The 60,948-nt window shown below is 42.9% G+C and overlaps 3 protein-coding genes across 4 annotated transcripts; 1 reads left to right on the top strand and 2 right to left on the bottom strand.

Annotated features, from left to right (window-relative positions):
• Window positions 1-464: 464 nt before the first annotated feature.
• Window positions 465-25,412, bottom strand: API5 (apoptosis inhibitor 5). 2 transcript variants are annotated; one of them, XM_081098499.1, is made up of 14 exons: window positions 25,208-25,412; window positions 19,060-19,221; window positions 17,214-17,307; window positions 14,924-14,989; window positions 14,109-14,260; window positions 12,352-12,558; window positions 11,175-11,279; window positions 9,607-9,696; window positions 8,496-8,677; window positions 7,566-7,659; window positions 6,256-6,312; window positions 5,530-5,606; window positions 4,907-5,043; window positions 465-2,526 (listed from the first exon to the last, which is right to left on the bottom strand). In XM_081098499.1, exons 1-14 carry the CDS (start codon window positions 25,274-25,276, stop codon window positions 2,444-2,446), a joined length of 1,575 nt encoding a protein of 524 aa, XP_080954625.1. In that variant the 5' UTR covers window positions 25,277-25,412; the 3' UTR covers window positions 465-2,443. The 2 variants fall into 2 exon arrangements, with proteins under 2 accessions (XP_080954625.1, XP_080954626.1); XM_081098500.1 differs by having other exon boundaries at window positions 465-2,521.
• Window positions 25,413-28,575: 3,163 nt separating this feature from the next.
• Window positions 28,576-30,165, top strand: LOC308524897 (importin subunit alpha-1-like; the record flags this gene model as incomplete). Its single annotated transcript, XM_081099500.1, has 1 exon — window positions 28,576-30,165. The coding sequence occupies one exon, from the start codon at window positions 28,576-28,578 to the stop codon at window positions 30,163-30,165; it is 1,590 nt and encodes a 529-aa protein (XP_080955626.1).
• A 15,084-nt stretch (window positions 30,166-45,249) lies between these two features.
• Window positions 45,250-45,681, bottom strand: LOC308524867 (baculoviral IAP repeat-containing protein 5-like; the record flags this gene model as incomplete). Its single annotated transcript, XM_081099469.1, has 1 exon — window positions 45,250-45,681. One exon carries the CDS (start codon window positions 45,679-45,681, stop codon window positions 45,250-45,252), a length of 432 nt encoding a protein of 143 aa, XP_080955595.1.
• Between the last annotated feature and the right edge of the window lie 15,267 nt (window positions 45,682-60,948).

The raw sequence follows: 60,948 nt of genomic DNA, 5'->3' as shown, positions 1-60,948 counted from the left end.
ACCAAGGCACATGCCCTTGACCGGAATCGAACCTGGGACCTTTCAGTCCACAGGCCGACACTCTATCCACTGAGCCAAACCCGTTATGGCAGGAAGACTTTTTTTTTTTTTTTTTTTTTTTTTATCAAGGCTGGTAGTCAGATTAAGAAGCTCCAACTTGTTTTTGCATATTAACTTGAGGATGGAAATATTTCATGATTTGGCAAGTATCTGATGTTTTGCTTTGATTAGAGCCAAATCCCTTTTTTCAGAAGAGTGAGTTAGCTTCTAAAAATAAATCCAAAAGAATGAAAATTAAAGATAACTTGCAAGACTGAACTTCTTGAAGGCAGAGCAGTAGCTTGTCTATCTTTGTATTTTCATGGTAAGATACACTGCTTGGCACATGAAAAGCAATCAATAAATGTTTAATGAATATCCAAGAATCTGAAGGTATCATAATCATAACACATCAAGACACAAAACAAAATTACAAAAGGAAATTTATTTCAAAAGCATAAGGAAACACTTACTTTTGAACAATGTGATAAACAGATGTCTTGCAAAAGAAAAACAATCATGACATGAAGTTTTTCATTCAAATTTTTGAAGCAAAAGTAACCTAAGTTGTGCATTATTGCCTTAGGAAAGGGAAGGGGAACAATGAGGCGGCAAAGGAAGAAACACCGTCAACTCAATATCAAACTTAAAGTAGAGTCAATTCTGCTCAGCTTTGAGTTTACAATACTCTTTAAAAAAGAGAGGAAAAGTTACCCCTAAAGTTCAAATTTATATAATTGTAGTCCTAATACAGTTCCTATACTTGAAATGGCTTTCGGCCACCTGGTCACAGTTTTCAAATAGCAATCCCGTATTCCTATGTCTGTTCAGATTCCAAGGGAGCTTAGGTTCAGCTCATTGTCTTTTGGAATGTTTAGATTATTGCCACCACTCCATAATCAAGCTGACCAATTTCTTATGCTCACTTGTATAATTCTAGTCTTCAAAAAATATTTATCCCATAAACATGTGCAGTATTTCTAACAAAGGGGTTTTGTTTTTTCCCCAATGTAAGGGTTAACAGTATTGAAGACACTGCCATTGGAATTACTGACTATTCCTCAAAAAATATGCCAAACTACTAGAAAATGTTACTCAGACACTGAATTTGAGTAGCAAACTTGGGGAGGGAATATTAACTGTGAAACAAAAATATATGAAACATTCAAATGCAGAGCTAAGGACCTATGCTACTAAAAATGCCCATGACATTAAACACTCCACAAACCCCCCATCTGTTTTTTAACCTAAATATTCTATTGGCTAACTTATACAATAATTTTGATTAATAACCTGAGAAGTTAAATCTTCAAAGTGGCAAAAGCAAACAGAGAGAATCCCTTATTACTGGTAGAACATGTTATCAAGTCACTTTTCCTGGATTGCCCTGGTTATTCAATTCCCAAATTCTAAATTATTCTGTGTCATCCTGTAGAAACCTATATGTACATCAGATTCAGTATTTTGGCTGTATTTCTCCAAAAGGGATCGCCAAACTCATCTTTGAAAATGCAGCCTTTGTTTATTTTCAGTTTTAAATAACAATAATCATGTAAGTGCAACGGACTCAAAATCCCTCACTACTGGGAAGAAAACCTAGATAACAAGTTAATAATGGATTCGGCCTCAAAAGGGTAATCACCATGTCAAAGATTACCTGTTCCTGGAATTTTAAAAAATGATTTATGTTGTGTCGTCAGCATGCATATATATATGTATATATATATACACACACACATATATATCTTATGTATGTATGTATATTATACATACACATTTCTATTCAAATAGTAAGATCCCATATTCAAAAGCTTATCACAACATATGGAGAAGAGTTAAGTAAGCAGTGCAAAGCAGCTTACATTCTCCTAAAAATGTAATATTTCTACATTTAAGTATTTTGCTCTTAGTACACTAGGTAGGAATGCTGAACCATTGCCTAGCAGCTTTATTAAAAAAACCCAATGAAAACCAAATGTTAAAATTGACCATTACTCTTCTCTATATATTGGGGGGAAAGGACAGAGGGGAGAAGAAAATCAGTAAGCTTTCAAAACTGATCATCTTTACCAGTTATCAGAAATAGAATTTCATTATATTTTAGATTTGAATAGCTCTCAACAAATTATTAAGATGTTTAAAAGATTCACAATATGAAGTCTGAATAATGATGATATTGCAAAAACAAGATTGCGCACAAAGCATCCAAAAATATCGCTGTGGTTTTACCTTGGACACAACCATGGTCTGTTACAAAAGTAGATCATACATACAAAGGTATAAAGAACAATAAGTTTTTAGCTGAAGGCAGCAGTCCTTTTAAGGGACATCCCCGGCAATCCAATGAGTAGTAGAATTTAAGTATGTTAAGCTCATGACGATGCTGAAGAATGAGATGTCTTATTCAGTAGAGTCTTCCCCGACTACGATTTCCTCGTGCTCCCCAACCTCGGCCACCTCTACTTCCCCTGAAGGCTCCTCTCTGCTCTACGAAAAAGCGAACAAGGGTTTAGGTCTTGCTCAGGACTTCATGGTACAGCAAATGTAGCTCAGTGCTCTGAAGGAAACAGTACGCGCTATAAAAGCAGCATTGGTATTCTGCTACACTATCCATAGATTCATTCTGTACATAAAACCAGGACAACATGTACATCAAAGAACATATAACAAGGTGCAAAATATAGTTATAGTTGGTACTCAATTAAATGTACCCTAGTAACAAAGATGTTTCAAGGTCACAATGTTATGATGCTTATCACTATCACAGATAATTAATGAAACTAAAAATTTCTATACTTAAAATAAAATTAACAAAAAAAGCAACTGGCTTTCAAAAGTTGGTGACATAAATGAAAAATATCTTAAACTATCAATGATCAATTATGAAATATTAGGCTAGATTGACACAATTTTCCTTTCAAATGCAATGAACAGGCAATTTGCTTTGGGTCATCATATTTCAAGCACCAAAACTCAAGAGTCCTATATAATAAAAGGGTAATATGCAAATAGACCAAACTGCAGAACAATGGAAGCAATCAAAGCATAATATGCTAGTGATATGCTAAGGTTGCTCAACAGCTTGCTATGAAGTGCACTGACCACCAGGGGGCAGATGCTCCGACCGGTAGGTTAGCTTGCTGCTGGGGTCTGGCTGATTGGGACTGAGCGAGATGGGCTGGACACTCCCTGGAGCCCTCCCACTGTCCCTCCCTGGCCTGATCCCAAAGGCCACTCCCCTTGAGTGGGTGCCAGATGCAGGGCTCATGACTGGTGAGCGCTGCTGCAGCAGTGCCAGCCTCTCCTGATTGGGACTGATTGGGCACAAGCCCACAGCAGGCACAGTGGGGCCGGGATGAGCGGGAGTGGCAGGTAGGAGCTGCAGGCGGTATTGGACTGTGGGTTTCAGCCTGATCCCTACAGGCCACCCAGAGGGACCCCACCCGTGCACAAATTCGTGCACGGGGCCTCTAGTATAGATATAAATGCTGACAGCTTTTCTCCCTGCTTAATCAGATATATGAGCTGCTGCTCAGAGATGCTGCCCAAAAGTGATGATGTGTATACATATGGTATTTGGGTTACTGATTATAAATTAACACATTGTTTTCGGGTAGTTTTTAATCATGCGCTAACAGGTGGTGCAGGCCATTTTTGCTAATTTTTTGCGCAAATGGCAACGTTCAGTAAAATTACGATAACTTTAGTTTACGTATTTATGTTACCCGCATTCTACCGCTAGTCTATAAAAAACGTATTAATACGTGTCCCGCGCTCTACTACACTGGTAGAACATATAAATACATAAAACGTATAAATACGTTTCTCGCATACAATGTGTTAAGCACATCTTTTGCTGAAAAATCAAGTCACATGTGTCATATGGTAGAATAAGATGTTGACTCATTAGGCAGTCTCTTTTATACCTCCAGAGACATATTCCTGAGGAGTCTTTCCAGTAAAGAAAATTGATTGAAGTTATCAGCAAGCCTGGACTTTCATCATACATAAATTAAGAGTCTCAAATTTCTAATTCCAGAGATCAAATCTCTTCATTGAACTTTCAAACTTCCTCATTGTGGAAGGCATATTATTAGGAGCATGAAAAAGAAACTGTGTTGCTATTTTTGGATCCATAATGTTGGATACTTGAAAAATTCTTATTAAGTCAGCACTGCAACCCATTTTTTTTCCCATTATGGCTAGAAATATAATTACCTTATTTGGGTGATGTTTTGATATATATATTTTTTTCCTCCAGAAACTCGTGAGTTAGATAACTAACTAGATCTTTCTCTAGCTTAGCCAATATTTATGTTTAATAGAATGGGATCTGATTCAAAGTCACCTCTCATGACACATTATTCTAAGTTGATCAGTATCCACACCATTTAAATGGAACCATCATATTTATTACCCCAGTGAACACATTCAGAATATTACTAGATGTACTGAGGACAAGCAGTAGGCTGACAAGGACCAGGGAGGATCACTAACACCACATTTGCCAGAAGCTATAGCTCTATCCCTACAGATTGTCTTGCCCTGAAGCTAGAACAGGGAATACCAGGAATGGATGGTTCACGCCAATTTCCTTTCTTTTTTTTCTGTTGGCTCCTCTGAATACAAAAGGCATATTTTTCTCTTTTAAGTGCTTGGTGCTACATGCTCAGTTCAATGAGCCCACAAGAGTGTGTTAAAAAGGAACCGGATCAAATGTTTCCCCAATAGCTCTAATTCCCCAAGTTAACTCAGAAAAATCACACAAAACAGCTATAACACTATATATAAATGATAATGAAAATCAAGTACAACACAATCTCTGTCTAATCTCGCATACTGCTTATACCCAAACGGAAACGCTCACCATAATTAAAGTTGCCCAAATTGCCGCTATATTTCCCACTAGGAGGATTATAAATCTGCCTTGCATCTCTTTTTGGTCCTGCTGGAGATTTCTTGGGTGGTGAACCAGAAGTTGTATCTTCAGTGGCCCTCTTTTGCCTATAACAGTAAAAAGAACCGCAATAAAAAAAATTGCATTAAATCAGAGGGACTTATAATTTAGCATAGGCACTCTAAAGATGATAGTCATACCAGAAAAAAGGAATAACATTCTGATGTCATCAAATTAACTGTGTCTTAGTTATGCAGACATCGAAAAAGATTTACAAGGCTTTAAAATAATCTAGAATACGTAACTTCAAAGACTATATGCAAGTGAACCATTTTGTAAAACTTGTCAGAAAGTCGTTATGCTACACAAATACAAATAGGCTGAAAAATCTAGGGCTGTATTCCATCAGTTTATTTTATAAGTACTGGAATTAGATTTTATATTTTAAGTCATACTTCTAATAGTCATATTTTAACATCTTATTAAGAACCACTTAATAACGTACCACTTTGTACAGTAAATATAACATCTGAATTCAGATTTTCATATTTGTAAATCATAATACTTAAATTCTTTTTAAATATAATTCTTACCCAATTTCAACCTTCTGTACAGGTTTCCAGGATAATGTTACTGTGCTCTTATAAGAGGGAGGAATGTGGAAGAGATCCTGAAGAGACAAAATTAGACAAGATTTCTATATATTGATGGTAAGTGGAGTGGTTGGGTGGTGAGGGTAAGAAACAGGGAGACATCTTGAAGATTAATTTTAGGAAAGGAAGCTTTAATTTATCTTTCTCGCTCTTGTGCTGGTCCTAAAAAATGCTGCAAGAAAAAAACTAAACACGGACAATTTTGTTAAAAGTTACACCTGTTACTACCCTGCTGGTGTTGCTCAGTGGTTGAGTGTCAACCTATGAACCAGGAGGTCACATTTGGATTCCAGGTCAGGGCACATGCCCAGGGTTGTGGGCTCGATCCCGGGTGTGGGGCATGCAGGAGACAGCCAATCAATGACTCTCTCATCACTCATGTTTCTTTCTCTCTCTCTCCCTCTCCCTTCCTCTCTGAAGTCAATAAGAAAAGTATATATTAAAAATAATTCTTTTTTTAAAAGGTACACCTATTATTAATCCCTTTGTTTTGCACAACACTTAAGAAACTGAAGCTAAGTTTTTTCTAAATGTGATTTCAAGTTTCAGGATAAAATATCAATAACAAATAAGTATTTCTTTTGCATATTTTTAAGTAGTTCAGAAGTAAAACACTACTTTTCTAGCAAGCGTGGGAGGACTGGGTAAGAAAGGAATAATTATTACCTTGATTAAAACATTGATGTTATTTGTTATTTTCAATGCAACAACTTTAATCTTGTTCTGCAAAAAGAAAAAAAATAGAATGCCAATAACTTTTACAATGCATATTCTATTACACTACTCTTTCAGAATCATTATTCCTGTTGTTTTTTTTGTTTTTCTTTTTCCTATAAACCAGTGCAGAGATGGCAAAGAAAGTAAATAATCTTAACAGGTTAGAACATTAAAGTGTTATCTACAATCTAACTGAAAAAATGAGTAAGGGACAGGTCATATGCACATAGGAATTATTTAAAAAATAATCAGTTTAAAAAACATACATTAGTTTAGCCTGGCAGGTGAGGCTTAATGGTTTAGCATCGACCTGTGAACCAGGAGATCACATATCCACTCCTGGTCAGGGCACATGCCCAGGTTGAGGGCTTGATCCCCAGTGGGAGATGTACAGGATGCATCCAATCAATGATTTTCATCATTGATTTTTCTATCTCTCTCTCCCTTTCCCTTTTTCTGTGAAACCAATAAAAATATATTTAAAAGTATAATCAGTTTAAGTTAAAGATAGACATGATGAAAACTTAAAATATTTCACTAGGGCCCTAACCGGTTTGGCTCAGTGGATAGAGCGTCGGCCTGCGGACTGAAAGGTCCCAAGTTCGATTCCGGTCAAGGGCATGTACCTTGGTTGCGGGCACATCTTCCAGGAGGAGGTGTGAAGGAGACAACTGATCGATGTTTCTAACTCTCTATCCCTCTCCCTTCTTCTCTGTAAAAAATCATTAAAATATATTAAAAAAAAAAAAAGAATTAAAAAAAAAATTTCACTAGGATTGGGATGAAGAATGATCACAATAGATGAAACCAGGGAACCAAATATCCCAACACAAACAAAGTTTGGTATAGAATTAGCAATATAATATTTTTCCTAATATTGTGCCCCAATTTAGTATTTGGGTTTCAAAAAGATGAAATTAAAAATATGACAACCATTAATATTTAAACAATACTAGTATGTACTCCTAATGAGATCCTAGGGAAAGATTGGTATGTATCTAAGTTGGTAACATTTTCCACAAACATTGGGAACATTCAAGATATTGCAACGATGACAAAAATATAACTTAGCAAGTAACTAAAATATAACTTAGTAAATATGTAGACAATCTTCTAACATCATGTATCACAACACAGACTTATAGCACCATTTCAAATAAAGTCGCATGTTACATTTCAATGTATGAATACAGTCTGAATTGGTAATAAATGGTGGCTATTATAAAAATTTCTTTTGAGATGTGACTCAGTATTCCTACCTCGTCTGTTTTTAAGGCTTCGCCTGTTTTACCCTGGAGAGCCAAGCGAAGCTGTCTGATATAAACCTGCAGGCCCCGTGCAAAGTACTGCAGCCTAAAGGAAGAAGTATTTGTTAATTAGCAAATTATCACTTCAACTTTATTTTTCTACTTCAACTTAGACAAACAACACCTAAAAAATACAAACTGTATTGCCTTCTCAACAATTTCTGACTTCAGCTAGTCATTTCTAGTTGGAGACACTTCGGAGCAGAGTAATATTAACTCCTTTTAACATGATCCAGCCCAGTTGTTTTTCTGAGTTTGTTTTAGAATGAGTATCTTCTGTACCATCTTATATGAGGTTCACATATGCATCATAACCAATGGCAGCACTCTATCCGCATATTCTCTTGCTCATGAAGTCACACCTGAATCTGAGATCTAAAATCTCTGAATCTGAAAATATCTGAAGATGAGGTTGATGGGCTGCACCATCACCTGCAGTTTTTGGCCCAACACAGTACACCATGTTGGAAGCTGGCAAAACCACACTAACCCGCTAGAGTAACTTAAGTTGCCTGCTTCTGATCAAATGTTTCATATTAAACCTCTGCTTTACCAAAGAGTAGAGAACAGTAACAGATGATACAGAAGCTAAGCATTTCAAAATTTAAGATGTAAATTTGTTAACTTGGGGTGTTAGAACTTGCCCAAATCATAAAGCAAGTGCGGAGAGCCAGAGTCCATTTTTTTGGAAAAGTTCTTTCTCTCCCATATATGACAGATGTTATATGTTTGCATCCATTTCTGTTTTGTGGCTCTTCTATTTTGTTCCACTGGAATGGGGCAGGGTGGGAAAACAGCTCTTATAAAAATGAAAATAAACCCAGGGAGCATCAGATAACCATCGTCTTTGCCAAGGATTAGACTACTTCAATCATACATCACCTAATTTTAAAATCTTTGAGCTTTTCTGCATTCAGTTTGGCTGTTAAGAAATCTGGAAGTTTTCGACCCAACTGGTGGAAGCTGTACAACAAACATTCCACATAACTGAATTGCAGCTTAGGTTCTTCATTACCAGCATTCTCCCCATTTTCTGCTTCTTCTGGAGGGAGAGGCATGTACTCCTAAGAGATGAAGATACAGAGATATTTGCAATCTGTTCTAAATAATTATAAGCATATAATTGTAGGGCATGCTTTTATGGTAAGACATGAAGCATTAAAACATACCAAGATCAGAAATTTAAGTAAGATATGTCTTTAGACCTTTTGGATCAATGATCTACACTGTCAATTCTCCATATTAACCTATGTTATAGCTGCTACTACTACTAACAATGACAATGAAAGTAGCTAACATTCATTAGACACTCAATGTAGGTGGAATTCTGAAAGCATAGTATCTTTCCTATGGTGAAAAAGTTAGTCAACCTAGGTTAACCTCATCAGTTGATGATCTTAACCTACTACATTAGGCTAATTCCAAAAATCTTCTTTGAATATTAGTCCATATTCTCTAAGTATTGACTCTTTTTTCATTCAAAAAGTACCACCAAAGGCACCCTAGTAGGTATTACAGATACTGGATGACTCCATTCACACTATGGACCTAATGCTTATCGCTGCGTCATAACTGCTCACACCCAACAAAATAATTTGGTGACTCTGATGATTTTATCAGACAGCCTATTCTCTCTACAATTATGACTTAAATGACTTTATTTCCTAGTTGCTAAACCTACCAGGCCTTGGACAGCAACCTGGCGAAATGCAACTGATGTAAAAAAATATTTTGACAGAGGACTAGCAGAACACCCTACTATATAAATCCTGTATTATACTTCATACAAAGCATCAACAGAAAAAATGCCGAAGATTAAAAATAGATTTTTTTTTTTAAAGTAGAAAACATGTGGCCTGAGCAGCTAACAGCACTTGCTAATATTGTTTAATACTGTAACTTCAAAATTTGGCTCTCCATAATCTAGAAATTAATACTACACTATTATACTCAGGGGCTATATAATTTCCATGGGGGAGGGGGGAGTTCTTACCAATAGCTTATCAAACAATTTCCTTAAATTTGTTTCTAGCTTTTCCATGTCACCACAAAATGAACTCATTTCCGCCAACAGTTTCAATACCTAAAATACACAATTCACTGTTATATTATTTTCTTGAATAAGCAAGAACTGTAAAATAAGAATGATTCTAGATAACTACTTAAGACTGCTTAATTTTCGGTTGTACTTTTATGTAATCAGAATGTTTGACCTGAAAAAAATCAGGCCAGGGAGGAGCCTGTGATCAAGGAATATGCCCTTGACTGGAATCAAACCCGGGGACCCTTTGGTCCACAGACCCTTTGGTCTATCTACTGAGCCAAATCGGCTAGGGCAATGGTTCCCAAACTCTTTTTGGCCATGCCCCACCTATGTATCTCCAAAATCTGGATGCCCGCCTGTGACAAATAATTCTTTATTATTCAAAAAGTGAACTTCTATTCACATGGAGGAAGCCTAAAAGGACATTAACTTGGTCTAACCAAGCTTCCAAAGGACATGGCATCCATGAAAGAGAAAAAATAAAAGAACAAAAGGACAGTTGAAGTACTGAGAAAGAAATCACCAAGAAATTCTAAAAAACAAACAAAACAAAACGAAGTGATATGAAAAAATAGCAAAGTTTCAAAACATATAATAGAGAACTGAAATGCATAAATATGTCACAATGTATATTTATATACTGTATTTGAGGCCCCTAGAACCATAAGAAATGAAAAAAATTCACTGTTAATAACCATCTTGAATTGCCACCCTTAAAAATCAAATTGCCCTCCTGTGGGGCGTGTGCTCCACATTGGGAACCACTCGGCTAGGAGTTAGCAGCAAATAACTATTTATGAACACTTAGAGAAGGCCTCATTTGCTATTAAAATTTAGTCTCTCGTATTTGCCACTATTCTTGAAATTCATCTTTGCTTTATTCAATCCAGTCTGATAAGCTAAACCCAGAACATTTGAAGCAAACTACAGTGTACAATGAGTCTTCTTTACCCCAAAGACCTATGCAGGAAGTACATTTTCATATTTCAGTTTGATTCAACAATCATCAAGTGACTTTCAGAATCAGGCTCTGCACTAGATTCTGGGGATATGAAGATGAATATGGTTAAATGTGAGGAGATAAGTAAATGTAAAGTATTACATACACATGTTGTGAAAAAATGTATATAAACATTAGAGCTGAGATACAAAGGAGAGAGATGCAGTAATCAATTCTATTGGAGAAAGGATAAAGGATATTTTGTGTTAATCCAGCTCTATCAGTTGAGGATAGAGATGGGAACTATCATTAGTTAAATACCTTATTTAAAAGTATTAAGACTACAAAGGTAGAGACTGACTACAATGAACACTATAAGCAGTGCTTTCCCATTGCAACAACCTTTAATTGAATTCATAAATCATTCCTATGTAATTCATCCTAGGACAGATTTTTGCTAGCCATTACCAGACCTCTATTGTCTTAGAAATTGGATTTAAGTTAGTGGTTTATATTTTTATTAAAATTAAAATATGAGAATGGCTTTTCAGTACCAGAAGGAGAAATCTTCTCTTACCTCCAACTGTATATCAAGACCCTCCACTGGAGTAGTTAAGGAGCTGAGGTTAGGTAGAACCTGCTCACAGAAGTAAGTCACAAACCTTGTGGAATGCACATTTTTCTGTAAAAAAAACAAAAAACTCTGAGTTGTCAAAAAAGGGAGACACATTCTCTCAAATATAACAGTAGAATGTCATTCCCCAAATGCTCACTGAGCACTACAGCATCAAGCACTGTGGCTACAAATACAATGCAGTGCAGACCCCAGAGCACCCCAGAAATAACCTCTATAAATCTTTGTTTTTTTTCAATCCTCACTCGAGGATATGTTTTTATTGATTTTTTTTTTTTTTTTTTTTTTTGAGAGAGAGAGAGAGACAGAGAGAGAGAATGCAAGAAACATTGATGGGTTGCCTCCTGTACGAGCCCTGACCAGGGTCTAACCAGCAATCTTTTGGTACACAGAATGACACTCCAACCAACTGAGCCACTCAGGCAGGGCAAAATCTACATATCTTTTAACTGTTCCAAATTTTGGGGAAGATTCCAGTGTTGAATTTCAGATTGTACATTTTCACAAAGGATAGATCCTTTAAACTTTTTTTTAAACTATGGTATGCACATCCCGGAACACTGATGGCTAGAAATAGCACAAAGTCAGAGATAAAGAGCATATATACTTAAAACAACATTCTGTTAGAAAATTTAAGAAAAAAGGTTAAATTACTAAAGCAAGTATTTTAGAAACTCAGCCAAATTATAATTTATGATGCAAAATTCTCAAGATTTTAAAAAAGTCTCTTAGAAAGACTTTAAAGAAACTTCTTGCTGCTTTGGTCTCTCACCAACCCTACTCAAGCCCCCATAAACTAAATATTGATTCCACTATGTTACTACTTTTATGCAAAGGTTTGAAGAGAATGCTCAAGTGAATATTTATAGAAATATAAGCTGCCCGGCCAGCGTGGCTCAGTGGTTGAGCATCGACCTAGGAACCAGGAGGACACATTTGGATTCCAGGTCAGGGCACATGCCTGGGATTGTGGGCTGGATCCCCAGTGTGGGGTCATCTCTGATGTTTCTATCTCTCTCTCTTCCTTCCTCTCTGAAATCAATAAAAATATAGTTAAAAAAAGAAAACACATAAGCTAACAGAGTAATGAAAATAGCATCTATGTAAAACCAAGACTCACCGAGAAGAGGGGTACCGCCTGCCGAGTGCACTGTAAGAGCCTGTCCACACAGTCGGGATCTGACGGGTTGAAGGTTTGTTCTAGGTCAGCCTGTTCAGCCACCAACTCTACCAGTTGCTGTCTTCCACTCACTGTCTGTAAGCTCTTTAAGCCAGACAGTATCTTCATGAACAGGACAAATTCTTCACCAGTCACATCTTCTAGGACCTGGAAAGAGACAGTAATTCAAAACAAGTGTCCTTACCACTTGAATGGGAAAGATCAATATTAAAGCAATGTAACATTTATTTCAGTTACTAAAGTCAGTTTGCTCTTAATGTTTCTGAAATACTGATGAGAGTATAACTTCTAGCTTCAGTCAATTTAACTTCAGAGTAGAACATTATTATCCATACTAGAGGCCCGATGCACAAAATTCGTGCAAGAGTAGGCCTTCCTTCCCCCGGCTGCCAGCACCGGCTTCCCTCAGGCACCCGGGACTTGGGCTTCCCTCTGGCCACAGGCAGGCACCTGGGCTTCCCACGTAGCATCAGCTTTGTCCAGAAGGACATCCAGTCTAATTAGCATATTACACTTTTATTATTATAGATGGGGTACAATGTTGTCTCCAAAGTGGCAAATTTGGTTCTTGGAAAATTTTTTTATGTCTAAAGCACAAATGTGCATACAGTAAATAAAAAGATATTGAGTATATCTGTGGCAGTAAAAATTCATAAAAGGGTAGCTAAGGAAAAAAGTAAGTCTAAAAAGGCTCTTTTGGGAGTGACAGCAAAATAAAGATTGAGAAATTATGTAGTAAATCAGATCCAGTTTCCTATATTTAAAAGCTGCCTCATTCACGCTAATGTGGTAATTGCATACAAAATAGAAGACGTATTCCACCAGATTATTAGCTGGAGCATAAATAAAACATGCTGACATTTCCAGCTGAATAACTGCTCCTTCCTCTCTCACTGACAAAATCTTATTAGTAAGCAAGTGAACAGTAATATCAGGAAAATTTTGGAATTTTCCTAAACATATAAAAAAGTAGCCGAAACCGGTTTGGCTCAGTGGATAGAGCGTCGGCCTGCGGACTGAAGGGTCCCAGGTTCGATTCCGGTCAAGGCCATGTACATGGGTTGCGGGCACATCCCCAGTAGGAGATGTGCAGGAGGCAGCTGATCGATGTTTCTCTCTCATCGATGTTTCTAACTCTCTATCTCTCTCCCTTCCTCTCTGTAAAAAATCAATTATATTAAAAAAAAAAAAAAAAGTTAAATTATTCCCAAACTTTTACACTTCATAAGTGAAAATTACTTGTGACACATCTTGATAATCTCAGCTTCTATACTTATGCTAGATCTGGGGGCACGCTCTTGAAGAGCTTATAGAGTCATGGGGTAGGATGAAAAAAATAGGTCATTTCAATGTGATTTCATTTTTATTTTGAAACCATCCAAAATACTGAGAGATTATCCTAAAACGGGTGGGAATTAGGTAAAATTTCCTGAAGGAATTGATCTCTAGACTCCTGGAAAATGCATAAATTTTGAGGTTAGCAATCACAAAGGATTTAAATGTGATCGCATCCCTTTAAATTAACACACATTCATCATTACAAGCAAGCAAAGTGCAAAATACAATGTAAGAAAAGCTTGAAATTCTACAGTGGTTCTAATGGGATATGTCATTTTATATACATTGATGAATACTGCTAAGTTCAAATATGTGCTTTTGCTTTAGAGAAGTTCTATTAAATGACGACCGAAGCTTACCTTTTTGGATTCAGTTAGTATAAGTTCCTCTACTTCCTTTGTTAAGACCTCATCTGGTAAAGTCTTAAGTTTTGTAGAAAGGAATTTGATTGCTCGTTCTCTAACAATGTCTTCTCCTTGAAGGATCTGGCTGAATAAGCCACCTAAAGTCCCTGCAAAACAAAATAGTTTTGTGTAGCAAGTTAATTCTATATCATAATGAAGTTTTAAAATATAACTCAGTTTATAGTATTTCTTCTCAAGTGAGTTAATAAACATCCTGAGTATAATTGAAACTGGTTAAATTAGTATGAAGCTTCTACAGCTTCAACTGTAAGTGACCATATGCTTTCTTCATGGATTCAGAGTTAGACTGAGCATGGCGTACCCTTTTTTAAAAAAATACATATTTACATTGATTTCAGAGAGGAAGGGAGAGGGAGAGAGATAGAAACATCAATGATAAGAGAGAATCATTGATTGGCTGCCTCCTGCACACCCCCTACTGGGGAAATGAGCCCGCAACCCGGGCATATACCCTGACCTCCTGGTTCATAGGTCGACACTCAACCTCTGAGCCACACCAGCTGGGCTTATCATTACTAATAATAAATAAAACGCAGGCATTTTGGAACGGCTTTTGCAATTATTTCTGCTGGGTTTTCAACTCATAAACCTCTTGAGCTAAATAGCTTTTTAAAAAAGAACACTTAATATTTTCATGAAATAGATATGTGGGTGCATTCCAGAATTTATCTTTTATGAGTTGTGCCAAACTCCCCAATTTTTAAGACATCAGACTAAGAAAAACAATTCAGAACAAGAAGTGGCCTTACCTTTTGCATCCATCTTAAATATACTTAATAGGGCATTGTTCACTAAGTTAAATTCTGCAGAGTCATCTACAAAGAGAAAAAGTGGTACAACGCATAAAATAAATGAAAAATATCATCTGCTTCATTTTCAAACTTAAGATTCAACATAGATTCTCATGGATTACATTGAGACACATAATTTAAGTAATTCTCTCAAGTACTGAGAAAATACAACTTCCTTAAAAAGGCAGAGAACCTAATATAGCATGCCTGGAAAGGTTTTATATTAAGACTAGAGGCCTGGTGCATGAATTCGTGCACCAGTGGGGTCCCTTGGCCTGGCCTGTGGGATCAGGCCGAAACCGCTCTCAGACATTCCCCAAGGGGTCCTGGATTGTGAGAGGGTGCAGGCCAGGCCAAGGGACCCCACTGGTGCACAATAGGGGCTGGGAGGGACATGGGAGGTTAGCCAGCTGGGTGGGGCGCTGCGGGAAGGCTCCAGGACTATCTGGCCTGTCTGCCTGAGTCCCAATCGACTGGACCCAGCAGCAAGCTAACCTACCTCTGCCCCCTGGTGGTCAGAGCCTCTGCCCCCTGGTGGTCAGTGCACGTTATAACGAGCAGTTGCGCAGCCTTAGCATATCATTAGCATACTATGCTTTGATTGGTTAAATGGATGACTGGACAACCGGACACTTAGCATATTTGGCTTTTATTATATAGGACTAGAGGCCCGGTGCACAAAAATCTGTGCACTCGGGGGGGGAGGGGAGGTCCCTCAGCCTGGCCTGTGCCCTCTCGCAGTCTGGGACCCCTCAGGGGATGACCACCTGCTGACTTAGGCCTGCTCCCTGGGGGATTGGGCCTAAGATGGCAATCAGACATCCCTCTGGCAGCCCTCGGGGGATGTCCACTTGCCAGCGGGGAGCAGGCCTAAACTGCAGTTGGACATCCTTAACGCTGCTGAGAAGGCAGGAGAGGCTCCCACCACCACCACTGTACTGGCAGCCATCAGCCTGGCTTGTGGCTGAGCAGAGCTCCTCCCATGTGAGAGCGCACTGACTACCAGAGGGCAGCTCCTGCATTGAGCACCTGCCCCCTGGTGGTCAGTGTGTGTCATAGTGAGCAGTCATTCCCAGTCTTTCTGCTGTTAGGGTCAGTTTGCATATTACCGTTTTACTATATAGGATAGAGGCCTGGTGCACGGGTGGAGGCTGGCTGGTTTTCCCTGAAGGGTGTCCTGGATCAGGGTGGGGGTCCCACTGGGTGCCTGGCCAGCCCGGATGAGGGGATGATGGCTGTTTGCAGGTGGTCACACATCCTTCTGGGTGTGGGTCCCAACTGGGGTGCCTGGCCAGCCTGGATGACGGGCTGATGGCTGTTTGCAGCTGGTCACACCCCCTTCAAGGTGGGGGTCCCCACTGGGGTGCCTGGCCAGTCTGGGTGAGGGGCTGAGGGCTCTTTTCAGGCTGGTGGGCGACTGAAGCTCCCAGCCTCTCCTTTTTTCTTTTTCTTTTTTTAATTCTGGGATTTATTTACCTTCTATAGCTATCACTGGAGCTGAGAGCCGGCTCCAGCTCTGAGGCCGTTGCCAGCTGAAAGCAGGTATCTAGGTTTGTTTAGATTCTATAATTGAAACTCTGTTGCCATCACTGGCTGCTCTAAGCTCTGAGGCCGTGCTGGCTGAAAGCAGGTACCTGGGGTTTGTTTAGGTTCTATAATTGCAACATTGTTGCATCCGGAGCTCAGAGCTGGGCTGAGGCAGGCGGGGAACCTTGGCTTCCTTCATCACTGGAGCAAACAAGCCTCATGTTCGCTTCAGCTGCCTGGCTCCTGGCCGCCATCTTGGCTGGCAGTTAATTTGCATATCTCGCTGATTAGCCAATGGGAAGGGTAGCGCAGTTACAGTTAATTACCATGTTTCTCTAGTAGATAGGATGGTCCAATTATGAAACTATAGGAAGTTAGAGGGGAGGAGATCATGATGCATTAAAATCTCCCAAAGAATCTAGTAATTTTGCCTTTATAAACAGAATTCAACACAAAACAACACTAGGAATTGGATAATCACAAGTCATTAAGTTTCAAACTATTAAATATAATTTTTTTTAAAGCTAAAAACAGTAATTTCAGACAGAAGTTACATATATTTAAAGTGCAGATTTAAATACTATTATTTAAATGAATTTATTTATCTTTGTCTTAAATCTTTATTGTTGAAAGTATTACCTATGTTCTCCTCCTCACCAACTGACCCCTTTTAGCCTGGAGAAGTCATATTCATTAAAAGGATAATGTTAATATTCCTTACCTGTTTGCAAAAGTTGGGTTAGAATATCTGCCACTCGGGGAAGATTTTCTCCAGTGGCAAATTGAGGAAGCTCTTTAATTGCTTGCCGTCGAATCTGGATATAATTTCAAACAAAAATTTAACCAAATACTATCATCAATAAAAACAACAAACCCAGTCTTTAAAAAAAACTAAAACCACAGAAAAACCATTAATTAGGGGGCAGATGAATCACAAAAATATAAAACATGAAAATTCTAGCAGTTTCAGGAATAATTTGCTTCAATTTAGCATTCAAGCTTCACAGAATAACTAAAATAAAATGTGGTGGGAAGAGACATTAAATATGATTATCTGATTGGAGTAGACAGATTTGAGATTATAAATGATGGTTTACATATTGATTATACACAACTATTGTTTTTGTTGTTTTTTTTTAGGGCACATAATATGTATCCCTTAAGAAAGTCTACAGTGGCAATGTCATATCTAGTAACTATTTTACTTTCCAATTTTCAGTATTGACTACTTAATACACATTTGTGAATATTTTCTGTATTTAACTCCAAATATGTAGTCTTTGCTTATTTAGTTTAACATAAAAATGTATGGGAGTTACAGCTAGCAAATTCTGCATGAAATGTTGTTAATTCACAAATTTCATTTGAAAGTCATGAATAATAGCTGAAAATTCTCAGAAACCTATATCAGCAGCCAGAAATGCTAAAGGCTAATTCTTCTTATTCTAGTTATCCTATACAATTATTACACATACCAAATATTTTCCTACTATGAAAAATATTTAGGGTTGTTGAAACTGTTTTATGATGTAATACTACTAAAACTTTAAATATCTAAGGTAAGCATAATTGATTGAAAACTAACATTAGTCTCATTTCATATGCACAATGTATAATCCTATACTAATAAAAGACAAACATGCAAATTGACTGTACTTTTCGCTACACCTTAAGCCACACCCACCAGCCAATCGGAGCGACTATATGCAAATTAACCCAACCAAGGTGGTGGCTGGCAGCCACAGAGCTGGAGTGAGCAGGAGGCTTGCTTGCTCCAGTGATGGAGGAAGCCAAGGTTCCCCGCCTGCCATGGCCCGGCTCTGAGCTCCACTGAAAGCAAAAAGTTTCAATTATAGAAGGTAAATAAACCCCAGATACCTGCTTTCAGCTAGCCATGGCCACGGAACTGGAGCGAGCAGGAGCTGGCTCTGAGCTCCATTGAAAGCAACAAAGTTTCAATTATAGAAGGTAAATAAATCTCAGAAAGAAAAAAAAAAGGGAGAGGCTGGGAGCTTACATCACCAGGGTGCTTGGCCAGCCTGAAAACGGCCCTCAGCCCCTCACCCAGACTGGTCAGGCACCACAGTGGGGACCCCCCACAGTAAAGGGGATGTGGCCAGCCTGAAAACAGCCATCAGCCGCTCACCCTGGCTGGCCAAACCTCCATGGGGTGAGGGTCCCCACTGGGGTGGACATCCTCCAAGGGGTCCCACACTGCAAGAGGGCATAGGCCGGGCTGAGGGACCCCCACCGAGTGCACAAATTTTTGTGCACCGGGCCTCTAGTGAGTTATAAAATAATGGCCACAACCCATTTTTAACCATGAATAACGAATAAGCAGAACAAAGTATCTTGTAATTCTACGCATTTTTCACAGTTGAAGGGTGGTGAAAGAGCAAAATATTTTCTCAAATGTAGAGAAATGGTATGACATTGTGCCAAACCATATTGCAGTATTTTATTAGGCACTGAGATGACTGGTACTAAATTATATGAACCATGCACATACAATGTCTGGAAATGGCAACATCTGAAAATTTATTGAAAAGCATCAATCATACACTTACTGATACATCTTCATCCTCACAGAGGTCTAACTGTGCATTGATAGCAGAATCAGCCAATTCTGGAAAATGCTTAAAGAATTTTGGAATAAACTGAGCTGCTAATCTTTTTTCCTTGGTACCACCTTTCACACCATCCAATATCACTTGATAGGCATCTTTATGCTGAAAGAATAAAACAGAAAAGAAACACAACTCTGAATGACGAAAGCTAAACAAACTTGTTGAACCTAAATTAGTAAAATTTTACAAAGACTAAGCTTATAAATAGGGCTTGTTTTGGAGTGTTACTGCTTAAATTGGACACCTACCTTCCTTCCATCTGTTCCCTGCCCCCTGCCCACGAGTTATTTGTGAGTAGGGAAAGAGAGAAGGATGACTCTAATTTTAGTGGAAAAAGCAACTAAGCTTGTTGATGTACCAACACTTCTTCATTCTAGTGATTACTGACCCCAGCCTTGTGACTGCATCGTGCTTTAAAAATTGGAATGAGAGCCGCTTGATACACTCAGGATACCTGTGCCACTGGCTGCTCAGACCAGATGACATGTTAGTGTTGCAAGCAGGGCTGTACTATTGAGCATTTTTTAAATCTGCTATTATATAGATGCTACTTGAGTATAAATATTTTTGTGGTGATTAAAAAAAAAATTGTAATGAATGTGGTAGAATCCTCGAAGAATTGTTACATGTATTTAAATATATTTGTTTTCAATTAGCACTTTAAAGCAGGTGAAGGGGATACATTCCTGAAATTAAGCAATACGACAAAGGTTAGGAAGCTTTACTTTGCCTCACATTTTAGAATATGAAAATGATAATTCATTCTATATAGCCAGCCAATTTTGGATTAAGATTCAAATGTCACATATTTAGCTTTTTATTAGAATAATGCATTCAAAACTCATGTTTCCTTTAAAAAAAAAATTTCAGAAGTGCTCTCCTTCAAATACTCATGTCAACTAGTTCTGAATCCTCCTCTATACTCCTGCCTCCAAAATCAGTCCTTTCAATAAACGACAATGATCAACCTGGCAAGAACGGTAATAAATATGGAGACTATAGCTACATCTCCTGTTTGGACATCTGGATAAAACTTTTAATTACTAGAAAACCTTAATCCTTAAACATTATAATAATGATACCAAATGTGTAAACAGGATAGTGTTTACTCTGTATAAGGCAATTCGCTAAGTGCTTTAGATATGAGCATACTTCAGGCCATCAAGAGGGGAATAACTAATAAATATCTAATGAATTACAGAACTACCAAAAATTTAGTTAAATAAAGCAGGATGCAAAGTTACTGAGGTACAGTAGAATCTCAATTAAGGACATTCCCTTATTAAATAATCAAAAATAAAGTGTTCTATGTATCGAAAGGTTAGGTCATATACTGCCAACCTACTTAAAAAACACATTCTAAAAATCAGTTCTAAAAAAAAAATACATTCCATAAAAAAAGATACTAAAATAATGCTATTTCATGAAATATAAGTCAGTAAAGTTTATACTCTTCCACCCTGAAAAGCCAGTGTACTCCTGTGTAAGGATCTAATCTTAGAAAACCCGCCCCAGAAAACCCTAAGTGCCACAGTCCCTTAACAGGTGTTTGTATTTTGTTTTGTCTTTTAAACTTTAAAAAAAAATTGACTACATCAAATTAAGTATTTACACTTTACCATTAAATAAATTCATAATCATTTGAAGCACAATTTAAAATAATGATGGGCCACAGCTCTATGATGGCTGGTCAGAAGCCCTGGGCAGAGCACAGTGGAAAGGGTCCTGGAGGTAAAGGAACAATCAGCAGAGGAGGGAGAACTGAAGGAGCCAGATGCAGAATGGGGAAAGGAAGGCTCAGTAAGTAGGCAGAACCCAGGAGCTACACGAGGAAAGGTGACAGGGGGTTGGAAGGTCTGAGGTATTAAATAAGGCTTCATTTACCACTTCTCAATCACAGTTTGCTTATCAGAAAATACATGTGCATGGTCTGAGTGGACTGCCACAGTTCAAACTGTCTTATTCAGGGACAACTGTAAAAGGGGTAACCCTTAACTCCAAGAGTGTTTACAATTTAGCAAGAAACTAAGAAAAGTCCTCACATGAAATAAAATATAATCTGAAGTTCTATAAATGAATACATAGTGCAGGAGGTTAAAAAAGAGAAAAATATGATCTGCTTGAGGAAAATTAGCTGACAAAACCTCAGAGAACTTATTTAGTATTGACAGTAGTGCCAAGGGCACTCCCTCATGGCAGCAACGTGAGTAACTGTGGTACTCAACTCTTTGTCAAAGGGTGAAAATCAACATTAGAAGGAAGGTCTGGACTAAGAACCTCAAATAGATACCTATCTGGTCTCAGAAGTGTCCAGATAGGTATCTATCAGGAAACTTAAATCTTGACTGTAAATCTAAGTTAACATGAAAATTAGGCTTTGCAACACTAAGAATGAAAACTTTCTCTCCTGAAAAAAAAAAAAAAAAAAAAAGCAAGCAATGTCTCTTCCTTTAAGTTGGCTCTTGCTTTTGTTAGTTAAATTTCACAAGCAGAATCCTAAAACCCACCATCCTTTTTTGCTGAAGTTTTAGATATTTTTTTTTCTAAAAGAGATGAAGTATTACACAAGAGAGAATTTGTAAGCATTATGGTTTAGTTCAGCTTTAGGTCCCTCAGAATTCACTTCATTATGCAGAGGTCTTTTTGTCTTAAGTAGTTGCTTGACAGCTATCATTACAGTGTCATGCAGGTACTGATCTCCCATCATCTACAGGGAACTGTGCTAAAATCTTACCGCCCAGCCGAACCGGTTTTGCTCAGTGGGTAGAGCATTGGCCTGCGGACTGAAGGGTCCCAGGTTCGATTCCGGTCAAGGGCATGTACCTTGGTTGTGGGCGTGCAGGAGGCAGCTGTTTGATCTTTCTCATCGATGTTTCTAGCTCTCTATCCCTCTCCCTTCTTCTCTGTAGAAAATCAATAAAATATATATATTAAAAAAAAAAAATCTTACCGCCCAGCAGTGTCTGCTACATGGTAGGCACTCAAAAAATGTACTGAATAAATAAAATCATGGGCCCTCAGTGAAGTCTGCAGGAAAGGTGCCTTTTCTGCTTTTTCACAAACTTATGGCTCCTAAGCGCTTTGAGAAAGACATTTTTGACCTCTTGAGAGAGATCTCTCAATCTAATCTGGTAGTATTTATAATTGAAGATGACATATGAGGGGAATGCAAGCAATTCTCAATTATCCATAATGCTGCATAGATAAATTCAAGTTTGGCTTCCATTTGCCCTATCGTACACTGTAAATAGGTGGCTGTCAACCGTTTTTCTACTCCAGCAAAAGGGTGGGGAATAGCCAAGATCTGGAAAAAGTCCCATCGGTGCCATCAGTAGATGAGTGGATAAAAAAGCTGCAGTACATTTACACCATGACTACTATACGGCTGTAAAAAAGAAGGAACTCTTAAACTTTGCAATAGCATGGATGGATCTGGAGCAGTGATGGCGAACCTTTTGAGCTCGGAGTGTCAGCATTTTGAAAAACCCTAACTTAACTCTGGTGCCGTGTCACAGATAGAAATTTTGTGATATTTGCAACCATAGTAAAACAAAGATTTATATATTTTTTAAAATATATTTTACTGATTTTTTACAGAGAGGAAGGGAGAGGGACAGAGAGTTAGAAACATCTATGAGAGAGAAACATCGATCAGCTGCCTTCTGCACACCCCCAACTGGGGATTTGCCTGCAACCAAGGTACATGCCCTTGACCGGAATTGAACCTGGGACCTTTCAGTCCGCAGGCCGACACTCTATCCACTGAGCCAATCCAGTTAGGGCAAGATTTATATTTTTGATATTTATTTTATATATTTAAATGCCATTTAACAAAGAAAAAATCAACCAAAAAAATGAGTTCGTGTGTCACCTGACACCCGTGTCATAGGTTCGCCATCACTGATCTGGAGAGTATTATGCTAAAGTGAAATAAGCCAGTCAGAGAAAGACAAATACCCCATGATCTCACTAATGTGTGGAATCTAATCAACAAAATAAACTGACAAACAAATGAAATCGGGAGCCAGAGGAGAGGTGAGTGGCGGTGAGATTGGATAAAGAAGGTGAAGGGATTAGCTGAAGAATATATAGACAGATACCATGGACACGGGCAATAGTGGGATGAAGACCAAGGGATAGGGAGGTGGGTGGAGGTGGGCAAGGGGAGGGGAAGGGGGACACCTGCAATAATCAACATTGCAAAATTTTAACTAAAAAAATGAAGGTGGAGACATGGGACATCACTATGTATAGGGTTTCAAAGTTTCCCTACAAGATTCCTGATCCACCTCTTTGGGAGCGAAACATCTGTAAACTGACTGAGAATCACTGTTGTAGCTTCTACCCATTCCCTCTGCTGATGTACAATTTTAGGGAGAAGATCTATAATAATAAAAGCATAATATGCTTATTAGACTGGACGTCCTTCTGGACAACCTTTAGAATAAAGCCGGGGCTGCAAGGGAAGCCCGGTCCCGGCAGGCGAGGGGGAAGGAAGGCTTACTCTTGCATCAATGTCATGCATCGGGCCTCTAGTTTACTATAATCTTCCCCAACTCAGCCACAGTGAGTGAGAATATCTTCACTACTACCTCTTTCTAGGAACAACAACAAAATCAAACTATGACTGACCACAGCTCTTCCCACCTTGTCTTAATGGGCAGCCAGTGTCTCCTCCACAGCCGATCTATAACCCACACCTTATATACATCTACAACAGGCAGCTTATATTTCTTATTAGTGATGTCAAAATTTCCTACTGAGCCCTAACCGGTTTGGCTCAGTGGATAGGGCATCCGCCTGCAGACTGAAGGGTCCCGGGTTCAATACCGGTCAAGGGCAAGTACCTTGGTTGCGGGCACATCCCCAGTAGGGAGTGTGCACGAGGCAGCTGATCGATGTTTCTAACTCTCTATCCCTCTCCCCTCTCTCTTCCTCTCTGTAAAAAAATCAATAAAATATATATATTTTAAAAAAATCCCCTACTGAAACGGGAAGTATGTAGGGGAGGAAAATCACGATACTTGGAACTGTATATTTACAATTCTAGATTAAGCTAAAACAAGGTTCCAACATTTCCCCGCCTTCGGCTCAGCAATGACACATGCCCGGAGAAGGGACCGGGAGGGGGCAGTACCACAGCCTAGCTCACGCCAGTAGCTCTAGGACGGTGCGCTTCCTCCTTCCAGCAGGAGAATCCCATGAAGTTCTAAGCACTGGAAATACAGATGGCATGGGATTTCGGACAAAAACAAGTCACGGTTACCCTCCGGGAGAACCTGGTTCTTTTCCCAACAAAACACAGGCACACGTCCGGTGAGCAACTCCTCAACGTCCCGGTCCCCGGGGCTGGGAAACTCACAAAGCGGCCCCGGCTGGCGCGGACACCACACTCCTCCACGCGCGTCGGGGCACACGCCGCGGACCGACCGGCTGCCCACACCTCTGCTTATGACGCGGCACGCTCCTTGCCCCCGCACGGCCCTGCCATATTTTACAACACTTTTCATTAAAAAGTTAAACAGAACCTATCGTCCTTACTGATGCATCGCCAGCCTCCCTCTTTAAGAATACATCCCGGCAGGGCGCCGGCCAGTCCGACTTGGACCTGCAGCGCCCGGCACAGCGTCCCGGTGGGTGGCGGTAGGTCCCGAATAAGTGAAATCCCGAGCCCTCCCTCAAGTCCGGGCGAAAGGCTCCTTTTCTTCCTTTTCTGCCCCCTACAAACTTCTGTCTCCTAAATGAAGAGCAGGTTGTGACCTCAAAAGAAAGACCTGTCTGAACTCTCCCTCTCGTCCTCGGAGGGACTGAACTCCACCGGGAAGGAGGAGGAGGCGGACTGCGGCTCGGGAGGAGAACTACCGGGAGGCCGAGTTCGAAAGCGCCACTGCGAGGAAAGGCTGCCCCAGGGAGGCGGAGGGGGGCCGCCGGGCTCCGCACTCCCAGACCGGGGCCCTCCGCGACCCAACAGCCGGCGCGGCCCCGGGCGCTCGGGGGACGGCGCAGCGCGGTCCCTCCCGCCCCGGCCCCGGGAGCGCTCCCGAAAGGCCGCGGAGCGCAGGGCCCTGAAGGCCGCTCGGGGACCTACCTGGCCCACTTGCTCCGTGGCATCGGCCAGGATGCCATAGTTGCGGTAGAGCTCCTCCACGGTCGGCATGGCGAGCGACAAGCCGAGGGTTCGCTCCTGCGGTCGTCGTTGTCCGCGCCGGCTCCACCGCCGCCCCCGAAGTTCCTGCCCCCAGCCCGCGAGCCGCACTGTGAAGCCTCTAGCTGCCGCCAGCACCGCCTCCAGTCGCCGCGCACGGGGAGGCTCCGCCCCCAACGCATACGTAACGACGTGCGCGTCGGGAGCGGCTTTCTTGACAGCCCACGCACAGCCTAGAGTTGCATTGCCCTCTAGCGCTTGGAGGTGCGAACGGCGGCAAGCACGATGCCTTTGGGGAGCAGTGCGCCTGCCTAGGAGCTTTTGGGGTTTGAGGGCAGGAATGCACAAAGGCGGCTGCGGATCTCTCGTTGGCCGGAAAAGTGATCTTAACGGGAGAAAAATAGGAAGAGGGAAGGGAGTTCAAGCTGTATGAGATAAGTCATAAACTCTATTTCCTCCTGACTCAAGAAAGGTAACAAATCTCTAGCAATAGGAGGCGGTGGGTTCAGTTTAATTAATTATTATTATTATTTTTTTAAATATATTTTATTGATTTTTTACAGAGAGGAAGGGAGAGAGATAGAGAGTTAGAAACATCGATGAGAGAGAAACATCAACCATCTGCCTCCTGCACATCTCCCACTGGGGATGTGCCCGCAACCAAGGTACATGCCCTTGACCGGAATCCAACCTGGGACCCTTCAGTCCACAGGCCGATGCTCTATCCACTGAGCCAAACCGGTTTCGGCTAATTAATTAATTAATGAAAAACCGTTCAAATGCTGTTAAAAAAAAATAAAAACTATATCCATCAATCAAAACAAATCTTGAGGTGAAGTTTAGCTGGATGGAAACGTTCGTTTATTTTTGCTTGCTTCCAGAGTAAAGTTAGGGCCGTGTGATTGTCTCTAATTACAAGAGGGTAATAAATACATGGAACCATATGTACTTACTGAAAAGCGTCTCTAAAATACAAGTTTAAATTAAAAAAATGGAAGTTGCAAAAATAGGTATAAAATAATCACTACGTAAACAAATGACTTTAATAAAAATAAGACAGCCAGTTATTTTATCAGCAAAATGGGTTAATTTGGGAATAGCAGAGGATAAGCAAACTGTAGCAAAAAACCATAGGCAAGTTCAACAAAGGAGAGGGCTGTTATTTTATAGAGAAAAAGGAGGACATTGGAAGAGGCTGTTTTAAATGAAAGTCTATTGGAGGAAAGCAAAAGTTTTCAGGGTGGTGACGGTTTCTAATTGGCTGAGTTGCGGGAAAAGGAAGAAATCTTCCATTCTGCTAGGTAGGTGCATTTATTTCTTCCTGTTGAGGGTCTATAATTGACATAGAGTAAGGGCTCCCCCTTCTGACCTCTCAACTCCATTTTAAATTAATGTTATTAATGTGCACAAAATTAATTTGCACAAAAACAAAAGCATACGAAACAAAGTTATGCACATATGTGTAAAAGGATGCTAATGTTAAAAATCAGTATTGAAACACGAACATTTAAAAGGTGGTAAATTTCAAAGCCAGATCCACTTGTGCAGAATACACTGCAGGAAATGGTTGCAAAACAGATCCCCTACCCTTGTACTCCTCAGTCAGATTGAGGATACGAAAAAGGATTAGAAGGAGAGGATGGATGAGGCTTTTCTCTTTTTTTGAGAGAGAGATGCTCTGCTTGTGAGTAGCTTGAAGCTATTGCTACCTCCTTTCCCCAAGCCCTAGGACCATTCTGAGGAGCCTGAAATGTGGTTCCTGTGGTTGGGAGACACAAAAGTCTGGTGCCTGACATGCATGGAAAAGCTTCAGTTACCTGTGGCGGCAGAGTGCAGGTATCTATGGGATTTGCATGTATGTTCTTTAGCTAATCCTTTCAATTTCTTTATCCAATCACCCCACCCACCTCCCATCTGGCTCCCGAAAGTCTGTTCCATGGATCCGTGCTTCTGGTTCCATTTTGTTTGTCAGTTTATTTTGTTCATTAGATTCCACATATTAGTGAAACCACATGTGTATTTATCTTTCTCTGACGGGCTTATTTCGATTTGCGTAATAATCTCCAGGTCCACTATTGCTGTCACAAAGGGTAAGAGGGAAGTCCTTCTTTTTTACACCATGTAGTATTCCATGGTGTAAATGTACCACAGTTTTTTAATCCACTTAGTTTTTTGGGCACTTGGGCTTGAAGAATAAAGGGACTTTGAGAAAACGACCTCTGGACTCATTCACTGATCCAATGGCAAGGAGAGAGAATATAAATAAAATTACGGAAGTCACTGTAGAAAAGCTGGACACTTCAAAAAAGCACAAAGTAGGAAATAAAACCACCCGTTTATCAGAGTTTCTAATAAAAAAAATAGGAAACAACCGACATATCCAAAAATAAATGGATAAATCAACTATGGCGCATTGATACCAAGCAATGCTGTCATTGATGGAAGAAAGTGGGACCAGTCCCAGAGAATATTAAAGGTCACCTGAATCCTATTCTACCCAGCTGCATGCTTGAGGGGGGGATCGGTTTGGCTCTTTATTCAGCAAGTAGTTATTGAACACCTTCTATGAGCCAGGCACTGCTTTAGAATGCAGCCAAGCCAAGGAGGCATTAAGCTCACATTCTGGTAGAGGGAGAGAAACCATAAACTGCCGGAAGCCGGTCCATCCTTGCTGCTTGACACAGTTGCTGCAGGGAAGAAACATTTGCACAGCATATGTTTCAAGGTACCTGGCTTATATGGCATACTGTTCTTAATATGTTTGCTCCCCTTCTTGGCACTATGTGTTTTAACCAAGGCCACCTCTCCGAGGTTGTTTCCCCAGGTAGGGATTTTCCCTTGAAGTTAGGGAGGGAATGAAACCCCTTAACTAAGTGCCAGGCGGGTAGTTAATCACTTTAACTACGAACAATCACCCTTAAGCTACATAATCTTTACTCCCTGAATGGAGATAGAAACACCCTAACCTTTGCAATAGAAATTGACAGGATTAAAATCAACTGGTATAAATACAGATGTAACAAGACAATAAAAGACAGAACCTGGCTGGAGATCCTGGACAGAACTTGGCTGGAGATCCTGGCTAGGCTGCTGATCAACTGAACGCTGTCTCCGTGTCATTCCTTCTTCGCCGACTCCGTCCACACCTTGGGGAACCCCTGGACCTACTGGGGTTGGACCCCAACACACCGTCTGAGAGCTGAGCCACTGTAGACATTCTTGGAGCAACCAAACCGCCGCCCGTCCTCTGCTCACGGTCTCCTGTGAAAGCCTGAGCGGCTGTGTGGAGCTTCTCCCTTTGTCTCATAACCATGTCCACCAATGAGAATGCTAATTTGCCAGCTGCCCGCCTTAGTAGATTCAAGAACAAGGGGAAAGACAGTACAGAAATGAGGCGGCGCCGAATAGAAGTTCATACGGAGCTGAGGAAAGCTAAGAAGGATGACCAGATGCTGAAAAGGAGAAATGTGAGCTCCTTTCCTGAAGATGCTACGCCTACACTGCAGGAACACCGCAACGACCAGGGCACTGTAAATTGGCCTGTTGAGGACATTGTCAAAGGCATGAACAGCAACAATTTGGGAAGCCAGTTGCAAGCTACTCAGGCTGCAAGGAAACTGCTTTCTAGGGGAAAACAGCTACCCATAGACAACATCATCCGGGCTGGTTTGATCCCAAAATTTGTGTCCTTCTTGGGCAGAACTGATTGTAGCCCCATCCAGTTTGAATCTGCTTGGGCCCTCACTAACATTGCTTCCGGGACTTCGGAACAGACCAAGGCTGTAGTAGATGGAGGTGCTATTCCAGCATTCATTTCTCTGTTGGCATCTCCCCACGCTCACATCAGTGAACAAGCCGTATGGGCTCTAGGAAATATTGCAGGTGATGGTTCAGTTTCCCGAGACTTGGTTATCAAGTATGGTGCAGTTGACCCACTGTTGGCTCTTCTTGCAGTTCCTGATATGCCATCTTTAGCATGTGGTTACTTACGTAATCTGACCTGGACACTTTCAAACCTTTGTCGCCACAAGAATCCTGTACCCCCATTAGATGCTGTTGAGCAGATTCTTCCTACTTTAGTTCGTCTCCTGCACCATGATGATCCAGAAGTATTAGCACCTAGCTGCTGGGCCATTTCCTACCTCACTCATGGTCCAAATGAATGGATTGAAATGGTTGTGAAAACAGGAGTTGTGCCCCAACTTGTGAAGCTCCTAGGAGCTACTGAATCACCAATTGTGACTCCTGTGCTAAGAGCCATAGGAAATATTGTGACTGGGACAGATGAACAGACGCAGGTTGTAATAGATGCAGGAGCACTTGCCATCTTTCCCAGCCTACTAATGAACTCCAAAACTGGTATTCAGAAGGAAGCTACATGGACAATGTCAAACATCACAGCTGGCCGCCAGGACCAGATACAGCAAGTTGTGAATCATGGATTAGTCCCATTCCTCATTGTTGTTCTTGCTAAGGCAAACTTTAAGACACAAAAGGAAGCTGTGTGGGCTGTGACCAACTATACACGTGGTGGATCAGTTGAACAAATTGTATACCTCGTTCATTGTGGCATAATAGAACCACTGATGAACCTCTTAACTGCAAAAGATACCAAAATTATTCTGGCTATTCTGGATGCCATTTCAAATATATTTCAGGCTGCTGAGGAACTAGGTGAAACTGAGAAACTAAGTACAATGATCGAAGAATGTCGAGGTTTGGACAAAATTGAAGCTCTACAAAACCATGAAAATGAGTCTGTGTACGAAGCGTCACTAAACTTGATTGAGAAATATTTTTCTGTAGAAGAAGAGGAAGATCAAAATGTCGTGCCAGAAACTACCTCTGAAGGTTATACATTCCAAGTTCAGGATGGCACTCCTGGAACTTTTAACTTTTAGATTGTACAACTGAGGCATAAAGTTGTTTGTTGTGTACTATGTTTGGTATAAGTACGTCTTACTGTTTCTCTACTAAGAACTCTTTTTAAGCCCTGACTGGTTTGGCTCAGTGGATGGAGCATCAACCTGCGGACTCAAGGGTCACAGGTTCGATTCCAGTCAGGGGCATGTGCCTTGGTTGGGGGCACAGCCGCAGTCGGGGAATCGCAGGAGGCAGCTGATCAGTGTTTCTCTCTCATCGATGTTTCTGGCTCTCTATCCCTCTCCCTTCCTCTCTGTAAAATATCAATAAAATATATATTTTTTAAAAAAGAACTCTTTTTAAATGTGGTTTGTCATTGTAGCACTTTTTACAATGAATCTATACTTGAACAGTTCCAAACTGTACATACTGTATGAAGCTTCTACTCTCAGTGAGTTTCTTCTATGTGGAATTTCATATCTTGCAGTCTCCTGTAAATAAAGATTAAATTCCAAAAAAACAAAAGCAACAACAACAAAAAAGCCCTTGACTAAGTGCCAGGCGGGCAGTTCACACCTGACCAGTGCCCGTCTGCAGCAGATGTGCAGCCCTGAGCTGGCTGTTCACGCTGAGGTTGAGGCCTCGTGGTGGCCGGTGCCATGGATCTGTCTCTTGCCCAATGGTGTGAGCTGGGCCCTCCCTGGAGAAGAAACCTGGGTTCCCCAAGAGATGTGACCAGAGCCGGGGCCCCGCCAGCAGGCAAGGGGAGGCCAAGGCAGGTGCTGGGCGTGGAGGCCACGGGGGCATAGGCTACCAAGGAGACAGAACTGAACCTCTTGCAGGGGGGCGCTGCCACTCCCTCATTTGCACACTTCACATCACCCTGCTTGGCCCCAGAGGATGACTGGTTAGCCAGAGACGGGTAAGATTCCTCAGGGAAGGAACAACCTAAGACAGGCACAGTCGCAGAGGGGCCATCAGGAGACAACTTGGGGTGGGGCACAGACCCTCATCCCCCCCAACTTTGCAGAGGCCTGAACCCTCACCGCTTCTGAGGGAGGTCTCCTGCCTCCATGGCTGCTTCGCTTCCTACACCCAGCTCAGATCAGGACCCAGGTAAAGAGAGAGACTGGCTGACAGCAGCTGTCCTCTCACTGCAACAGGACTTGTTTCCCATTTTTACCTTGGACCACAGGGAAAGGGGCAGCTGAAGGAAAGGGCTGTGTCAGGATGCTGCCCTCTTCCCTTTCTTCTCCCTCTTTTTTCTAAACACTTCCATGCCTTGTAGTTCTTTTGCTTTCTCTTCTTTTTCTCTCTACTGCCCTCCGTCTCTGCCTCACCTTCCTCCTCCCCGGTATCATCCATATTGGCCGACCCAGAAGGCACAGCTGACTCCTCCCCGGAACAACGGCACCACCATCAAGTGTGGCCCTGATGGACCCTTTGATCCAGCCGTTCAACGCGCTGACACTTTGGGAAGCCATCACCAATGATGCCGCCGGCTAGCCAGATCAACAAGGACAACCAAATCACCGACTTGAGGACAGCTGAAATTCCTTGACTGAAGAGGCCAGCAACCTTCTACAGGAACAAGGCTACTTGTGCACTCCATCCACTATGTTTATAGCTATGCTCGCTATCATTGCTTGTCAGTCTTCTTCCCAATCTGAGAGGTGGCCGCTGATTTACATGCGCTATCATTTAAAAAATAAAAAAGGGGGAATTTTCCGGAAGCCGGTCCATCCTTGCTGCTTGACACAGTTGCTGCAGGAAAGAAACATCTGCACAGCATATGTTTCAAGGGACCTGGCATATATGGCATACTGTTCTTAATATGTTTGCTCCCCTTCTTGGCACTATGTGTTTTAACCAAGGTCACCTCCCCGAGAAAGGTTGTTTCCCCAGGTAGGGATTTTCCCCTGAAGTTAGGGAGGGGATAAAACCCCTTAACTAAGTGCCAGGCGGGTAGTTAATCACTTTAACTACGAACAATGACGCTTAAGCTACATAATCTTTACTCCCTGGAATGGAGATAAGAAGCACCCTAACCTTTGGAATAAAAATTGATAGGATTAAAATCAACTGGTATAAATACAGTTGTAATAAGACAATAAAACACTGAACCTGGCTGGAGATCCTGGACAGAACTTGGCTGGAGATCCTGGCTAGGCTGCTGATCACCTGAACGCTGTCTCCATGTCATTCCTTCTTCGCCGACTCTGTCCACACCTTTGGGAACCCCTGGACCTACTGGGTTGGACCCCAAGAAGAAACAAAATGCACAAGTAAAATATATTTGGCTTATAAAAGTAAAGCAACAATATCAACAGACATTGCAACCAGCCTATAGAAAGATTGCATACACTGCCACTGTGGTATGTGACTGAAGTCATGGTCGGGAGTTACCCTTAAGATCCGGGAAGTCACTCTCCCCAGGCATCTGCAGTGAGCATCAGTACCCTTTTATTGTCCTGCTACAGCACTGTTTTTTCTAGCCTGGATTGCAGTTGTTTGTGTACCCTACCACTAGCTAATAAAACTTTATGATCAATCCCTAACCAGTTTGGCTCAGTGGATAGAGTGTCAGCCTTGGGACTGAAGGGTTCGATTCAGGTCAAGGGCACATGCCCAGGTTGCAAGCTCAGTCCCCAGTAAGGGAGTGCAAGAGGCAGCTGATCAATGATTTTCTGTCATTATTGATATTTCTATTGCTCTCTCCCTCTCCCTTACTCTCTGAAATCAATAAAAAGATATATCCTATCTAATAATACACAGACATGGTAATTGACCATACCTTCGCTATGCCTCCCATAGGCTAATTTGCATGATAAGCAAATTAACCGCAAACAAAGACGGCGGTTAATTTGCATATTGCAGGCAAATCCCCCTGCGCTTTCCTGCCTGGGGTGGGTGGCAGCATGATCCCGAGCCACTGGCCTGCCCTAGCGCGGGATCTGGGCCTGCCATGTGCGGCTCAGGGCGGGCGGCAGCACGATCCCGAGACTCCACCAGCCCCAGTGCGGGATCCGGGCCTGCCATGTGCGGCCCAGGGCGGGCGGCAGCACGATCCCGAGACTCCACCAGGCCCAGTGCGGGATCCGGGCCTGCCATGTGCGGCCCAGGGCGGGCGGCAGCATGATCCCGAGACTCCACCAGGCCCAGTGCGGGATCTGGGCCTGTGGTGTGCGGGGCGGGGCGAGCGGGGTGGGCGGCAGCACTATCTGAGCAGTCGCCTGACCCAGCTCGGAGTCCGGGCCTGCCATCTGCAACCGGGGGAGACGGGGAAGACACTGTGGGATTGGGCCTGCCCTCTGCCACTCGGGAGCAGGCCTAAGCCAGCAGGTGGTTATCTCCCGAGGGGTCCCAGACTGTGAGAGGGCACAGGTTGGGCTGAGGGACCCCCCCCGCCAGTGCACAAATTTTTTTGTGCACCAGGCTTCTAATATATATATATCTCAAGAACTATTATATCAAGAACATATATATATATATATATATATATATATATATATATATATATCAAGAACTATTTATTCATGATCAACAAATGCTAAATGAATGAAGGCATGAACTAAGGAATAAACAAATCCAAACTTTTCTGACCAGTTTATTAGAGTATGGCAAAAGCTCTTTTTGGCAGAATGAATTTTTTTACCTTGGTTTAGTTTTTATTGATTATTTTCAGGAACATGGTTATTTTTAGGAAAACCACTCCCTCTTTCTTATTACTCTCCCTTCCTCCACCTACCTAACAATCAGTGGCTTCTACTGCAGCAAATTGTGACATTTCAAGTGCTGTGACTATCTTTGAATCTATTTATTTTGTAATCTTGAAATTGGGTTTAATTGTCTATTAAATATATGGTGAAAGCCTTAAAGGGCCGCCCCCTCGCCTGCCATTACTTTACATGCCTTGTACTTTGGATCAATCTTAGAGCCTACACTCTGAGAGCTGTTATTTTAATCCAATTTCTGTCTTCCAAGGAGGCCTTTTTAATTCTAGCAGAAAAAAGATCACGACTCTAGAAAAATCAGAGAAAGATTAAGGTCTAGCTGGGTCTTAATTGAACTAATGATAATAATAGCAAATATCCATTGAGTGTTTACGGTGTGCTTAACAGCATGTGTGTTAGAAGAATAGCTAAACCTTATGGAGAGGCTGCTATCTGCCAGGCTTGGTCCTAAATGCTTCACATGCTTTTACTCACAACAACCTTACGTAAGGTGGGTTCTTGCACTATCCCCATTTAAGAGATAGAAAAACCAAGGCACAGATATCTGCCCAGGGTCACACAGGTGGTGAGTAGAGGCTTTGGAGTACATATCCAGGTGGTCTGGCTTGGATGGCTGCACCCCTAACTACAGCACCTAACTGCCTCTTGGTTCAATATTTTTATTTCTTAGATGTGTTATCTCTGGAGTCTCACCATTCTTTATTCAAGCATATCCAACCTCCTAATCTAATGTGGGCCTTGCCAGGAGAGCTTTACATACTTATTAGTGGAACCTACTTTAAAATATATTTCTTTGTTGATTTCAGAGAGAAAGGGAGAAGGAGAGAGAGAGAGAAGCATCAATGATGAGAGAGAATCATGGATTGGCTGCCTCCTGCATGCCCCCCCCTGGGGATCGAGCCTGCAACCCAGGCATGTGCCCTTGGCCGGAATCGAACCTGGGACCCTTAAGTCCACAGGCTGACACTCTATACAAGAGCCAAGCCAGCTAGGGCAGTGGAACCTACTTTATAAGATTATTGTGAAGATTAAACAAAATACTAGAGGTCAGTGGGTAGGACAGCGCCTGGGCCCAGTCAATGTTAGCTCCTTTCTCCTATACCATCTTACCTTAATCATATGTATTTCAAAAATGAGTGACCCTTGGTCATTGCATGTTATTCTCTGGAGGTTGGTTTGCTCCCTCTGAATGTACTAGTAGCTCCAATATTGGAAATAGCAGTGTATTAGTTTTCTGTGGCAGTCAATAAACTACCACAAACTTGGTGGCTTAAAACAACAGACATGGGTTTCTGTTGTCTATCAAATATCTCCTGTATGTCTCTTATAAGACCACTAGAGGCTCGGTGCATGAAATTCGTGCATGGGAGGGAGGGGGTCCCTCAAGCCTGGCCTGCACCCTCTCCAATCTGGGACCCCTCGGGGGATGTCCAACTGCCTCTCACAATCCGGGACCGCTGGCTCCTAACCGCTCACTTGCTTGCCTGATTACCCCTACCCCTCTGCCTGCCTGCCTGATCCCCCCTAGTTGCTCCCCTACCAGCCTGATCACTCCTAACTGTTCCCCTGCTGGCTTGATCATCCCTAACTCTCTCTGCCTTGCCCTGCACCTGGGATCCAGGATTACCTCCTCTGGCCAGCTGCAGGCACCCAGAACTCAGGCCGGCTGTGCGTGGGCTGGCCGCAGCCACAGGTGCCAGGATTGCGGGGTGGGGAGCTTGTCCCTCCCCTGGGCTGCAGCCTGGCTAGTCTCCATTCCTCTCTCATGAGCTCATTTGTGCCTGGCTTGTCCCCATTCTTCTCTCCACAGCTCATTTGTGCCTGGCTGGTCCCCATTCCTCTCTCCCCAGTGTTGAGTGTCTGAGCAGTTCCAGCACTAGAGGACACAAGGGCTAGAGGGCATGAGGGCATGAGGCATGATGACCATTTGCATATTAGCTCTTTACTAGTGGCTCAGTGCACGAAGTTCATGCACATTAAAAGAGAATTAATTAGAGGAAATATTTTAATATTGCTATTTGCCCTTTCTCTATAATAGAAGTGTCAGAGATGAAAGAAAATTAGTAAAATGTATATAAAAATCTCCCTCCTGTCAGAGTCTGGGGCATGCTGCGGGACCCAGAATCAAGTTCCCGCCCACCATGTGCGCCTCGAAATCACACAAGACTCAGACCCGGCTGGCCCCAAATCCCTCAAGCCCTGCAGGGCTGGGGGCGTAGCCTCAGGTCCCCGTGAAGCCCTGTTGGGCAGGGGGTGCAGCCTCAGGTCCCCTGTCAATCCCCGATGGGCGGGGTGTGTGGCCTCAGGTCCCCTGGTGCGGCCTCAGGCCCCCCAGCTCCGGCGCTGGGGTGGGGGGCACGGCCTCAGGTCCCCTGGCCCCAACGCTGGGCGGGGGGCACAGCCACACGTCCTCCATCCTGGCCTCAGGTCCCCTGGCCCTGGTGGGGCTTGACATTTGCATATTAGCTCTTTATTATATAGGATTATATATGATTTGTCATGGGATTTAGGGCCCATCCAGATAATCTAGTATGATCTCATCTGAAGATCCTTAACTAAATTGCATCTACAAAGACCCTTTTCCTCCCAAATAAGGTCATATTTCTAATCTGGGGATTAGAAGGTGGGTACATCATTTTGGGAACCACCATTCAACCTGCTATAAGGGGTTAAGACCAGATGCTTGGGAGTCAGTCAGCCTGGTTCTGGCTGTGCTCCTTGTTCAATGTGTAAGAGAGTCTCAATGCGATGGTCCGTAAACATACCTCCTCCCCCCTTGCAAATCAACGGACAGTGCGTGGCCCCACTTGTCTCTGCCTTTATGTTGAGAAAATGACAACCAAAGCTGACACCCTTTCCCTAAAACTGCACTGGGCTTGTAATCGTCCTGAGAAACAGAACCAATAGCATGTGAATACAAGCAGATTTATTATAAGGAGTTGGCTCATGCGATTATGAAGGCTGGCAGGTTCAAATGTGTAGTGTTGACCACCAGGCAGGGACCCAGGAGAGCTGAGGGTGCAGTTCCAATCCAAAGGCAGTGTGCTGGAGTCTTGGCGGCTCCCAAGGAACCACCCTTCCCAGTATTCACACCCTGTGTAATGACCTTCCACAGTAACCCGGGCTTGCTCACGCGACTTGCTTTGGCTGAAGGAACAGCAACAAACACGATGCAAGAAGAGGCTTGATAAATACTTGTGTGTTAGTACTTGTGCCACAACCATGTGGGAAAATGTGGTCTAGCCTCCCTGAGGGTGAAAGATGAGAGAGAGAGAGAGAGAGAGAGAGAGAGAGAGAGAGAGAGATTGAGAGATTGATTCAGTTATCCTAGCTGTCTCCACTGAGCCCATCCCCAGCTCACCCCACAGCTGAATGACATTACCTGAGTGAGCCCAGGACAAACCAGCAGCAGCAAACAGCTGAGTCAAACCACAGAACTGCGAGATAGAAACAAATCGCTGTTGTTGGCCGACGGCCTGCAAACTTTTTTTTTTTTTTCTGGAAAGGGCCAGAGAGCCAATGTATTAGGCTTTGCGAGCCAGACAAATGTCTGTCCTAATGACTCAACTCGGCCATGGTAGTGTGGCAGCAGCCACAGATGACACAGAAACAAATAAGTGTGGCTGTCTTCCAAGAAAACTTTATTTTCACAAACAGGTGGTGAGCCGAATCTAGCCCCCGGACTGTAGTTTACTGGCCCTGACACAGGCCACTAAGCTTGGGGACCGTTGGTTTCGCTGCAGTAACTAAGGGAAACGACCTGCCACGCTCATCTCACTATTCCAGGCGTCCTCATTCTTGAGCACATTCCACTTGCTATGGCTTCACTCCTGACGACTCCCTGGGGTGGGATGCCCTCATTTCTCGGGCCTGGCACTAGGAAAATGAAAAAGTCAGCAGCGTATGTTTTTAGCTTCCCTGTCAAAAGGTTCTAGGAGGGCCAAAAAGCAATGGCTGTGGAAGTGTTTCTTTCACAGGGATGGAAGGTGCCAGCGACTGAGTTCCAAATGAGTGGAGGAGTCTCTCGCCTCCTGCCTCCAGCCCCTGAGGCTCCATGAAGTCTGAGCGGGTGACTGCAAGCTGCGTCAGCGGCAGTTGAAGTTAGTGTAATGGAAGTCTTTTAGCCTGAGCGTCTTGTTATGTCATTAGAGCGACTCAGCTGTCCCCATAAAAGGGTGGCTTCTGACCCTCCAATCCACACATTGCCCAGAAGCCTCAGGTTTCCTGGAATTTCTACTACAAATTCCTAGAACTCTAAGTAATAGTCTTAAAAAAAAAATCGGAATTGTTGCAAAGTGAAGGGTTAGGCATCAAGGAAACAGAGTCCCGCCCTGTTGTTATTTCCGTGCTAGTTGGCAGTCCACCTGGTGGGGAACGGTGCAGATCCTGCCTCCCGCCCACTCGTCACTATGTGGCTGTGGGCAAATCATATAATACTCGAAGCCCAAGTTTCCTCAGTTATAAAATGGTCGTAAGATGGTACTTGCTTTTACAATTTTTTTTTTTTGGTGATGATTGAATGACATCATTTATGTAAAGTACAGTGGGGCCTTGACTTACGAGTTTAATTCGTTCCGAGACCGAGCTCGTTAACTCAAATTACTCTATCAACTCAATGCAAAAAATCGGCAGAGAGACAGCTGGTATCTCAAAAAACTCGTTAGTCGGGACACTCGTAAGTCAAGGCCCTACTGTATTTATCACAGTGCCTGGCACATTCTAATCATCCAATAAATGTGGCCATTATAATTACTAACTCACTGTGAATTCAATAGAGTTTCCTGATTTAAAAAATTATTTTAAATAATAGCTTATTGATTTTAAGAGAAGGCGGGAGGGAGAGGGAGCGGGAGAGAGAGAAACATCGCTGTGAGAGTACAACAAAGATCAGCTGCCTCCTGCACGCTCTGTACGGGGGATGGAACCCGCAACTTGGGCATGTGCTCTTGACCAGGAATTGCATGGCAGCCTCTTGGTGCACAGGACAACCCCCGACCAACTGAGCCACACCAGCCAGGGATGATTTCTGAGATTTTTATAGAATATTTATATTATTTCCTGAAGTGTTCTCACCTCTGTATTTCATTGGTTTGCCTAAAATTTCTTGGGATTAGGCAGCACGGTAGTGATTAATCTCAATTTAAAGGGGAGGAAATTGAGGTGGAGGTGTTAGGGTTCTTTCTGTTGTTGTTCAAGTTATCTGAATTCTTGCCCAATTATGGTGGTGAGAAACAAGTATACTTGCTCCATATCCTCAATTTACAGGTTGGTCAAAAAGGGGCAGGGACTAGGGGGATGCAAGAAAGAACTAACATTTAAGCGTTGCAGGAAAATTCCCAGGGAGCAGACTCAGAAGATTTGCATGAAGCGAGGTCATTGGGAAAAGCTCTCTGGGACGACAGCCGTGGGGAAGTGAGGGAAGCAGGACTGGGCATAGGGGGAAGGTTGGGTGTGGTTTACCCTCACTCATTCCATGGGGAGCTCTGAAGCTGAAAGGACCCTACAGAGTAGACCCCAAAGGAGGCATCAGGTTGGGCCTTTAAGTCCACAAATTGACAGTCAGTGGGTGTGGGCTACCTCTGATAAGGCACCTGACTTTGGTTGGGCGAGGCTGCTGTCTTTAGATAAGACCAGAGGGGATACTCAACTGTGTGCTCTCAGCTATCACCAGTGAAGGTTTTGGGGGGAATTCTGGGTAGTGTCCCGCAGCATCCCCAACATCCAGCTTCTACTCTGGGCCAGATGTTGTGTTATGAACTTTCATGGAGGTCATTTTATTTCAACTTCACAGCAAACCTGCAGAATAACAAATGAAGAGAGCCATGCTATTTTTAGTACTGTCCATAGTCCAGTGGTTTACAAACTTTAGTTCATACAATTAGTTCTTAACAACTCATCAAGGTTGGAATCACCTGTTGCATCTGGTGGAAGAGAAATGGGCAGTTCAGAAAAGCCAAGTGGGCGTTCAGGACATCAACCCAGCTCTGTTCACATCAGAGCGGAGCGCCTCCCACTGGGCAGTACTGATCTATTTTATAGATGGATAACTTGAGGTTTAGTGAGATGAAATGACTTTCCCAAAGTTCAGAGCTAGTCGGGTCAGAGTTGGGGCTTAACTCAGGTCTGTGGGATGCTCTTTCCCAAGCACCACGCTGCTTTGCATAAGTGAGCAAGTTGTACATTAGGGAACAGGAGTAAGACCACGATGTAGTGGGGGAGGGGGTGAGGAGAGGGGGACAGGAAGGTAGCTAAGATGCCGCTCAACTTCCCTAATCTCTGTTAACTTCATCCCTGGTGCTTCAAGGGCTTTTAAGACTTTCCAGAAAGCCGCAGTTTACGGGCTTTGAGTGTCTCACTAGGGCTGGCACAGAAAGCTTTAGAAAATTACATCTCTGATTTGCTCCCCGCGCCCCCCTCCTCAACTGCTATATCAGCTTTGAGAAGTTAGCCATGACTTTGAGGAGGTGGTGGGATAGAAGCTTTGACTTTGGGCATAGTAAGTTACAAATGAAGTCTGGTGTTTTGGCTGTATTTGCTGCACTTGGCTTGCAGTTGGGGGCCAGTAGATGGCGCTCACCCTCCATGTCCCTCTATCGTGTATTAATATTAATAGCTAAAAGTTATTGAGAAGTTGCTAAGTGCCTGGTAAGTTCTTATGCTAAGTAACTGTAGTATAGTCTACATAAAATTTCTCATTTAATCCTTACCACAACCCTTTAAGTTAGGTATTGCTATTCTTAATTTATAAATGAGGGAAAGTAATTTACCAAGTAACAAAGCTAGTTCAGGATGAGCCAAGCCAGGATTTAAACCAGGTGGTCTGATTTAGAACCTTGACCTTTACATTCTCTATCTTCCCAATTATTATGTTATGATGACAATTGGGCACTTACTATGTGATAGTTTGTCAAGTTTCCTTCATTTTATTTATTATTATTATTTTTTAATCCTCACCGAAAATATTTTTTCTATTGATTTTTAGAGAGAGTGGAAGAGAGAGGGAAAGACAGAGAGAAATACTGATGTGAGAGAAACACATCGATTGGTTGCCTCTGCATGGGCCCTGACCAGGGCCCAGGCTGGGGAGGAGCCTGCACCTAGGTTCGTGCCCTTGACGAGAATCAAACCTGGGACCCTTAAGTCCACAGGCTGATGCTCTATCCACTGAGCCAAACCAGCTAGAGCCAAACTGATTTGTATAGAGAGAAGAAGGGAGAGGGAGAGAGAACCATCAATGTGAGAGGATAATATCAATCAGGCCTCCTATTGGTGATGGAGCACCATGTGTCATGACCTGGAATCAAAGGACACCCAATCAATTGAGCAACACCAGCCAGGGCTCTATACAATTTTAAAAGTGAGAAGAGAGAGAATAGAAAGGCAACTCATTGCCAAGATATAGCTAATTAGTGGGACCCAGACTGGAATCCAGGTTTCCTAGGCTGTGAATCCCTAAAAGTTTACCTTCGGAGGGATGACAAAAATGAGAATATTGGCCCACTCCGATTCATTGGGGTTCTAGGATTGGGAGACACCCTTAGATTCTCCGTGTAAGCACCTTCTGCTTCATGAAAGAGACTCTTCTCAGAGGGTTTAACATGCTGGGAAGAGCCAGGCTTTGACTTCTCTGTGTGGCTTCAGCTCAACCTTCCTCCCATTAAACTTCGCTGAGCTTCTGCTCCCTTGGTGGTAAACATGCGGATATCATAGTCCCAGCCTTTCGGTGTTGCTGTGAGACCAGAGTCCAGGCAGGGAAGGGGTCCCTTTCCCCTCCCTCTAAGAGCCCACATGGTGTAAGAAGGTTCAGGAGGAGCTTTGGGCACAGCTTTTCCTAAGTGGCTCAGAGGCCTATAAACAAATCCAAAAGAGAGAGATTTTATATTGCAAATTTGGGAGGTGCAGTCTCCAGCAACAAACTGAAAGTCTGCTCCACAAACAAAGGTAAGCCATTAAAAAAAAGTTACAGACATTCCTGCCCAGTTCCTAATTACGTCATTTTATGTAAAGGATGTAACCAGATTCACATGGTTCTGATTGATCTGAATCCTGCAGTTTTGATTGGTGTTAGCATTCCGATTGATTGTTATGGAAGAGTCTGATTCAGGCCATTGGTTGAAAGGCCAAACCAGAAACCCTTTATAAGAGCTGATGCAGGCTGAAATAAATGAGCAGGGCTTAGTGTGGGAAGCTGATAGAGGTTATTCCTGGTATATGTGAGACCATCAGATGACCTCTAGAGACTCATTATTTGTAAAACTAGAATTCATGCACCAGAGGGGTCCCTCAGCCTCGCCTGTGGGAATCGGGCAAAAACCAGTTCTCCGACATCCCCTGAGGGGTCCTGGATTGCTAGAGGGTGCAGACCAGGCCGAGGGATCACACCAGTGCATGATTGGGGCCTGGGAGAGAAGAGGGAGGTTGGCCAGCCAGGGAGTGCCGGGAGCCAGTCCATCCTTGCTGTTTCAAGGGACCCGGCATATATGGCATACTGTTCTTAATATGTTTGCTCACCTTCTTGGCACTATGTGTTTTAACCAAGGTCTCCTCTCTGAGAAAGGTTGTTTCCCCAAGTAGGGATTTTCCCCTGAAGTTAGGGAGGGAATAAAACCTCTTAACTAAGTGCCAGGTGGGTAATTAATCACTTTAACTACGAACAATCATGCTTAAGCTACATAAGCTTTACTCCCTGGAATGGAGATAAGAAACGCCCTAACCTTTGAAATAGAGATTGATAGGATTGGAATCAACTGGTATAAATACAGATGTAAGAAGACAGAACGAGAGAGACAGAAATTGGCACAGAACCTACACAGAACGTTCTCTAGAGACAGAAGAACTTCGCTGGAGAGAACATGGCAAAAGATCCTGGACTGAACCTGACTACAGAAATTGGCAAGAGAACCTGACTAGAACCTGGTGACTGAACCTGGCTGGAGAACCTAGCGAGGGAACATGGCCACAGAACCTGGCTGGAGATCCTAACCAGAACTTCGCTGGAGATCCAGACCAGAACTTGGCTGGAGAACCTGGCTGGAGAACCTAGCAAGAGAACATGGACACAGAACTTCGCTGGAGATCCTGACCAGAACTTGGCTAGAGATCCTGGCTAGGCTGCTGATCAACTGAACGCTGCCTCTGAGTCTTTCCCTCTTCGCTGACTCCATCCACACCTTTGGGGACCCCTGGACCTGCTGGGGCTGGACCCCAGCCAGGGAGGGGCCATGGGAGGGCTCTAGGGCATGTCTGGCCATCAGTCCTGATTGGCCAGACCCTAGCAGCAAGCTAAATGAACAGTCAGCATCTGCTGCTGGTCAGTGCACATCATAGCGACTGGTCGACTGTCTGCTCTCTGGTGGTCAGTGCACATCATAGCGAGCAGTTGAGTGGCCTTAGCATATCATTAGCATATTATTGTTTCATTGGTTGAACAGCCAAACGGTTGACCAACACTTAGCATATTAAGTTTTTATTATATAGGATATATAGGATTTGGGCCTTTGGCTGACCATAGGGAGTCCACCTTAGCAGTTAAATTCTTTCTCAGGGTCCACAGGCCCTTTAAAATTGATGCCTCCCCTTCTGGAGATGCTGAAAGAAGCAATTACTTAATGCATTTCTTTGTGGATTTGCTTAATGCCTCTTTCCCCTTCTGGCCTAGATGGTTTATGTTTCAGGGCTGAACTGGGAGACCAGAGGGTTGAAACTGCAGTCCCCATGGTCTTTTACAGTTCCAGAATCCACCCCCACCTCCTACCCCTCTTTGTGGCCCTTCTCAGATTGAAGAGCTGGAATCAATGAAATAGAAGGTGGGACCACAAGGTTCCTATAGAAAATAATAAACAAGAAGACAAGAATAAGCTTATGTTTCATGCACTCACAACTGTAAACCTACTTTTGCCCCACCCTGTGTTTTACTGTACTCGTTCTTTTCCTTTTTTTATCCAATAGATGGCGACAAGTTTCCACTGGAAAAAATAAAATAAACTCCAGCGTTCACGGTTCAGCCTGTGTTGTGGGAGGAGGCCTTTGGGAGTGGTTGAAACGATCCAGACTGAGGAGTCTCCTTTGGGAGGCATTAAGCGCCCTCAGGGCACAAGTAGGCATTCATCTCCACCCAGAGGGACTTCTCTGGAGCCCTTTTAAGGGGCATTTCTTCCCAACACAGCAAGCACAGATACAGACTTCATATTTGTAGGAAATGTTCCATTTTGTTCCCAGAACAAGGATCTATATAAGAATATATATATATATTCTTGCTAAATCCCAGAGGGGACCCAATCTTAATGGTTAGGAGTTGAGCCCGATCTCACAGGTGAATCTCAAGCTATTTTGCAAGGCATGAACAAATCTCAGTGAATTTTGGATCACACCTGGGAGCTTCTGAACAAGGTAGGCTGTGGAATCAGACATGCGGAATCAGAATCTGCTTATTAATTAATTAGTTTACTTATTTATTTGTAACCGTCGTCAGCAGGAAGCCCAGACGCTGCGCTGTGTAAGAGCTCTGCCCATGTGATCCAACCTCTCACCGCCCACCTGGCATCCCTCCCACTACCCCCCCCCGCCCCCCCCACCCCCCCAGCGGTGCTGTGATTCAAACCATTCAAACCCCTTTGGGCTGCCGCTGCCCAAAGATTGCAGTTTAACAAGCAACCCAGGTGACGTCTATACTCAGTAAAGCCCAAACTCCCAATGCCCTCGCACGTTGGGCTCAGTAGATAGAGCATCATCTCTCTCTTGGTCTTTCCTTCTCTCTTCCATTCTCCCTAAAATTCAATGGAAAATATCCTCAGGCGATGATGAACATAAAAGAAAGGAAAGAAGGAAAGCCCACAAGCATGAATGACAACTGCTGGGATTGAGGGAGGCGCAGGGTGCAGAAGCCAGAGTAAGATAGCGTGGGCCAAGGCGGGAATCAGGCCCAAGGGGGGGGGGGGGTGTTGTGCCCGAGAGGAGCAGCTACCCATGCACTCTGGACGGTCTCTGCACACAGCCTGCCCCCCGGAGATGGCTTCAGGTACTTGTTCCAGCAAAACCCTCAGCTGGAGCCTTCTCCCCGGCTTTCCCCTCCCGTGGAAGTTGGCAAGGAAAAAGGATGCAAAGACACAAGCAGCCCTGGCACCACCTTTTTAGAGAGAGCAAACATCGAGCTTAAGTGTTCTTATTTCAAATTCAAAATGTCCTTTCCGAAGTCGCTGTTCCGGCCCCAGACAGCAGCCGGGACACTGGGGACCACCTTGGCCATGACGCCCTCCGCGCACTGGGGACCACCTTGGCCATGACGCCCTCCGCGCACTGGGGACCACCTTGGCCATGACGCCCTCCGCGCACTGGGGACCACCTTGGCCATGACGCCCTCCGCGCGGGGCCAGGGAGTGTGCGGAGCCGTCACTCCGGGTCGGCCAGCTGCCGCTCAATGGCGCTGCGGACCTTCTTAGCAGCTTCCTTCAGTCCTTCCTGCTGTCGGTGGACTTCCTTCATGATTCTGTTCTTGGCTCTGTCTTTGTCCAGTTCCAAGAATTCGCCGACGGACAGCTCTTCCACCCGCTTCGTGAGAGACAGGAAAGCACAACCCGGCGAGTGCTTCCGATGCTCCTCGGTGGGGTCGTCGCCGGGCTCCCAGCCTTCCAGCTCCTTGAAGCAGAAGAAACACTCGACCAAGTCGGGCTCGTTCTCCGTGGGGCAGTAGACGAAGCCGGCCGCGGCCATCCGCTCGGGGGTGCAGGCGCAGCCCTCCCGGAAGGGCCAGTGCTTGAAGGTGGAGAGCCGGTGGTCTTGAAGGTAGTGCTGCCAGGGCTTGGGCAACGACCGGGCAGCCATCGCACCGAGCGGTGCCTCGATTCAAACCCCAACCTGGGCGGTGGTCGGCCGCTGCCCAGAATCTGTTTGATCACAAGCAGCCCAGGTGACCCTTATACTCCTTCACGTTGGAGAAGTGCTGGCCGACAGGATCTCAGATGGAAAGGATTCCTCCTGCCAGCCCACTGGTAGCTCGTTCTCTTTCATTCAGCGGGGGAATGAACGCTAAGCTAGCTGTGTCATCTTTGCAGTGTTATTATTCCTAAAGGACATTTATATATAGTCCTATTTGGTCGCTGTACCTCCCCAGCAGTACGTTGGCTCGGTCCCATTTACAGCTGAGCTAAGGAGGCTCAGAGGTGCGGGAGTAGCCCGTAGAAGAGAGAGGTGAGCTCAGGTTTTCTACGACCATCGTGATTGGATTTCAAATTAGTGTAAGTGATACAAATAATAGCTAACATGCGATGCATGCCACGTACCAGGCCGTTATGTTAAATATGAAATATATTATTTCAGATAATCCCTCTTATAATTCTAAGGGGAGGCTACTATGATTGTCACCATTTCACAAATGAGAAAACTACAGCATAGAAAGGTCATTACACTTGCTGAAGGCCATGCAGCTGCTAAATAAATGATAGATCTCAGATTATAACTCCAGCCAGTATGATTTCAAGCCCGAGAGCTTACACGCGGGAGATTTAGCTCCCTCCAAGGGCTGTATAAATTCCGGGCATATATGTCAGTTTGAAACACTTAACTATGATTATAACCTACTTTGGAGTAAATCATTATTTTGAGCTTAAAATGAATAATTGTACCAGGACATTCTTCCCCAATGTTTAGTACCTTTTCTTGGTACCCGTATCAGTTTCCTAGGACAGCCGTAACGAAGTCCCACAAACTGAATGGGTTAACACGATAGAAATTTACCAGTTCAGGAGCCAAGATGTGTGAAATCCAGGCACCAGCAGGGCCAAGCTCCCTCTGAAATTTTGGGGACAGTATCCTTCCTGCTTCTTCCTAGTTTCTGATGGCTTGCTAGCCATCCTTGGCGTTCCTTGATTTGTAGCTGCATAACTCTAAGCTCTGCCCTTGTTTGCACATGGCCTTCTCCCCTCATGTTGGATTAAGGGCCCACACTACTCTAGTGTGACCCCCAACAATTTAATTACAACTGTCATAACCCTATATCTGAATAAGGTCACATTCTGTGACACTGGGGATTAGGACTTCAACATTTTTATTTGTGGGAGGAGGGGGGGGGGCCCACAATTCAACCTATAACAGCATCTCATGAGGTAGAAACGTGGCCAGGTGTGTGGGTTCCAGAATCAGAATGCCAGGGTTCAAATCCTGACTCTGCCGCATAAGCTGGGTGACTCCGAGCAAATTGCTTAGACAGTGGTCGGCAAACTCATTAGTCAACAGAGCAAAATATCAACAGTACGACGATTGAAATTTCTTTTGAGAGCCAAATTTTTTAAACTTAAACTATATAGGTAGGTACATTGTTATTAACTTAATTAGGGTACTCCTAAGGCTTAGGAAGAGCCACACTCAAGGGGCCAAAGAGCCACAGTTTGCCAACCACGGGCTTAGACTATCTGACCTTCACTTTTCTCCTATGTCAGTTAGGAGAAGCTCCGAGGGTTGTCATGAATTAATACACCTAAAGCACCTATCCAGAACAATGTTGTAGTAGAAACAGCTGGTGCCCCTCTGAGATCCCTTTACCACAGTGGTTCTCAACCTTGGCTGCACATTAGAATCACCTGGGATCTTTTTAAAATCCTGATTTCTGGGCCTCATCCTCCGGAAATTCTGTTTCTTTGTTATGGGGTGGGGCCACAACACAGTAACAAAGAAACAGAATTTCCGGAGGATGAGGCCCAGAAATAAAGATTTAAGAAGATCCCAGGTGATTCTAATGTGCAGCCAAGGTTGAGAACCACTGCTCTAAAGCAATCAAACCACGAGCCACAGATTTTCCTCCTGCGAATAGCAATTTTAATAGCAGGTGTTTTAGGCCAGCGGTCGCCAACCGGTGGTCCGTGAGGTCCGACAGGTTGGCGACCTCTGGTTTAAGGAAACCTTTGGAGTATCGGTTGCCAACCGGTGGTCCGAGGACCACTGGTAGTCCATGAGGTACGAAAGGTTGGTGACCACTGTTCTAGGCCCTTCCTAGTAAGGGGAGTTGATAACTCCTAGAATATTTCCTTTACTTTTTTCTCAAGCCTGGGCTTAAAGTCTCCTCAAATCCTTTTACTTCTACCTGCCATCTGATGCTTTGTTGAGCTTCTGCCCCACCATCCATACCTCTACCCCATTCCTCAAGCCCCAGGCAAATTCACACATATTATCCACACACTTCCTTCTGTTCACAAGATTTCGGTTTCTCTAGCATTCCATTTATGTCACCCAAGTTCCAATAAATCATAAAATGTGCATTTTCAGACCTACATTTAAGTCAAGGAATATGAGAATCTTGCTTGTTATAAGACATTGAGAGGGTGTAATGGCTGTGTCATTTCTCATAGTTTATTTATAATGATGCCTTGGAAAGATCTTATTAATTGAGGTCCTAAACAATGCCTCTTTATTTCTCCTTCCTCATAGCCCAACCACTCATTAGATTACTCTAAATTACCATTTGGTAGCAACCTGTGGCAGATATCGGAATTACTTAACAAATCACAGGGGTTCTATGAAATTGCATAAGGAAAGGCTTTGCAAGTGAAAACATCCACTAATGAACTCATCACTCACAGCAGTTCCCAATCAGGCAGCCTTCCCTGGTCAGCCCTCGCCTCTCCTCCATCCCCTTGTGTCACCCAGTGTCTTGGTGGGCGTGTGTCAGGCTCTTGATGATTTATGAAGGGTAGACGTCTGAAAAATTCAATGTAAGTCAGTTGCAAAGTAAACCTAGAAATTCTGCAAAGGGTGTAGGATTTCATGAAGTCAATGGAATTGATGTTAGAAGGCTGTCTGAATTGTGTGCATGCTGTTTGGCAAACAGGATTGCAGAGTACCCTTAGTAGGTGAAGGATTAGAATATAAGATACTTAAGAGAGTCCTACGGGAAAAGTGAGGAAGACTACATATTTTTTCAAAAATGACTCTCTTATTTGCTCTTGCTGTGAAAGTTAAATATGAAATCAAGAATGCCCCATTGTGCAATCACATAATTGTGTGGAAAATGATGCCCAAGGAATCAATACCTGATTTATTTTTTGCTCTGGAATAATAATGACCTAAAGTTGGTTAAATATAAGCCCAAGTAAATCAATTTCTATAAATTTTCATTTCAGTGTTTAATAGAGGCCCCCAATAAACCTGTTTGTCACTGTTTACTGTGACATTTGCTTTTAAGTAGATTTATTCCCTAGAGGTCAAGGTCAATTACCCTTGGGGACCAGAGAACCTGCCCACAGGAAGCTTATGGTTTTATTGGGGAGGTTTCCCTAACACAATGGGGACAGGACAGTGAGGAGGGAGAGGATCCCTTTGCCAGGTTGCAACTATGGTTCAGCTGGGGCAGGAGGGGGTGGGAAAGGAACATGGAAATGTCTTCCACATGCAGTCAAGATTGGCAGAATCCTTAGCCTGGTCCTGCCTCACTTTCTTTGGCTTCCAAGATGACTCCCTTTTGACACAAACCTTCCTGCCTGCTGCTGGCAGGAACTTGTTGACAAAGCTCTTTTGTCTTGCTTCCTGAGGGAGCTCATGAAAAAGCATGCTGGGAATTCAGCAAACCGCGGGGGCTCTAACTGCTCCTGAATGAGACGGAATTAGAAAAATTGAAAACTTAATTTTCCATTAGTGTACATTCAGGCAGGAGTGGGAGGGATCAAGGGGTGGCAGCTTGTTTGGTTAACACGCTTTTAAGAAGACATGCTTGCAAGCTATTAGTTAGCTTCCTCCTTCCCTTCCCTTCCCACCGCTCTAAGTGCTCCTAGCTCTTTAAAACGGACTCAGACACAGGTGGCAGCAGCTGCAGCCACTGGCAGTGGGATGCAGCCTGTCATCTCTGAGACTGGCTTGTGAGTGTCACCCTTGCTGTGGACCCTCGGAGGCCACAGGTGAGTTTGCCACCTCTAAACATGCGTGCCCTTCTAATGGCTTTAAAAAACACATTCAGATAAACATTTTTTTTCTCTCTCCAACATATTTGACATAGTATGAGACTCACTATTAGGCAAACATACTCAGTATAGGTTCAAAATCTGGGGTTTGTGGTGAGAGAGTGGGCTTGAGGTGAAGAGGGTGAATGTTTCAAGGGATGGATATGGAATGGTTTTATGTGTCCTCTGGTGTCCTTCCTTCTTGGTTTTACTCAGCTCTCACCCTTCTCTCTGTCTTTCTCCCTTTTCCCTTTCCCTCATCAGACTACTTTACCAGGCACAGAGTGCTATGGCAACCACAGCCTGTTCCCTTGGTGAGCCCTGTCTTCTCCCAACACTTTGGTCCAGCAATGAGTTAAATATGGAGGTGCACGTATCCAAAGTGCTGCCTCCACGAACATGTGAGCATGTAACGTAGTGTGTTTCCAAGCACTGGAACGGAAAATCATTAATTCAATCAGCAGAGCAATAACTTCATCAGGAACTTCTTTCTGTCATAAGGAGGCTGGAGTAAGTGTGCGGCAGTGATTAAACATGGCATTTCAGACGCCACAGCAAGGCTGCTGTCTTCTTGGCAGGTGCTTGTCATCTTTTCATGTTCCTTCCAACTCCACTCTGATCCAGCAAAGCTGGCTGCGAATGTTGGGAGCAAGTGTTTCATTTTTATAACAGACATGGCCACTGGCTCCGCAGATCTGTCACTAGGGTTTTCCTGACTTCTTCGTCGACCTTGGCTCACATCCCAACCCCAAGCTCCTGGTGACATCTGCTCCCTACAGATTGCCCTGAACAAGTACCAAGTGCCTTTACCTAAGGCTCTCTCTTGGGGAGTGCAATCCTAGGCTAATGTCTGCAACCCTTTCTCAAAGGCACCAGTGTCTTCAGCCATCACTGGTGAAATCCTTCCCAAGGTTAAACTCCTCTCCAGAGAAGTGATCACCACACACTGTTTCTTCATTAGTCTTATCACGCCAACGAGCCACTCTTGTTAATCCTCTTTCTCTGCCAACCGAGCTGTGGGCTTCCAGCCAGTTTCCAAGAAGTGTTGGGTTTAATTGGAGACAGGATGAGAATGAGAAAAATTAGTGGCTTAAATGCTAACACAAGTTTCCAGACTAACAAAAGGAGAATGGGAAGACGTTTTGAAAAACAACTTCTGTTAGACAAATACCATGAATCCTGAGAGCTCAGAAGCAATTGACTTACAGAAATGAAACTGAAAACTAGGGTTTCAGGGATCTTCTAAGTCTTGTAATGCTTTTATTTTATGAATGGGGAAGCTCGGACTTAAAGAGGCTAAAGGGCCTGCCCATGTAACTCCCTAGGGAATGGTAGAGAAAGGTCTCTAGCCCAAAGCCTGACACCCTTCCTGTTGCCTGCTCTATGCAATACACCACGAAGCCCGTCTCTTCTTTCCTTTTGTGAAAGCAATTGAAAAGGTTTTTGGTGAAGATGTCAAAGCTCATCTACTTAATGATTTTTAAGGATGCCAGTACGCTTCTTCCTGGGTTTGAGGGGCATATCAGTCAGAGCTGTTTGGATTACAAGGGAAAGAGATACAACTTGTCCAGAAAGAGAAGTTATTAGCCCATGGGATCTAAGGGAGGTTGACTTAGCAAATCATAGAAATCTTGGATACAGGAGAGATTAGAACAGCCGTGGGCAAACTACGGCCCGCGGGCCGGATCCAGCCTGTTTGAAATGAATAAAACTAAAAAAAAAAAAAAGACCGTACCCTTTTATGTAATGATGTTTACTTTGAATTTATATCAGTTCACACAAACACTCCATCCATGCTTTTGTTCCGTCCCTCCGGTCCAGTTTAAGAACCCATTGTGGCCCTCGAGTCAAAAAGTTTGCCCACCCCTGGATTAGAACAAGGACTGGAGTATCACTAGATCTTTATTTTTCACTGTGTCACCTGTATTCTTTTCTCACTGAAGATTGCTTTGTTTTCTTTCTTTTCACAGTAATGGAAACTATTGCTAGCAACAGCTCTAACTTTTTTGTCTTATAACTCCTATCATTGGAGAGGATTTAATCACATCTGTGGCTTTCGTACTTGGAAAGTATCTGATTGACTGGAGGTGATGGCTTCCCTGAGCGAATCAATTATAGTCAAATGGATGGGATATTATCACGGGCTCAGTTTGAGTCTGGGGTCCAACCCAGGATGAGTCACTAGTGGTTATGGGATTGGGATCTATAAGCATGTGGTTCCTCCTATATGATTATCATGGTTAGAGTTTGTATGTGGGGATGACATTTCCATCAGAAAATAGGTGCTGGGTCAAGAAAATGACAGCAATCCCACTAAAAGGGGTAACTTGTCTCTTCTCATTTAATGAATTCTATTTCATCTTAATGTTCACCTCTATGTAGATTCTGAGATGGCGCTTAATTTAAGGGGCAAATTTCTAGTTTTTGAGTATTTAAACCACCCTTCTAATTAAAAGGCAATAGAAGTTGAGAAACATAATAGGAAAAAAATGCTAGCTTAATGCATCTCATTGGCTTGGTCAAATTTGAAAGGAAAAAAATTTGAAAGGGAGAAGCATAAATTTATACTCTGCTATAGTTTGATTAATCCAATACTTGGATTTAAGAATGATAGTATATTTTTTACTGATGAGTTTGTTCATCATTTGTGGCCATGTACCCCAGTTCTGGTTATAAGCCCTTCTGTTGATCTATCCTAGAGTAGCCTAAAGTCTCAAAGTGACATTCAAATCTTTACCTCACTGGTGGGATGTTGGAACGCATTTTTTTCCTATTTATAGTGACTCCTGGGTATAGCATTTATCATAAAGTGAACATGAGTTATTGTTACAATGGGACTATAAACCTTCTATTCCTTCTCCATCTTTGCATTTGTAGATTTCCTGATACAAGGGGGTGTTCTGGCACAATTAGATCAGCAATCAATAGAATAATCATCATAATAACATCAACTATTATTGAGTGCTTCCAATATGCCACTTTTAGTTTTACATGTTTTAACCTAATTGATCCTCAGAACACCTCTAGGAGTTTAATACAATTAAATATTATTCCTCCTTTATAGATGGAGTTAATAACACAGATAGGTTAAATCACTTGCTCAAGGTCTCACAGCTAGAAAGTGGCAGAGTTGGGACTTAAACCTGGGCCATCTGGATTTTTGGTATGTATATTAAGCTATCATGCTATTCCATTTGTAAAGTGGCTAGACATTTGTATGGGACTAAAGGAATTTTGGAAAAGTCTCAGCTACTTTACCAACCTGTTGAATAATGACCTTGAATGATTTAATTCAAAGAATCACTTTTACTCTTAAAAATGCAACTACTCCTGGCAATAACATTCTATTAATTTTGATTAGTAAGTTACCCTTAATTTCAATGACCATTTATTAAGTGCCTATTGTTTGCTCTAACATTTACTCACTACATTAGCACCATGAGGTGGGTAGCATAATCTCTATTTTCCAGGCAAGGAAACTGCTAGTAGAGACTTCGCTAGGTAATGTCGATTGCCAAAGTTATCTGGAAACAAAGTGGGCAAGCCAGGATTTGAACCAGGACGGCCTCATTACAACCCGTGTGCTCTCTGTAATACTTGCAAATGAAATGAATCTGTCAGATGTTTGCTGGTTGGCAGATCAGCTTTTAATAGGGAAGGAAGGTGGAAAGTGCGTGGCCTTGTGTCCTTGCAGGGGTACAAGTGGGATCCCTTGAAGGATGGGCAGGGATTGGTGTACAAAGGAAAAAAGGGCGGATGTGAGAAGCTATCTTAGAACATTTCAGTTCTCTCATTTTTCTGCCCGGGGAGCAGGGAAACAGTTACTTAGCTAACGTTTGGGAAGGCTCTGGCGAGTAGGGTGTTAATATTCGGTGTAGTCACAATTATGCTGTACCTACCAATTATGGGAAAACTCATCATTTTACGGTAATGTAATTACACTAAACAGCACCAGTCATGTCAGTGCGAAGACTGGGGCAGCCTCTAATTATCCGCTGTACCCAGACACCTCAGCCCGGATCAGGAATAATTGGCGTAATGCAGTTTTGCATTTCAGGGTTGGCCCAGTTTTCCTCTGGAAAGATTTTCGTGCTTTCTGATCCTCCCTTGTGTGTGTAATTCAGCTGTGTTTGTGATCTGGAAGCAGATGTGATGTTAACATCTCCAGTCTAGGTGTGACAGCATGTTTCCAAGCTAGAAAAGATTTGGGAGGTATGCTTCTCTTATAGGTGGCGAACTCTTTGAGGGTCCAAACTACCTTTCTTTCTTCTTTTCTCTCACCATCTCATGGGGCAGAGAATGAGGATAGCTAACTTATCCTCCGTGTCTCCCCTATGCCAGGGGCTGTGCTAGGTACTTTGCATATGTTTTCCTATGAATTCCCAAAACAACTCTATAAAGGAGATATCAAAATCCCCACTTAATAGAAGAGAGAGCTAAGTTTTCCAGAGAGCTGAAGCAACTTGCCCAAAGCCATAGAATTAACAAGTAGAACAGCCAGATTCATTTTTTTCCCAAAGCCTGTGCTCTTTCTACTCCTTCCCAGGAGGTGACTAATAAATATTTATTAAATAAAGATGGAGGAGGCCAAATCATTGGCATGAGAGGATGGTCCTTAACTTCCTGGTCTATTTATTACATGAACTTCTTCAGAATTAGATCTCTAGAAAACTGCTCTCTCCTTCTTACCTGACAACTCAGATCCAATTTCTTTTTTAGTATTTGGAGAGTGTCTCCTAGTGATTGATGTGTGTGTGTGTGTGTGCGTGTGTGTGTTTGTGTGTGTGTATGTGTGTACATTTAAAAAATCAATCAATTGGCCCTGACCGGTTTGGCTCAGTGGATAGAGCGTCGGCCTGCGGACTCAAGGGTTCTGGGTTCGATTCCAGTCAAGGGCATGTACCTGGGTTGCGGGCACATCCCTAGTGGGGAGTGTGCAGGAGGCAGCTGATCGATGTTTCTCTCTCATCAATGTTTCTAACTCTCTATCCTTCTCCCTTCCTCTCTGTAAAAAATCAATAAAATATATTTAAAAAAATCAATCAATTGTAAAGTTAATCTGAATGAATACCCATGGGGAAGATCCAGGTCTTAGAAGGAAACACTGAGCTACTGTGAAGTGAAGAGGCTCAAAGGTACGATAAAGCTAAAAATGGTCTTATTTTTCTTCCTCTTTTTGATATCTGGATTTGGTAGTGATCTGATTTAAAAATGAGGGGAGCGCAGCAGATGGTATGATTTAGATTCACATATAAAATGCTTTTCCCAAGAGATTTAGAGGCCCTGGTAGGGTTTTAAAATGATAATAGCTGTGATTATTGTGTCATATTTTATAGACAGTGTTTTGGACATTCCTGATTGATTCCTTCTCACCTGAAAGCAGGAGAGGCAAGAATAGGCACCCCCATTTAAGAGATGGGGAAATGGTAATAGAGGAGATGATTAAAAAACAGATTTACCTTGGGAGGCATCTGCACAGGTCACTGAGGCCCTGAGAGCCCAGCCGGATGGAATTCAGTTCGCCCTCGACAGAAACAGATATTATTGGCATGGAGGTCGGTAACTGACATGCACCGGCAGTGGGATTTAGCACTTCCTGCTGACTGACGGGCCTCACCTTTTCAAATGAATTTTCTTTGCTTATCTAGAGTCTCCTCAGAGACGCTTCTATTGGTCTCTGTGGAGTAAGAGAAGTTAGAGCTTTCTGTTTGGAACTTATGATAGTCAGTCAACCTGCAACTGGGCTTCTTAATTCATATCTGGAAGAGAGAGCTGTTACTCTGGAAAACCCTGCAGGCATTTCACGGACAGGCTACATCAGGACGCTGGGAAGTGCCTACTCTTCCACCAGGAGAAGCTGAGGAGGGAGGGGTAGGGCTGGAACCTGGAGCAGAAGGAACTTCAGGAAAATCCAAAACATCAAAACGACATGTTGGGCATGCTACCAGCATTGCTGTGGACCCCGGAAAACCCCAATATCCAGCTATTGGCATACAATTTTCAAAGTGAACCAAATTTCCTCTACAGTTTGATCTTAACTGTTGCCTGTCTAATTAAAAATTTTTATTATCTCCTTTTTATCCTCAAAGTAATCAATGCTTATAATAAAACTCCGTCACAGGGGATGTAAAGGAAAAGGAAAAGACCTGTCCTTCCCATGCCTCCATCACAGTCTTTAGGACTGACAGCTGTGGATAGCTTCTACATCCCCATGACTATTTTGTAACTATCCTTTTGTACTTCTTGATCTCTTCAACTTTTTAACCCAGTCCACTAATCCCCTTTCCCCTCTAGAAATCATCAGTTTGTTCTCTGTATCTGTGAGTGTTTCCATTTTGTTTATGTTGTTTTTTAGATTTCGCATGGAAGTGAAATCATATATTAGTCTTTGTCTGATTTCCATCCATGCAATTGCAAATGGTAAGATCTTATTCTTTTTTTATGGCTGAGTAATATTCCATTGTATATATGTACCACCTCTTCTTTGTCCCTTCATCTATCTACAGACACTTAGGTTTCTTCCATATCTTGGCTATTGTAAATAATACTGCAATAAACATAGGGTGCATATATTTTTTTTCAAATTTGTGTTTTGGATTTCTTCAGATAAATAGCCCAAAGTGAAACTGCTGGGTTATATGGTAATTCTAGTTTTAATTTTCTGAGGAACCACCATACTGTTTTCCACAGTGATTATACCAACCTGTATTCCCATCAACAGTGCATGAGGGTTCACTTTTTTTTTTGCCTGTTTCAAAGTTTATTTTGTTAATTACATTTCTAATTCTTTTAAGTTAAGAGTTAAAAAAAAAAAACCCACTCAAAACAACACAATTAATAAAGCCCTTTAGCCAGGTTTACAATCACATAGTAAAACACAACCTCAGATTCCTGTTATCAGTTTAAATTTCCCAGCTTTCTCTATAGTGTATTATTATTAAAAAAACACACACCTGGCCAGCATTGCTTAGTGGTTAGAGCATCAGCTTGTACACCAAAGGGTCTTGGGTTTGATTTCTAGTCAAGGGTATGTGCTTGGATTTTGGATTTGCTCCCTGCCCCTGGTCAGGGTGCATACAGGAGACAACCAATCAGTGTGTCTCTCTCACATTGATGTTTCTCTCTCTCCTTCTCTCTTTCTACCTCTCTCCCTCCCTCTCTACAAGGTTTCACTTTTATCCACGTCCGCATCAACACACATTGTTTGTTGACTTTTTGATAATGGCTGTTGCACTAGAACGATTTAATGTTGCTCTATGGTTTGCCTATAATTCTTGGGAAAGGATAAGCATTGGATGCCTAGCTGGGTTACTCCATGAGGCAGGTAAAAGAAGGAAATATTGGAGTGATTGACTGTAGAGCAAGAGGAGTAGAGGAAGCATGAGATGTTAAAGAATGGCCACCAGGAGGAGCTGATCAGGGCTTTAGGGAGTTACAATTTATGAAAGACTGGAAAGCTATGGAGCTTGAGAAGGGGAGCAAAGGCGTGAAACAGGGAAGAGAGGAGATGGTTCTGGGAGATTGCCAAGGAGAAGGAAGACGAGGGGGCCAGAAAGCATTAACTTGGGGAAATGTTAGGGGCTGGTGGTGGGAGGTGGCTCGGCCTAAAGAGGCTGCAAGGTCTGGGCATTGATTTTCTAATGAGAAAGAGAAGTGGAGAGAGAGGAAAACAGACATATATAGAGAGACACAAAAAGGGATGAAGAGAGAAAGAGATACACAGATCAAGAGAGAAAAAGAGAAAGATAGAAGGAGAGGAGATGGAGAGAGAAGGAGAAAGGAGAGAGGGAGAGAGAATGAGAATAAAAGCAAGACAAGAAGAGACAGAAAATAACGAAGACTAAGACAGACACAGACAGAGAGAGGACTTCAACTGCTCTGATGAGGCAAAAGTGTGAGGGAACCAGGAAATAAAGCCTATTAATAACTTGATTAAAGAGTGGGAGTCCCCCTTTGCTGTCATCTCCTAAAGAAGGGTGTGCCCTTGGCCTTTGGCTACCTCTTGGCCCTCCACACACAGAAGTTACATACTCTTACTCTCCAACTGACTGACTACATAGACCTCACGCTACCAAGACACAAACAAAATAGAGGCACTTTCTAAAGATGAGAGAAATAAAGCCTTGGGCATAAGAAGGAAGCAGGCCAGCCAGCCAGCCAGCAAACACTTGTTCTTTTGATGAAGGTGGCAGGAAGACCACTGTTTTGAAAATATCCCCGGCACCCTGTGTGATGTTGTCCTGGGTTTTTTGTTTTTGTCATTGTTTTGAAATTAAAACCCGTTATTAAGGCAGAGAGGTTCCTTCTGTCTGGGCATAGGTTGGGATGCGGATCTTCCTGTTAGATTTTGGGAGTTCAGGTTCTTTCTTATGCTTCAGCTAATAAATGTCTACCTTTTTGCCACTCAATAAAGTGACAAATCAGCAACAATGTAAACAGGGAAAGTCCAGCGCTTTATTTCATTAAAACGTGGCAGGACCCAATGGGAATGGAGATCTGGCTACTCCCAGGTTTGGTGAGTGGGTAAAATGTCCTGCCCAACTTTCCCCCTGGTGACTCCGTGAACCAGCCTGCAACCTTGTCTGTCCCCGCTGGAAACAGAGCTGCTCTGAGTTTGGGGTCAGTGGCACCAACCTGCTTTCCAAGCGGCCATGGAGAGATGTGTCTTTCATCACCTCACTTCTTCTACCAGAGGAAGAATGGTGAACGTTTGTAAAGTAACCCATTTGTGATTTTGTGAAAGTGAGCACTTCAGATTGGAAAGCTTGTGTCGTTTAGGCGTATTCTTAAGAGTGGATGCAAACTATTAGATCTAATCTCCCAAGGGCAGCAGACTCCCAAAAGACCAGCAAACACAGATAAACACAACAAATATTTATATTTTTGGCCTGAACATGGTGAAGGCTATTTTGTTTTCCACGGACCAGAAATCAGCTAAAGAAACAGGCCTCGTAGCCATTCACGTTTTTGTATCTTCAATTTCTATTATCAATTAAAAGATAGTAAACTCTTATCCTGAATAGAAGTGCAATTAGAGCCAATAATGAAATCATCAAGTACTGCTGAGGCGGAACTTGGCAATAATTAGTTTTTTGATACATAAATACAATTTCCAAATGCAATTTGTCCCTAAACTCAGACTGCTGATTCAATTCACCGTGTTTGCTATTACAAGGGAATGTGCAGTGAGGTGTGTTTCAATTCCTCAGGGCTGCGTCTCTCCATGGAGAATGAAGTGAGTTGGCTAATATCTGAAATTTCGGTTGGACATGGAGAGGAGATGTTGTGTGGCTCCCCTGGGGACTGGGAGTGGATGGTGTCCCCTCAGGATCTCATTGGCATGTGAATCACTTGAATCAACCTGCCTTCCAAATGGCTATGGAGAAGTGTATCTTCCATGGCCTCATTTTCTATATCCATCAGGAGGGCAAGCTGGTCCTTTCTGCTTGTCCTTTTTCTATGCCTGTCTGTCTCTCTTCCCCATCTGTCTCTTCCTAACACTGCCTCTTCATTTATTTGTTTATTTGTTCAATATTTACTGTGTGTCTACTCTACTGTATTAGGTTCTGGGATATAGAAGGAGAGAAAGTTGACACAGTTCCTGTCCACCAAAGACTGTTAGTCTAGTGTTCAACATGAAAGGAATGTTTGTTCATACAATTGTTGTAGTGCTGTGAAGGGTCCTATGAGAGTGTGAAATGAGAGATCTATCGTAGTCTGGGGGTTCAAGGAAGACATCCCTGAGGAATTGACTGTACTGCTGTGATCTGAAATATGACTAGGACTTAGGCAGAGAACTTAGAGGAAACAGCCAGGTGGAGAGAATCCCAGAAGGAAATTTCCTGCAGTAGAGAAACAGAGAGAATGCCAGCGAGGCGGAAGCAGAGAAAGACACAGGCAAGGGGGCGGGTGGGTGAGATGAGGCTGCATCTAGAGAAGGGCCGGATCACTCAGGGCCATGTAGTTGGGTCTCTCTGTTATGGCAACCTGTTCAAGGTTGTTCAAACCTGTTCAAACCTGTTCAGGTTTTAGGTTAGGAGTTCTTTGAAAATTTTAAAAATCTTCAAAGGAGGAGCAATATGATCCTTATCTCTAGTCACCAGGCTCCCCTAAAATCCAATAGCAATGTATCTCAATCTGATTTGGTCATTCTTCAGGTCATTCTTCTACCATCTCTCAACATTTTCAGAGATTCCAGCTGGGAGGGAAGGATAGCCAGTGGCAGACCCTCCATTAATAACTTGTGATGTCAGAATTTCAGTGCTTTAGTGCTATGAAGCCCTAGCAACCATAATTAAAAGTTCTTCAGGCAAAGGTTAAAGATATATGCTGTGGATTCATTAGATTAAAAAAAAATCCCAGTTTCTGTGTGAATGAATATATTTGATAAGTGTTGGCAGAGTGTGATATTTCCTCCTTGCTGTCTTTTTGTCCTCAATCCACTAAAAAAGTACTCAGATCATTGCTCTATTTTCACCTCTTAAGCTTTGGTCTATGGGGGGCCTTAAGATTGCCTTTAGGTTCTTTCTGCAAAATTCCAGAGTGAAGTATTTATTGATTACATTTTCTAATTAATGGAAACTGTACCTTCAGTTGCCCCAGTGTGTTGGTTAAAAGAGGGTAGGTTGCCGTAACAGAGAGGCCCAACAACATAGCAGTTTAAAGAACAAAAGAAGTTGATTTCTCTTTCACATAGCATTCACGATATGAGCAATTGAAGTCATGAGAAAACTCTGCTTATTTGAAATTCCAAGATAAGCAGAGATTCCAAGTTCCTCACAAGTCATTACTCCTCTATCTCTCGGGACAGTGTCATCAGTGGCATAAAAGATGCTAGATTGTTGCTCCATCGACATTTCAGCTGATGATAAGATGGACTAGAACCTCCCAGAAGACATTCCCAGATATCTTAAGTAATACACATCACTCTGTTCACATCCATTGGTAAAAACTTAGTTCATAATAAAACTTAGTCACCCATGATCACACCCAATTTCAAAGACTATGAAATGTAATTTACATGGCTGATTACAATTCTATTACTATAGAAAAAGGAAGCGTGGATATTGATGGACAGCTTAGATTCTTCACCACGCACAATGTGGTAGATTGATTGCAAAATGGCCCCAATCCTTCTCATCTCCCTCTGTCCACACTCTTTGCA

This window comes from Myotis nattereri (assembly GCF_964212035.1).
Source record: "Myotis nattereri genome assembly, chromosome: 9".
Classification (NCBI taxonomy): Eukaryota; Metazoa; Chordata; class Mammalia; order Chiroptera; family Vespertilionidae; genus Myotis; species Myotis nattereri.
This window is presented reverse-complemented; position numbering and strand designations above follow the sequence as displayed.

Excerpts from the sequence above, each read along its gene's own strand:
- API5 (XM_081098499.1), bottom strand. The coding sequence starts at position 25,276 with ATGCCGACCGTGGAGGAGCTCTACCGCAACTATGGCATCCTGGCCGAT. Across the intron at positions 8,678-9,606 it reads AATTGTTTGATAAGCTATTG|GAGTACATGCCTCTCCCTCC; the intron begins GTAAGAACTCCC and ends TTCATCTCTTAG. Across the intron at positions 7,660-8,495 it reads CTCAAAGATTTTAAAATTAG|GCTGCAGTACTTTGCACGGG; the intron begins GTGATGTATGAT and ends TTCTTCCTTTAG.